Source organism: Polypterus senegalus, chromosome 2, assembly GCF_016835505.1.
Source record: "Polypterus senegalus isolate Bchr_013 chromosome 2, ASM1683550v1, whole genome shotgun sequence".
In the NCBI taxonomy this organism is placed as follows: Eukaryota; Metazoa; Chordata; class Cladistia; order Polypteriformes; family Polypteridae; genus Polypterus; species Polypterus senegalus.
The window spans coordinates 19,869,726-19,941,814 of NC_053155.1; the positions used below are offsets into that span (position 1 = coordinate 19,869,726).

Consider the following 72,089-nt stretch of genomic DNA (forward strand, 5'->3'; position numbering starts at 1 on the left):
GCCCATGAAATAGCCTTTGAGTCAATTGTCCAATTACTTTTGAGCCCCTGAAATGACGGGATTGTGTTAAAAAATGCTTTAGTTGCCTCACATTTTAATGTAATCGTTTTGTTCAACCCACTAAATTAAAGCTGAAAGTCTGCACTTCAACTGCATCTGAGTTGTTTCATTTAAAACTCATTGTGGTGATGTACAGAACCAAAATTAGAAAAAAGTTGTCTCTGTCCAAATATTTATGGACTTAACTGTATGTCAAGTTTTAATGAAAAAAATGGCTGTCCATCTTGTATTTATTGAATAATAAGGCTTTATTATGGCTTTAGGCCTTACACCTTTTTTTTTAAGAAACTACTGCTAACTTCACCAGGATTTCGGAGAGCTCATGAGCTATAATTGAGTAGGTACTTAATGGAGGGAGAGGGAGAGAGAAGCCATTCAGATAATAATTGCACTTGAGTGCAGGGAGGTGGACAGGGAGGATGTGGCGCATAAGCAGCTTTATGGCATTCTCCTCAATTGTGGATTGCTGGAGATAAGTTATCCCAACCCCATGACGATATAAAAAGACAAGATCCCCACTAGGTTAGTTGTGACTGTCACATGCCCATTGTAAGCGCTTTTAATGATGGACAAGGGAGTCAGCATGGGCACTGTTAATGGCCTGTGACTACACAGCCCCATACACCATATGCTGTGATGCTTTGTGTGTTCTGACACTTTTCTTTAATGGCCAGCAATTTATGCTACAGTACCTCTTTAGTAGGATCTGACAAGACATGGTAGCCTTTGCTCCAATTGTGCATCAATGAGACACTGTCACCAGTTGACTGGTTGTCCTTCCTTGAACATCTTTGGTAAGTGCTAACCACTGCATATCGGGAACAACCCCACAAGACTTGTCGTTTTGGAGATGTTCTTACCCAGTTTTCTAAACATCACAATTTGACTCTTGTTAATAATAATAATTTAAAGTCGGTCAGATCCTTATGGTTGTCCATTTTTCCAACTACCAAGACATCAAATTCAAGAACAGACTGTTCACTTGCAGCCTAATATATGCTACCACTTGTCAGGTGCCAATGGAACAAAATAATCGATATGATTCACTTCACCTCTCAGTGGTTTGAATTTTGTGGCTGATTGGTGTATAAATACATATATATCCCTCAAAAATGGCAAAATATATACTCATATACTTTCTTTAAACCAAAGGCCTTCAGCATAGGTGGTCACCTTGTTTTTTTCCCTCATGGGTGCATCTGGTTATTAAAACATTAAATGCCAATTTTGAAGGAACCCTGCTATTGACATTCTAGTTTAGGTTTTCCATTTTTACGACTCCTTTGTCTTTTCCTTTCAACTGAGATCAGTCCTAAGGGCTAATGTGATACTTCATTGTCCTCCCCCTTCCTTTCCACCGACTATATAAGCTTTCTGGCTTCTTGTTTTTGGATAAGAAACCAGTTGCCACACTTTACTTCTGTTTTCAGAAAACTCTCCTATCAGTCTCTTCTAATGTGCTGTCTGTTTCCTCTGCTCCTCCATTTTTCTGAAATAATACCTGCAAAATCTGTCTAATCTCTAATAATCCAAAACACTAAAATGTTGACTTTCAATTCTTACATCCTCTGTATCTTAGCCCCTGTAAATGTACATTTTTACCGTTTTTACACCGCTAACATTGCATAGTTTTACGTTTGTCCCCTTCTCTTTTTAAACCTGCCACTCTAACTCCCTTTCTAAGATTCCTTCTCTGAACATTTGTACTCTAACTCATATTTTCTTTCCCTTTGACTTCTCTGTTCTCGTTCCCTCCTATTTTCAATGAAGACTTTTCTCATTTGGCAGCGGGTTTTGCTGGCGTTGTGGTTTCCTATGTTATTGGCCTGTTGTCTTTGGGAACTCTCGCCATCTCAGATCACCAGGTCATCCAGTAACGTAACTGACGTGTGGTGAGCTGCCACTTGCTTGGCAGGGGACCGAATGACTCCAGCTTGGGAAACACATTTCCTTTTTATTCCACTTCTTCTTACGTTTGTTGAAGACTTTGTAGGACTGCAGCCATTTAGGGTTACCCTTGTATTTTTATCTTTCCTTTTTCTCTTTGTTCTATTCATAGGAATGGGTGACCTGGGGGGACATGGTTTGTGTGCGTGGTGGTGGGAAGTGTCCTTCCACAATGATGTTCCATATACGTTATTTCTTGGCAATATTTTGTGTTCAGTTTGATGTGTTTTGTTACCTAGTTATAAAAATGTTCACAAAGAAGAATACTTTATATATTACATTATAAATACAATGAAAAAAAGCTTCAGGTGTCCACCCCTTGTTGTTACAATACAAAGCTCATATGATAATTGTGATAATTACTTCTCATGGGAGGCATTCAAATCCAACTCTCCAGAGAAGACAGAACAATTAAATAAATATAGACGCTCATTAGCTCCTGAAACAGTTTGTGACAAACTGACTTTAAGTGTTTAAGTGGTAAGCACTAGATGCTCTCTTCCTGACAGAATGATAGAGACAAGTACATAGAAAATGGGCACAGATTATGAAACAGACAAACAGTGGAGAACTGCATAAAGAAAAGAAAAAATGAAGAAAGTCTGCTGAACATTTTTAGAAATTCAGTATCTCGGCAGTTCAGCATTCATCAGGTATACGTCTACATGTAGTGGTCTTTGCATATAAAATTAATTTACAATTACAGGCTGAATAATGTAAGTAAGAGTTTACACTGTATTTTATTTATTTTTTAAAAAATTGCATTGTATTTTTTTAATTTAACTATTTTAAACATTTTAGGTTCTGTGTCATTTTCTGTATGATCTTTCTTGATCATGTTAGTAATTTGAATTACAATTTTGTTTCCATTATATTCTGCATCATCTTTTATTTACAAATGTCCAAGTTATAAATCTGACTATACAAGACATTGATTAATGAAAAATGTCTTTACATACAGTAGATTCAAAGGAAAATTAAGAAAAACTAATAATTAAACTAAACTAATGAAAAAATTATTAGTTATTTTTATTTGCATTCATGAACACATTCAAAAAAAATTAAAATGTTTCCACCACTTCACATTTAAGTACAAGATTTAATAGAAATGTAATTAAAATTTTACAAATTACACAATGTATTCATATATGCAGTATTGTTCTAAATCGATTCTACATGAAGATATTCAGTCATATATATGTAAACATATACAGTATGTAAAGGAAACAATAATCCATATTCATTGACTTACACAGAACTTCTCGAGGTTTTGTCACTTTTTAGTTTCTTTGTATGCTGGCCCATCATTTGTCCACGTTTTTTAATGCACTCCTTTGAATCATCCAGAAGTAGTCCTCCATCATAATGACACCCCAGCATTTCTGGTACCATCTTTCCTTGCCCTTGATATCCTGATGAAATCTTTCGCCCTGCACTTCACTCACTGCTCAGTATTTTATATACAGTGTGGTAACATTTCCAGCAAAGGAACAGAGTCCATTGGCGGTTTTGCCTCAACTAATACAGTATGTTGGGTTGGGTTTTTGATATAACTAAAATTCATTTATTTCTTTAATAGGATTGTTGTTAATTACATTTCAGCAATTTCTACATTATTATCTTAATTAGAAATACATAAAAACATAAGACATTTGACAAGCTAGTGGAGACCATTCAGTATATCAAGTTTGTTTGCTAATAGCTAAGCTGCCCCAAAATTTCATGCAGATCCTTCTTGAAGGTTATCAGGGTTTCTGCTTCAACTCCACGTCTTGGTAGTTTGTTTGAAGTTCCCACAGTTCTTTGAGTAAAGAAGTCCTTCCTGTTATAAGTGCATATTGCACTTCCCCATAATTTCCACTGTTTTCGTCAAGCACAGGATTCATCCTTAAATTGGAAGAATTCTGCTGGATCTACTTTATCAATGACTTTGAGGACTTTAAATAGCTGGGTTAGGTCCCCACACAATCTTAACTGCTTGAGACCAGTGGCTTGGCTCGAGTTTGTGCCGCTCGGGGCGAGGCACTACTTCAATTTGCCTCCCTCCAACATATCTGAATATGTTAACCTATTTAAATAGAAAATTAAAATGATGTATTGAAAAAGATTAAGAAATTTTGCAATACTTTTTCACATATAAGCATCAACTAGACAAGAATATCGTATAGATGCACTGATAAGCCGTACTCTGATTATTAGTTTAATATAATTACGCTGTGAAAACCAGAACCAGTGTAGTGTACAAATGATATGTGGGGATGTTTTCTGCGCAGAGCAAGAATGCATTTGGATTGAAAACTAAACAAAATTATAAATTGTAAATTAGTTGTTCATCTTCCTAAAAATTACTATCGGAGTGATGTTTATGTTTATTTTTGTTACCGCCTCATACATTTCAACTGCTGTGTCTGAAAATTAGTAGCATTTGTGGATAAAAATCAGAGAATTGTACTTTTTTTCATTGATGAGTGATATTTTTCTGAACCCTGCTGCTTAGATACGAATTGTACTGATCCTTTTGGCCAATAATGCCATCCCCAAAAATGTGCCGACCGGGGCGGACCACCCCCTCTGCTCGCCCCTAGCTACGCCACTGCTTGAGACTAAATAGGTTTAATTCTCGGAAAACTTTTAGAGCAGGACAAGTCTAATGATGCGTGTTTGCTCTTCTCTGCACAGCTTCACGTGCTGCTGTCTTTTTGTAGCATGTTAACCAAAATTGCACACAACTCTCCAGATGAGGTCTCACAAGTGCATGATATATTCTAAGCATAACATCCCTTGATTTCTATTCAGCAGTTTTTAAAACATAACATTTTATCTGTCTTTTAATCGCTTCAGCACCTTGCTTACATGATGAAAACATTGCGTCAATATAAACCCCTAAATCTTTTTCAGAGTTTGCTTCATGTAGGTCAGTGTCTCCTGTATTGTATTTATAGGTAATGTTCCTTTTGCACATGTGTAACACTTTGCAGTTTTCTGCATTAGACTACGTTGTTCAAGTGTTCGCCCAGCTGTGAAGCTTGCTCATATCTTTCTGAACTGTTTTTGTTTACGCCTCAGTGTCTGCTATTCCTCAAATTTTTGTTTTATCCACAAATTTCACAAGTTTGCTAACTATATGAAAACCTATGTCATTAAAATAGATCAGAAAAACTAACGGTCCAAGGACACACCTCGAGGGACTCCACAGATGTCATATACGCTTGATATCTTTGTCTCTGATTAATCAACTTGTGATCCAATTTAGTAGGTTACTTTTGATGCCTACAACATCTTGTTTCAGAATTAAATACTAAAAAGCCTTCATTGTGCTGGTTTATAGAACAAGTGATAGGTAGCAATATATGTTTTTTAGGAGCACTTTAAACAAATAGTTACATCTGTATGTTCCAGTGCTTCTCACGTCCCTCTGTGACTGTTGGCTTTTGTTCCAACCAGTTAGAAAATTAGTGAGCCATTTCCCCTCTAATTGATCTCATTTAATTAGCTAATCTTTTATTCTGTGCTTAGAAAAGCACAGCAGTGTGATGTTTACATTTCTAAGACAGTGTTTGTATTTTGCTATAGTTTTAAAATAACTCTTGTTAGTCGTCTTTGTATTAATTAGCCCTTTTTTGTGTAGTTTCCTCCCTTAATTTTATTCTAATAATGACAATTTACAATGAGTAGAACAGAGAGCTGGACAAACACCACTGAATGCTGAAAGGTTGCAGTGTCAGACTAACTGTGGTGCTCATTAGTAAATAATGGATTGAATAACCACAACACCTGGGAATAATGAGGTTGAAAATTTTTAAAAACCATGTTTTTAAAAAAAATAAAACAAAAACATTAAATTACTTCAATGTAACATTCAAAAATGTTTGGTACATTCTAATAGAAATTTATCAATTATATATATTTTTTTTATTTCGACATTGACCCTGTGTTTGAGTAAGGAACATCAAGTCCAAAAAGGTGAATGTTGGGGTGCCAAGCCAGCCTTCCCCGTTTAATCCAACGATACATCAAACAAAACAGGCACTGTATGGGGCGAATAGGAAACCAAATAAAACATAGTTGGATGGCGGTTAGTACACAGTGGATTACTTCCTGCAGGGTGCTCTGATCACAGAGTGATGCCTCCTCCATGAGGTCCTGTGATTTATATGGAGGATCAGAAGGGGCGGAGTCAGCTGCCCTCACCCTGTGTCTTCTCGGTACTGTGGAGAGAATGGAAGAGGACATGATTAGCACCATCACCCACCCCATACCAATGTGTCATTACGTGCCTCAGATAACACACATGTGTGACAAACCCAAAACACAGAAACTGGGAAATAACAGCTTGATTATTTAGAGTAGCAGTCCCATTAAAATAAGGAGTTGGTTGAAACAAAAACCTGCAGTCACATGAGCTCTGCAGGATAGAGGTTGGGAAACACTAATATATTCTAAGTGTTTGATTTCTTTTCATTTTTCAGTTTTGATTGCACCAAGGTCATGTCTGGAGAAAACCAAACCAACATTCCAGTGACAGAATTTCTCATTACCGGATTTCCTGGACTCCGAGACCAAGAAAGCAGGAAAACGTTATTTGCTGTCTTCCTGACAGTCTACCTGTTTATCCTAGTGGGAAACATCTTGTTGATCCTCATCTTTTCATCAGACCGCACCCTACACACCCCCATGTACATACTGGTCTGTGGACTGGCTGTTTTAGACATTGCCATCACAACTAACACCGTGCCCAGCATGCTAGTTCTGTTTAGACTCGAATCTCGATCCACTCCCTTTGCCACCTGTTTCATTCAGATTGTGTTTTTTCAGGGTTTCTTTTCAACAGAATGCTTCCTTCTTTGCCTAATGGCTTATGACCGCTATATAGCCATCTGCAATCCACTCCACTACCCCAACTTAATGAATAACAGTCGCATCTCCAAGTTGATGGCTTCTTGCTGGGTGTCAGGTTTTATTTGTGCTGCACCACCCATTGTTCTCATGCTAAGATTTCCTTTTTGTGGGTCCAACCAAATTAATCATTGCTTCTGTGACTTTGCTTCTGTTCTGCATTTAGCTTGTGGGGATGTTAAAATGACCAGCTTTGTGGTTTTGTCCATGGGCATGAGTGTGCTGTTTATCCCTTTGATATTTATTCTGTTCTCTTACATGCGGATCATATATTCAGTGATTCAAATCTCTACCACTATTGGACGACTTAAGGCTTTTTCCACGTGTGGCACACATATGCTGGTCATATCCGTATTTTTCTTGGTAGCTGGTGGGGTCTTCACCTCTGATCGAATTCCTGGGACATCTGTGGACATGAGAATCATGGGACTGTTAATCCAGAATGTCTTTCCAGCTCTAGTGAATCCTGTTATTTACTGTCTGAGGACCAAAGAGATTAGAAATAGCTTTAAAAAAACTTTAAGGAAGAGTGGAATCTTATACTGCAGTGTGACCGTTTAAGTTATTAACCAAAATATTTATTTGTGGTATTTAATAGTAATTGAAGGATTGCTTCTGCTTCATTCCTCTATAGCTCTTACTTACTAAATATGATTAAGTATTCTCATTATTGAAATTTTTTCCCTATATTTGGGAATGTTATTTCATCTACATACTGTTATGGTTTGTGTTTGTTTTCAATTGTTTACTCTTTTCCTACAGTTCTGTTATTTACATATTATGGCTTTTTTTAAGGGTCACTGTACCCATTTTTAGCATTATTGTTTGAATCAGAAATCATTTTCTTAGGATTACATAATTTTGGTATTTCTGTGCATCACCATTTTGAGCATTAGTTGCTAGGGCGCTGCAATGGAGATGCATGTTGATGACAGGATAAAACGTCAGCACCATGCACTTCCTTCTTGTCATGTTTGGGGTTCAGAGTTGTACAAAGAACAGCCAGAAAAATCCTTTTAAGCAGACTTTATTCCAGAACTTCAGGAAACAGCAATGGAACCATTATTACACACAGAAAACATGTCATCTTCTTCAGATGTTTAACTCCATGTGAGGGTTCATCTAAATGAAAAGAAGGCAGTTGCCTTCTTCAGCCCTACAGAGTTGTAGAAAGGCAGGACTAGCAGTTTCATTGCATCGTCTAAAAAATAGAAAAGCCAGATAAGGTCTGAACAGAAAACACAGAAAATCACTTGGTTTAAAAGGTTTCTGTTATCATGAGATATGAGACTCGCACAAACCTACATTCAATCCCACGCTTTCAACCTGCTACCAGTTGGAAAGTGTGTTTACTTTTTAATTTAATTTAGCTGTAAAAAATAAAAGTGTAGCCCAATCACTCACAATCTAACAAAATCTCTGCACGGTTGTTGTTGGTGTTCATTCTTCTTCTTCTTCTTCTATTCCTACTTCAAAATGAGGTTGATGTGCCTGATCATTTCTCTCCATACAGCTTGGTCTGGCACCTTCTACTCAGTCAGACATTTTTCCTTCAAATATTCTTTCACTTTAACCATCCATTTCCCCTTTAGCCTCACTTCAGTTTGTTTTCTCCTGTGACTCCATTTTTATGACTCTTTTGTCTGTCTTCATCACATGTTCATACCACTTCAACACACATACCCGTACTTTCTTAGATACAGCATCTCTTTCACTTTTGTGGTACCTCTGATTGTCTCAGTACTTATTCCACACATCCATCTCAACATTTTCATTTCTGTCACATCTAACTTCTTCTCCTGTGATTCCTTTACTGCTTATGTCTCATCTCCATACATCATTGCTGGTCTTACCACTCTCTTAAAATCCCTAACTTTAACCTTCACCTTAATTCTTTAATAAACTCATCCACCTTCGCCAACTCTATGCCTTGCATCCTCACCATTCCACTGACCTCCCTCTTATTTACACACATGTATTCTGTCTTGTTCCTACTGACCTTCATTCCTCTCCTCTCTAAGGCATATCTCCACCTCTCCAGGGTCTCCTCAACCTGCTTCCTTCTCTCGCTACAGATCACAATGTCATCAGCAAACATCATAGTCCATGGGCACTCCTGTCTAATCTCATCTATCAAACTGTCCATCACCATTGCAAATAAGAAAGGGCTCAGAGCCGATCCCTGATGCAATCCCACCTCCACCTTGAATGCATCCGTCACTCCTGCTGCAGACCTCACCACGGACACACTTTCCTCGTACATATCCTGTACAACTCTTACATACTTCTCTGCCACTCCTGACTTCCTCATACAATACCACAACACCTCTCGATCACTGTGTCATATGCTTTCTCCAGGTCCACAATGACACAATGCAACTCCTTCTGTCCTCCTCTATACTTATCCATCAACACCCTCAGAGCAAACATTGCATCTGTGGTGCTCTTTCTAGACATGAAACCATACTGGTGCTCACTAATCATCACCTCACTTCTTAACCAATCTTCCACTACTATTTCCCATAACTTCATGCTGAGGCTCATCAATTTTATCCCCCTGTAGTTACTACAGTCCTATACATCCCCTATTCTTAAATATCGGCACCAGTACACTTTTCCACTTGCAAGTCACTTTCCAAGATTCCATTAAACAATCTGGTTAAGAAATCCACTGCCATCTCTCCTAAACACCTCCATGCTTCCACAGGTATGTCATCTGGACCAACAGCTTGTCCTACCACTGATCCTAGATATTTAAATGCATTCACTTTTTTCAATAGCTTACCCTGCAGAGTAACTTCTGCATCCTGACCATTAAACCTCACATATTCTGTCTTCTTCCTGTTTATCTTCATCTTCATATATCTTCACATATTTATCTTCATCCCTCTATCATCCAAAGCCCTTCTCCATTCTTCCAATTTCCTCTCCAGTTTCACTTTTCTGATGCTACACAACATGAGCAAAAAGCCTGCACCAGGGGGACTGGTCTTTTATCAAAATGACTCAACTCATCCAAAACCAAATCAAAGAGGTAAGTTGCCTGTGTTTTAGTGGTGTTTTCAGATGCTTTTTTCGTTGACTTCAACTTCTGTTTTGGTTTAGTGCTTAGAATTAAGGAAAGATGGGACAGATTCTCGGTAACAGTCTTTTTGCTGGTCAGTTTCCCCTTTTTTTGGCAAAAATAAAAATATTAACTCATTAGAAATTACAACTTTGAGACTTTTTCTGACATTTCAAAGACAGATTTTATTATTGGTTAGCTTTTTTGTTATTTATAGTAAAAAGTGTATTTAACTATTTGTGGAAACATACATTACATGACGATAGCAGGCTATTTTGCCCTGATGCTACTGACATAGCTGTTACAGTAGCTTTGAGCTCTTGGGACATTTCATTGGTGTTCATAGATGTTGTAAAAAGTTACAGCTAGCATTGCAAATGTCTGCAGCCTCACTGGATTGAGAAATTAGTCACATCCAAAATACAGGACAAATCAAGAGTTTTTATTAGGGCTCACAGGAAAATACTGTATTTGGAAATACAGGACATCTGGTCGCCCTACCCAAATACTTGGTCTGAAAAGAAAATTTAAGGTTGGTTTTGAAGTAGAAGTTCAAAGGTTGACATGCTCTGACCTACCAATATGAAGACATTTCACCAACAATATGATGTCCACATTTATGTATTTGCTTAATTGTACCCTTTGTGGAGGTGGCAGTTCAAACCTGCACTTCAGTTCAGTGTGAGCAGCTCTTTAGGCAAGTAGATTGACAGACTGGAGGCTGTTTTTGCAACAAAAAAAATATTTTTTATGTGATTTGTTTGTGTTATGTTTCATTTTCTAGGGAAACATAAACATGCCCATTGCCTGGGAAAGATTAGAATAAAAACTTCTAACATCTTACACATTCAAATACAGGCAAGATGTTAAATGTTGTACGAAAATGAAAGATAAGGATGAAGTGTTGGTGAACCTCGAAGGCAAACCCCATATAATTGACTGGAAAGAAAATAGCAAAAATGTTAGACGTCTTTTCAGACAGGAGTCAGGTGATCAACTGAAGCAAATAAGGTGGTGGTGCCCTTTAACAGGAAACCAGACCAGAGTGGGCAGGACCAGGAAACGGTGACCCTGAATTGCCAGGTCATCTGACCTGTAAGAAAGAAAGGAGGAGAAGCATTAGGCAACAGCGCCATCCTTCAGCTCAGGGTGGAATTACCATTAGATAAGCCTTCAAGTTATCTCCCAAGTGCATGTGTGCGACAATGTGTAGAATATATTCATAAATTAAGCACTAAAAAAAGCACTCTTTTGATATATACAATGTACATACAATCTGCGTATAATGCAATTCTTCCTGATAGGCCTTGGCTTTTAAAATTAAGTATATATTTGTGTGTATATTGCATTGCATGTTTGGCATGAATGTTATTTTGTATTCATATCTATATTACATTTATAAATGTTTACTGTGTCCTGTATCTCTCTAGGTAGTGTGGAATAAAGTTTTTTGATTGAACTCACTAAAGGTTTTCCTGAAATGTTATAATCCATAAATACATCAGTTTTGGGATGTGTCTTGTTTTTGATTCATCTGTAAATCAATTTGTGATAGCTGGAATTATGATAAGTGTTTCATTACCTCATATTATTGAATATGAAGGAAACAACACCCATCTACCTGTCTATCTATTCATCCACTTACCTGCACAATTTGACTACAATTTGAAAAGCATCTCAGGAGAAAGGTCCATTTCAAAGCACACTGTATCACCAGGTCAATTGACAAGTGACAGCCTAAGATGCCAATGTCTTTACAATGTGGTAAGAAGAACCCAGAGGAAAATATGAAGAATGTGCAAACTCTGACTAGTTGGGTCAAACTGGAAATCAATGCTCATATTTATCACATGTCTGAGTAGGAAAACGGTCCTAACTGTCATAAAAACCTCAGAGTGTCACAAATTTGGCGTTATTCTTAGGAATAGGAGTAATAGCATTTCATCAGTTTTCCCAACCTCTTAAACCCTTATGTGGCCCGGTACCTAGCTGACAAAAACGAACTACACACATCACGCACAGACACAAACGATACCTCCTTTGAAAGCCACATTTGTCTACTACAGACTTATATTGATGACATTGTTACAATATGTACAGTTGATTTGTAATATGACATGAAATCATATGTGTGCTCTGTCATACAATGTCATAAAAAATTAAAGCCAGCCTAGTCATTTTTCTGTACAAGGAATACCCAAGTGATATACATTAATTGATAGGTCTCAACCAGTCGATTTCAACCAATGCCTTGAACCCTGGATCCAACTGATCAAACAGCAGCCACATGCCAAAAACAGCACACAGTGTGTCTTAATTTACGTGTGCTCTCACATATCTATACTAATAAAAGGCAAAGCCCTCACTCACTCACTCACTCACTCACTCACTCACTCATCACTAATTCTCCAACTTCCCATGTAGGTAGAAGGCTGAAATTTGGCAGGCTTATTCCTTACAGCTTACTTACAAAAGTTGGGCAGGTTTCATTTCGAAATTCTATGCATAAGGGTCATAACTGGAAGCTATTTTTCCCCATATAATGTAATGGAGTTGAGTTGGAGATGGCCGTGGGGGGCGGAGTTTTGTGACATCATCACGCCTCCTACGTAAGTACGTAAGAACAAGGAAGAACTCCAAACAGCGATGAGCACAAAACGCCATTTCACAATTGAGAAGGCAGAAAAACATTATGAAGCAAATGATGCATACAAGCATATTCATAAGTATAGCTACTGCGGAAACAAAGCACGGCGTGAACCGTAAGTTTATATTAAATTAAGTTCATAGACAGGCTGCCACTAGCGTTTGTAATTTAGTGCCTGCCCATATAAGGCCGTCCATCAGCGGCAATCCAATACAAACACTGCCGGTAAATGTTCACGGGTGAAGGACTGTGCTTATGCAGAGGAAGATGAGATGGTCAGGGTGGTGTTTGGCACAAACTCATTGAAACTGCGAGAGAAACTTTTAAGTGCCGGGTCTTAGCTGACATTACACGAGATGGCACCAGCACAGCTGGGAACCTTCGATGCAAGAACACCAAGCTGCTCACGTGAACTGACGCAATGCGCAGACAAAAAGCAACAGTTCCAAAGAGTGCTGAACAAAAACCGAATTACACAATTGAGAAGGCAGCAAAAAATATGAAGCGCCTTATACATACAATCATATTCATAAGTGCAGCTACTGCGAAACAAAGCACACGGTGGAAAAAGTGAATGTCCTGCTAAAGGAAGACAGTGTAAAAAAAACGTGCATGCAGTTTGTCACATCACAGATAAAAGGAAGACGAGCTGTTTATTGATGCAGTAAGGAACTAATCGATGAATGAAACCTCTTATCTTTACAACGATTGACAAACACGGAATGTAACTTGAACACATCCTACAAATACGAGCCTGATTGAAAGAAATAATGATAATCAAATCCTTGATGACAGCAACATTCAATAACACTCACAAAACAATTACTGTATATTGACAATCATGTTACGTTATTTTTAAAATGTTCCCTTTTCTTTTTCATAACTTCTACTTCTCCACTGCGGTACACGGGTATATATATATAAATGTATATATATACCCCGATCTACAATACATACTTTAGCATAGACAAGCCACACGCTGTGGCTAATTGTAGAGTCTTAAGCCTCTAACGCCGACATTGAGGTTCGATTCGAGAGGGGTGTACTGACTATGTACGCGCTACCGATTCATTTTACCTTCGCATCTCCTTGGTTTGGGACGTATGAAAAATATTAGGTTAACGCAGAATCATGTTACGTTATTTTTAAAATTTTCCCTTTCTTAGCACAAGCACAGCTGAGAAGCTTCGATGCATGTACTCCATAACGCGTAAAAAATACGCATTTAATCACACTTTCAATTCCAAGCAAACGGGAACTTTTGTCAATGCATGATTTCCTGGTACATCCATTACACTGATGCACACATCACAGCTACAAAAATGTTAGAGTCGGAATAAAGCGCGTTCCTACGACTGATCATTTCGACTACCCGAACGAAGCCTTGATAAAAGCATGGTTTTGTGCACACTGAAAAGCAAGCAAAATTAGATGCATTACAGAAAGTGGACTTTGTGGCTCTTACTGGGGATCATTGGACTTCCGTGACCATTAGTAATTCTAAATACATCTAATTACAAAATGTTCAATGATCACACTGTTTTAGCCTAATGTACAAAATAATTTTGGCTAATGTTACTCAGAGTTTAAAGAGTAAGTTGGTCAAATTACCTTTTATGTTTCTGACTTATTTTTTTAAGAAGAAAACTGCACTTTATGTTGAAATTTTGGTTATTATTATTTAAAGACAATACTATTCTGAAAATGTACTTAAAGTACTTAAACTACCACTTTATTTTTAAGTCTGCCCAATTTTAACCAGGGATGATATTTTTGTTTCTGTTTTGAATTCAAATGCAGTTTAAAAGCTTTTTTCAGAAATTAAAACAGCTTCAGTTTACAATATTCATGTCCATGTCTATTATTTGATTCTGTCGCCCACTAAAACCGTTTTAAATTAAAAAAAACATTTGCGATTTGGGGCAAATTTACGTGTACAATTACATACATTAATCAAGATTAATTCTTACACAGCCTCTAATTAATTGGATTAATTTTTTAATCGAGTCCCACCTAATATATATATATGTAGATATATATATGTAGATTTGTATATGTGTGTATATACAGTATGTATATATGTGTGTGTGTGTATATATACAGTATGTGTATATATGTATATGTATATATATGTATGTGTGTATATATATATATAACTGTATATATGTATGTGTATATATATAGTATGTGTATATATATATATATATATATATATATATATATAGCAAAACTCATGACAATGACAAAACAATTACATTGTCAATCATGTTACGTTATTATTAAAATGTTTCCTTTTCTTTTTACTTCTCGCTGCCAATCGCAGTATATTTTATATATATATATATATATATATATATATATATATATATATATATATATATATATATATATATAGATATAAATACAGATATGACAACAACACTCATATCAATGACAAAACAATTACATTAACAATCATCTTACGTTATTTTTAAAATGTTTGCTTTTCTTTTTCATAACTTCTTTAACACACTACTTCTCCGCTGCGAAGCGCGGGTATTCTGCTAGTAACTCTAAAGCAACAGCAAAAATATACCAATAACATATAAACACTTACAGCAGATTCTCCTGATCAAAATGAGCCCACATCTTGAGTGAACATCTCAAGGCTGCTTTCCCCACACATAAATTTGAGATAAAGCAGCCTCAGGAAATCCAACATAATCCGTCAAAACAGCTACCATGACTGGACTGAACCACCTGGCTTTTCTGGAGGGGGGCCGAGTGTGTCGTACCTTCACAAAACTCACATCACTGGGCAGCTGAGACTGTGAAGTTTCCAATGACACCAAATATGGCCATGTTTGAACAATGGGCCTGCTCTGTCTTGCACAAAGAGGCTCCCATCTCACAGTGGAAGTGTGTCATTTTTGTGTGTTGCTGCATATGACTTCACAAAGTGACAGTGAGTATCGAGAAGGATATTGAAGAATTACAGCAGATTCTGCTGAATAAGACAAGCTCAAGCACCTCACCATGCAATGAAGCGTTTGCAAGATATTCACTATAAAATAACAGAGCAGCTGCTATTTCCTGGCAGATACCTCTGGCTCAGCGGGTCATGCCATCGCAGGCTTTACACCATTTTATTTCTGTGACTGAGACGTTTCCAACGATATATAACATGTCCATGTTTTGAAAAAAGGAAAGTATTAAAGGTTAGACAAATAAATGAAAATGTGTGATTTTGTGTGAGTGTGTGCGTATATGATAAATATATGTGTGTGTTTGTGTGTATGTGAGAAATTATTTATATTTTATCTAAATATTTTACACGGTGGTGCAGTGGGTTGCGCTGCCACCTCGCAGTTAGGAGACCTGGGTTCGCTTCCCGGTTCCTCCCTCCCTGGAGTTTGCATGTTCTCCCGATGTCTGCGTGGGTTTCCTCCCACACGTGTGCTTGGTGTGTGTGTGTTTGTGGGTGTGTGTGTGTGCCCTCTGCGGTGGGCTGGTGCCCTGCCCAGGGTTTGTGTCCTGCCTTGTGCCTGTGTTGGCTAGGATTTGCGCCAGCAGACCCCCGTGACCCTGTAGTTAGGATATAGCGGGTTAGATAATGAATGGATGGATAAATATTTTATATTGTTTATTATTTATGTTTATATTTCGGTCATCCCTGCTAAGAAAGGTTCTGGAGGTAAGAGTGGTGCCCATGGTGACAAATGCTGTAACTATTTATTTCTTTGTGCTATTAACACAGGTACAGTTGACAGGTCTGGGAATACCTCAGAGGTGAAAAACCTCACCTGGCGTTGCTTGAACCCTATGTTTTTTTTGCTATTTCGGCATCAATTTTTGAGTGAAGGAATGTTATATGTAAAGTTTTAATGAAAAAAATGACTGTCCATCTTGTATTTATTGGATAATAAGGCTTTATTATGGCTTTAGGCCTTACACCTTTTTTTTTTAAGAAACTACTGCTAACTTCACCAGGATTTAGGAGAGCTCATGAGCTGTTATTGAGTAGGTACTTAATGGAGGGAGAGGGAGAGAGAAGCCATTCAGATAATAATTGCACTTGAGTGCAGGGAGATAGACAGGGAGGATGTGGCGCATATGCAGCATTGTGGCATGCTCCTCAATTGTGGAATGCTGGTGATAAGTTATCCCAACCCCGTAACGATTTAAAAAGACAAGATCCCCACTAGGTTAGTTCTGACTCTCACATGCCCATTGTAAGCGCTTTTAGTGATGGACAGGGGAGTCAGCATGGGCACTGTAAATGGCCTGTGACTACACAGCCCCATATACCATATGCTGTGATGCTTTGTGTGTTCTGACACCTTTCTTTAATGGCCAGCAATTTATGCTTCAGTACCTCTTTAGTAGGATCTGACAAGACATGGTAGCCTTTGCTCCAATTGTGCATCAATGAGACTCTCTCACCAGTTGACTGGTTGTTCTTCCTTGGATATCTTTGGTAGGTGCTAACCACTGCATATCGGGATCACCCCACAAGACTTGTCGTTTTGGAGATGTTCTTACCCAGTTGTCTAAACGTCACAATTTGACTTTTGTTAAAGTCGGTCAGATCCTTATGGTTGTCCATTTTTCCAACTACCAAGACATCACCTTCAAGCACAGACTATTCACTTGCAGCCTAATATACTGTATGCTACCACTTGTCAGGTGCCAATGGAACAAGATAGTCGATATGATTCACTTCACCTCTCAGTGGTTTGAATTTTGTGGCTGATCGGTGTAAATACATTTATATCCCTCAAAAATGGCAAAATATATACTCATAGACTTTCTTTTACCCTAAGGCCTTCAGCATAAGGAACCCTGCTATTGACATTTAAGTCATTCTGGTTTAGGTTTTCCATTTTTATGACTCCTTTGTCTTTTCCTTTCAACTGAGATCAGTCCTAAGGGCTAATGTGATACTTCATTGTCCTCCCCCTTCCTTTCCACCGACTATATAAGCTTTCTGGCTTCTTGTTTTTGGATAAGAAACCAGTTGCCACACTTTACTTCTGTTTTCAGAAAACTCTCCTATCAGTCTCTTTTAATGTGCTGTCTGTTTCCTCTGCTCCTCCATTTTTCTGAAATAATACCTGCAAAATCTGTCTAATCTCTAATAATCCAAAACACTAAAATGTTGACTTTCAATTCTTACATCCTCTGTATCTTAGCCCCTGTAAATGTACATTTTTACCGTTTTTACACCGCTAACATTGCATAGTTTTACGTTTGTCCCCTTCTCTTTTTAAACCTGCCACTCTAACTCCCTTTCTAAGATTCCTTCTCTGAACATTTGTACTCTAACTCATATTTTCTTTCCCTTTGACTTCTCTGTTCTCGTTCCCTCCTATTTTCAATGAAGACTTTTCTCATTTGGCAGCGGGTTTTGCTGGCGTTGTGGTTTCCTATGTTATTGGCCTGTTGTCTTTGGGAACTCTCGCCATCTTAGATCACCTGGACATCCAGTAACGTAACTGACGTGTGGTCAGATGTCAGTTGCTTGGCAGGGGACCGAATGATTCCAGCTTGAGAAACACATTTGCTTTTTATTCCACTTCTTCTTGCCTTTGTTGAAGACTTTGTAGGACTGCAGCCACTTAGGGTTACCCTTGCATTTTTATCTTCCCTTTTCTCTTTGTTCTATTCACAGGAATGGTTGACCTGGGGGGGACATGGTTTGTGTGCGTGGTGGTGGGAAGTGTCCTTCCACAATGATGTTCCATATATGTTATTTCTTGGCAATATTTTGTGTTCAGTTTGATGTGTTTTGTTACCTAGTTATAAAAATGTTCACAAAGAAGAATACTTTATATATTACATTATAAATACAATGAAAAAAAGCTTCAGGTGTCCACCCCTTGTTGTTACAATACAAGGCTCATATGATAATTGTGATAATTACTTCTCATGGGAGGCATTCAAATCCAACTGTCCAGAGAAGACAGAACAATTAAATATATACAGACGCTCATTAGCACCTGAAACAGTTTGTGACAAACTGACTTTAAGTGTTTAAGTGGTAAGCACTAGATGCTCTCTTCCTGACAGAATGATAGAGACAAGTACATAGAAAATGGGCACAGATTATGAAACAGACAAACAGTGGAGAACTGCATAAAGAAAAGAAAAAATGAAGAAAGTCTGCTGAACATTTTTAGAAATTCAGTATCCCGGCAGTTCAGCATTCATCAGGTATACGTCTACATGTAGTGGTCTTTGCATATAAAATTAATTTGCAGTAACATGCTAAATTATGTAAGTAAGAGTTCATATTTTTTATAAAATTGCATTGTTTTTTTTTAAATTTAACTATTTTAAACATTTTAGGTTCTGTGTCATTTTCTGTATGATCTTGTTTTCACCATTCTTGATCATGTTAGTAATTTGATTTACAATTTTGTTTCCATTATATTCTGCATCGTCTTTTATTTATAAATGTCCAAGTTATAAATCTGACTATACAAGACGTGGATTAAAGGAAAATGTCTTTACATACAGTAGATTCAAAGGAAAATTTAGTTTATCTACTAAATTCATCAAAAATACATAAGTGCCTACATGTATTTCAGGCAATAGATTTTGACATTGTATATTTAATAATTTTTTTTTTAATAAATAATACACAAGTCTGCAATATTCAACTAATAATTAAACTAAACTAATGAAAAAAAATATTTTTATTTGCATTCATAAACACATTCAAAAATAATTAAAATGTTTCCATCACTTCACATTTAAGTACAAGATTTAATAGAAATGTAATTAAAATTTTACAAATTACACAATGTATTCATATATACAGTATTGTTCTAAATCGATTCTACATGAAGATATTCAGTCATATATATGTAAACATATACAGTATGTAAAGAAAACAATAATCCATATTCATTGACTTACACAGAACTTCTCGAGGTTTTGTCACTTTTTAGTTTCTTTGTATGCTGGCCCATCATTTGTCCACGTTTTCTAATGCACTCCTTTGAATCATCCAGAAGTAGTCCTTCATCATAATGACACCCCAGCATTTCTGGTACCATCCTTCCTTGCCCTTGATATCCTGATGAAATCTTTCGCCCTACACTTCACTCACTGCTCAGTGTTTTATATACAGTGTGGTAACATTTCCAGCAAAGGAACAGAGACCATTGGCGGTTTTGCCTTAACTAATACAGTATGTTGGGTTGGGTTTTTGATATAACTAAAATTCATTTATTTCTTTAATAGGATTGTTGTTAATTACATTTCAGCAATTTCTATATTATTGTCTTAATTAGAAATACATAAAAACATAAGAAATTTGACAAGCTAGTGGAGATCATTGAGTATATCAAGTTCGTTTGCTAATAGCTAAGCTGCCCCAAAATTTCATGCAGATCCTTCTTGAAGGTTATCAGGGTTTCTGCTTCAACTCCATTTCTTGGTAATTAGTTTGAAGTTCCCACCATTCTTTCAGTAAAGAAGTCCTTCCTGTCACGAGTCCTTAATGCACTTCCCCATAATTCCTACTGGTTTCCTCAAGTACAGGATCCACCCTTGGATTGGAAGAATTCTGCTGGATCTACTTTATCAATGACTTTGAGGACTTTAAACAGCTGGGTTAGGTCCCCACACAATCTTAACTGCTTGAGACCAGTGGCGTAGCTCGAGTTTGTGCCGCTCGGGGTGGGGTACTGCCTCAATTTGCCGCCCTCCAACATATCTGAATATGTTAACCTATTTAAATAATAAGTTAAAATGATGTATACAGAAAAATTAAGATACTGTACATTTTGCATAGATTTATTCATATATATATAGAAAATGCAATACTTTTCAACATATAAGCATCAGCTAGACAAGAATATAGTATAGTCGCACTGATAAGCCGTACTCTGATTATTAGTTTAATATAATTACGCTGTGAAAACCAGAACCAGTGTAGTGCACAAGTGATAGGTGGACATGTTTTCTGAGCAGAGCAAGAACGCATCCGGATTGATAATGAAATGAAATTATAAATTGTAAATTATTATCGGTGTGATGTTTATTTTTGTTATCTCCTCATACATTTCAACTGCTGTGTCTGATGCCGTCACAGAAGGACATTCTGAAAATTATTTTTGAAGCATTTGTGGATAAAAATCAGAAATTTGTACTTTTTTTCATTCAAGAGTGATATTTTTCTCAACCCTGCTGCTTACACACGAATTGTACTGAGCCTTAACATAACATTTTATCTGTCTTTTAATCGCTTCAGCACCTTGCTTACATGATGAAAACATTGCGTCAATATAAACCCCTAAATCTTTTTCAGAGTTTGCTTCCAGTAGGTCAGTGTCTCCTGTATTGTATTTATAGGTAATGTTCCCTTTGCACATGTCTAGCACTTTGCAGTTTTCTACGTTAAACTACGTCATCCAAGTGTTCGCCCAGCTGTGAAGCTTGCTCATATCTTTCTGAACTGTTTTTGTTGATGCCTCCGTGTCTGCTATTCCTCAAATTTTTGTTTCATCTACAAATTTCACAAGTTTACTGCTAAATCAATTTGTGATCCAATTTAGTAGGTTACTTCTGATGCCTACAACATCTAGTTTCAGAATTAGATACTCAAAAGCCTTCATTGTTCTCGTTTAACAAGTGATAGGTAGAAATATATGTTGTTTAGGAGCATTTAAAACAAATAGTTACATCTGTATGTTCCAGTGCTCTGTGACTGTTGGCTTTTGTTCCAACCAGTTACAAAATTAGTGAGCCATTTCCCCTCTAATTCATCTCATTTAATTAGCTAATTTTTACTCTGTGCTTAGAAAAGCACAGCAGTATGATGTTTACATATTTAAGACAGTGTTTGTATTTTGCTATAGTTTTAAATGAACTCTTGTTAGCTGTCTTTGTATTAATTAGCCCTTTTTCTGTGTAGTTTCCACCCTTAATTTTATTCTAATAATGGCAATTTACAACGAGTAGAACAGAGAGCTGGACAAACACCACTGAATGCTGAAAGGATGCAGTGTCAGCTCATTAGTAAATAATGGATTAAATAACCACAACACCTGGGAATCGTGATGTTGAAAATTTTAAAAAAACATATTTAAAATAGAAACAAAACAAAAATATTAAATTACTACAATGTAACATTCAGAAATGTTTGGTACATTCCAATAGAGATTTATCAATCATAACTTTTTTAAGAATTTCGACATTTACCCTGTGGTTGAGTAAGGAACATCAAGTCCAAAAGGATAATTGTTGGGGCGCCAGCTGTCCCCGTTTAATCCAAGGATGCATAAATCAAAACAGGCACTGTCTGGGGCGAATAGGAAACCAAATAAAAAAAAAGTTGGAAGGCGGTTAGTACACAGTGGATTAGTTCCTTCAGTGAAGGCCATGGGACAAGAGCTCCGTCCTGCAGGGTGCTCTGATCACAGAGTGATGCCTCCTTCCTGCTGCCCTGTGATTTATAGGTGGAAGATCAGAAGGGGCGGAGTCAGCTGCCCTCATCCTTTGTCTTCTCGGTATTGTGGAGAGAATGGAAGAGGACATGATTAGAACCATCACCCCCCCAATATCAGAGGGGGATTATGTGCCTCAGATAACACACATGTGTGACAAACCCAAAACACAGAAACTGGGAAATAACAGCTTGATTATTTAGAGTAGCAGTCCCATTACAATACAATACAATACAGTTTATTTTTGTATAGCCCAAAATCACACAGGAAGTGCCGCAATGGGCTTTAACAGGCTCTGCCTTTTGACAGCCCCCCAGCCTTGACTCTCTGAGTACACAAGGAAAAACTCCCAATAAAACCTTGTAGGAAAATGGAAGAAACCTCGGAAAGGCAGTTCAAAGAGAGACCCCTTTCCAGGTAGGTTGGGCGTCCAGTGGGTGTCAAAAGTAGGGGGTCAATACAATACAATATACAGAACAGAACAATTCCTTAAGACAGCATAATAATAAAAATTTTAGAAGTACGGTTTAACAGTAGATGATATGACATAATTAGGTTTGGATATTTTTAGAGTCCTGGAGACCTCATCCATCAAGCTGCCCTCCCCATTTGGCCATGCCACGGCTGAAACGTTGCTCATGAAAGGACCCTCTTTCCCATGATTCCTGTGATCCTCCATCAGGGATGACTTTACCATAGGCAGGCAAACAACTTGGCAGGTGGGCCGTGGCACCAATTGCCACATTTGGGTACTGAGAAAAGAAACAGAATAGGTGAGGGTTAGTATTCAAATATAATTATCATGTTACTTATGTTATAGTGCTAATGACTAACAACAGAGATGCAGTCTGTACAGTTAATCAGCAGCTCTAGTCAGGATATGCTAAACTGAAGTAGTGAGTCTTCAGCCGGGATTTAAAGGCTGAGACTGAAGGGGCATCTCTTATGGAAGCAGGAAGACCATTCCACAGTTTAGGGGCCCTGTAACTAAAAGCTCGACCTCCCACTGTTATTTTATTAATCCTTGGAATCCTAAGCAGACCGGCATCTTGAGATCTTAATGTGCTCAGGTTTGTAAGTCATGATAAGTTCAGACAAGTAAGCGGACCTTGGCCATTTAATGCTTTATATGTTAAAAGGAGGATTTTGAAATCTGCCCTAAACTTAACTGGGAGCCAGTGTAAAGATTTAAGAACTGGGGTTATGTGTTCATATTTTCTTGTTCTTGTAATAATTCTTGCAGCGCATTTTGGATTAACTGGAGGCTGTATAGAGAACAGTTTGAACAGCCAGTGAACACCGCATTGCAGTAGTCAATCCTACTAGAGATAAATGCATGAATTAATTTCTCACAATCCTGTTTATTTAGAAAGCGCCTTAATTTCCTAACATTTTTAAGATGGAAAAACATGTTTTGGACAACTTTGTAATATGTGCTTTAAATGACATGCTAGAGTCAAAGATAACTCCTAGATTGCGGGCTGATTCAGTAAAATTAATTGGGATTCCAACTGAGTTAAATGACGACAAAATATTGCTGTGATCAGCGTCATTCCCTCCAACAATTAACATCTCTGTTTTATCTGTATTTAAAGACAAGTAGTTCTCATTCATCCATTCCTTTAATTCACTAACACAACTAATTAAAGACAACATCGGAGAAACTTCATTTGATTTAAATGAAAGGTATAACTGGGTGTCATCTGCATACGAGTGAAAATTAACATTATGTTTCCTAATGAGAGATCCCAGTGGAAGCATGTAAAGTGAAAACAGTAAAGGTCCAGTACTGAGCCCTGCGGACACCATATTGAACTTCTGTGTATAATGATGGAGTACTGTCTGCACATTTCTGTACATACTGGAATCGATTTGATAAATAAGAACTGAACCAAGCGAGCACGGGCCTGTAAGCCCAACATCGCTTTCTAGCCTGTGCAGTAAAATAGAATGGTCAATGGTGTCAAATGCTGCACTTAAGTCCAACAACATAATTACAGTGGAATTTCCTTCATCAGAGGATATCAGAATGTCATTTACAACCCGTGTTAGTGCCGTTTCTGTACTATGACCAGTGCGAAAGCCAGACTGGAATTTCTCAAATAAATTGTAATGCGTAAGGTGTGACTGAAGCTGACTGGCGACTACTTTCTCTAGTATTTTAGAGAGAAATGGTAAATTTGAAATAGGCCTATAGTTATTTAGTATGTGTGGGTCTAGGTCTGACTTTTTAAGTAAAGGTTTAATGACTGACACTTTTAGTGCATCAGGTACGTGCCATGCAGTAATGAACTATTGATAACGGTTAGAATAGGCGCTGCAAGAACATCCATTGCACTTTTTACTAGTTTTGTTGGCACTGGATCTAGGGAACAAGTAGTGGGCTTCATTTTAGTAATTAAAGTTAAGACTTCCTGGTGAGTTACAGGATTAAAATTACTAAAGTGCTGAATGCAATGTGCAGGGTCTGCTAAGCTAATATTTGGTTTGTACTGTGATGCTGAGATCTGGGATCTTATATTTTTAATTTTCTCATTAAAGAAGTTCATAAAGTCTGTACTGCTAATATCTGTTGGTATTTTGCACTGTTGATCTGAATTGCCATTTGTTAATTTAGCCACTGCTCTAAAAGTACCCTAGGATTTTTATTATTGCTATCTATTAATGTAGAATAGTATTCTGAGCGAGCTTTAAAGAGGGCTTTTTTATATTTATTTACACTCTCTGTCCATGCAATTTGAAAGACATGTAGCTTTGTTGTTCTCCATCTGCGCTCCAGTTTTCGACACTCTAATTTAAGAGCTCGATTGTTTTCATTAAACCAGGGAGAGTTTCTATGTGCTTTGATCACTTTTGTTTTTAAGGGAGCCACTGTGTCCAGAGCATCTCTCAAGGTCACATTATAATGTGATATTAGCTGATCTAAATTGTTTTCCACGTTTACATTTGATGTTAACTGATCTAAATGGTTTTCCACAATTACGCTCGACTTACTCAAGGTATCTATAAAAAAAGGAGTCGATTGGAACAAAAACCTGCAGTCACATGAGCTCTGCAGGATAGAGGCTGGGAAACACTAATATATTCTAAGTGTTTGCTTTCTTTTCATTTTTCAGTTTTGATTGCACCAAGGTCATGTCTGGAGAAAACCAAACCAACATTCCAGTGACAGAATTTCTCATTACCGGATTTCCTGGACTCCGAGACCAAGAAAGCAGAGAAACTTTATTTGCTGTCTTCCTGACAGTCTACCTGTTTATCCTAGTGGGAAACTTCTTGTTGATCCTCATCTTTTCATCAGACCACACTCTACACACCCCCATGTACATACTGGTCTGTGGACTGGCTGTTTTAGACATTGCCATCACAACTAACACCGTGCCCAGCATGCTACTTCTGTTTAGACTCGAATCTCGATCCACTCCCTTTGCGACCTGTTTCATTCAGATTGTGTTTTTTCAGGGTTTTTTTTCAACAGAATGCTTCCTTCTTTGTCTAATGGCTTATGACCGCTATATAGCCATCTGCAATCCACTCCACTACCCCAACTTAATAAATAACAGTCGCATCTCCAAGTTGATGGCTTCTTGCTGGGTGTCAGGTTTTATTTCTGCTGCACCACCCGTTGTTCTCACGCTTAGATTTCCTTTCTGTGGGTCCAACCAAATTAATCATTGCTTCTGTGACTTTGCTTCTGTTCTGCATTTAGCGTGTGGGGATGTTAAAATGATAAGCTTTGTGGTCTTGTCCATGGGCTTGAGCATGCTGTTTATCTCTTTGATATTTATTCTGTTCTCTTACATGCGGATCATATATTCAGTGATGCAAATCTCTACCACTGTTGGACGACTTAAGGCTTTTTCCACTTGTGGCACACATATGCTGGTCATATCCGTATTTTTCTTGGTAGCTGGTGGGGTCTTCACCTCTGATCGAATTCCTGGGACATCTGTGGACATGAGAATCATGGGACTGTTAATCCAGAATGTCTTTCCAGCTCTAGTGAATCCTGTTATTTACTGTCTGAGGACCAAAGAGATTAGAAATAGCTTTAAAAAAACTTTATGGAAGAGTGGAATCTTATACTGCAGTGTGACCGTTTAAGATATTAACCAAAATATTTATTTGTGGTATTTAATAGTGATTGAAGGATTGCTTCTGCTTCATTCCTCTATAGCTCTTACTTACTAAATATGATTAAGAATTCTCATTATTGAAATTTTTTCCTTATATTTGGGAATGTTGTTTCGTCTACATACTGTTATGGTTTGTGTTTGTTTTCAATTGTTTACTCTTTTCCTACAGTTCTGTTATTTACATATTATGGCTTTTTTTAAGGGTCACTGTACCCATTTTTAGCATTATTGTTTGAATCAGAAATCATTTTCTTAGGATTACATAATTTTGGTATTTCTGTGCATCACCATTTTGAGCATTAGTTGCTAGGGCGCTGCAATGGAGATGCATGTTGATGACAGGATAAAACGTCAGCACCATGCACTTCCTTCTTGTCATGTTTGGGGTTCAGAGTTGTACAAAGAACAGCCAGAAAAATCATTTTAAGCAGACTTTATTCCAGAACTTCAGGAAACAGCAATGGAACCATTATTACACACAGAAAACATGTCATCTTCTTCAGATGTTTAACTCCATGTGAGGGTTCATCTAAATGAAAAGAAGGCAGTTGCCTTCTTCAGCCCTACAGAGTTGTAGAAAGGCAGGACTAGCAGTTTCATTGCATCGTCTAAAAAATAGAAAAGCCAGATAAGGTCTGAACAGAAAACACAGAAAATCACTTGGTTTAAAAGGTTTCTGTTATCATGAGATACGAGACTCGCACAAACCTACATTCAATCCCACGCTTTCAAGCTGCTACCAGTTTGAAAGTGTGTTTACTTTGTAGTTGAATCATCTGTAAAAAATTAAAGCGTAGCCCAATCATTTACAATCTAACAAAATCTCTGCATGGTTCTTGTTGATGTCCATTCTTCTTCTTCTTTTGTCTGCCTTCATCACATGTTCATACCACTTCAACACACTTACCTGTGCTTTCTTAGATAAAGCATCTCTTTCATTTTTGTGGTACCTCTGATTGTCTCAGTACTTATTCCACACATCCATCTCAACATTCTCATTTCTGTCACATCTAACTTCTTCTCCTGTGATCCCTTTACTACTTATGTCTCATCTCCATACATGATTGCTGGTCTTACCACTCTCTTAAAAACCTTACCTTTAACCTTCACCTTAATTCTTTAATAAACTCATCCACCTTCGACAACTCTACGCCTTGCATCCTCACCATTCCACTGACCTCCCTCTCATTTACAGACATGTATTCTGTCTTGTCCCTACTGACCTTCATTCCTCTCCTCTCTCGAGCATATCTCCACCTCTCCAAAGTCTCCTCAACCTGCTCCCTACTCTCGCTACAGATCACAATGTCATCAGCAAGCATCATAGTCCATGGGCACTCCTGTCTAATCTCATCTGTCAAACTGTCCATCACCATTGCAAAGAAGAAAGGGTTCAGAGCCGATCCCTGATGCAATCCCACCCCCACTTTGAATGCATCTGTCACTCTTAACGCAGACCTCACCACTGTCACACTTCCCTCGTACATATACTGTACAACTCTTACATACTTCTTTGCTACTCCTGACTTCCTCATACAATACCACAACTCCTCTCGAGGCACCCTGTCATATGCTTTCTCCTGGTCCACAAAGAAACAATGCAACTCCTTCTGTCCTCCTCTATACTTCTCCATCAACACCCTCACAGCAGATATTGCATCTGTGCTGCTCTTTCTTGGCATGAAACCATACTGCTGCTCACTAATCATCACCTCACTTCTTACCGAGCTTCAACTACTCTTTCCTATAACTTCATGCTGTGGCTCATCAATTTTATCCCCCTGTAGTTACTACAGTCCTGTACATCCCTTATTCTTAAATATCTGCACCAGTATGCTTCTTCTCCACTTCTCAGGCATCCTCTCACTTTCCAAGATACCATTAAACAATCTGGTTAAGAAATCCACTGCCATCTCTCCTAAACACCTCCATGCTTCCACAGGTATGTCATCTGGACCAACTTACCCTTGTCCTACTTAACTTAACAACCTTAACTTGTCCTACAACTTACCCTCGATATTTAAATGCATCCACTCTTTTCAATAGCTCACCCTGCAGAGTAACTTCTGCATCCTGATCATTAAACTTCACATATTCTGTCTTATTTATCTTCATCCCTCTATCATTCTAAGCCCTTCTCCATTCTTCCAATTTCCTCTCCAGTTTCACTTTTCTGATGCTACACAACATGAGCAAAAAGCCTGCACCAGGGGGACTGGTCTTTTATCAAAATGACTCAACACATCCAAAACCAAATCAAAGAGGTAAGTTGCCTGTGTTTTTAGTGGTGTTTTCAGATCCCTTTTCTTCTGACTTCAACTTCTGTTTTGATTTAGTGTTTAGAATTAAGGAAAGATGGGACAGATTCTCGGTAACAGTCTTTTTGCTGGTCAGTTTCCCTTTTTTTGGCAAAAATAAAAATGATTACTCATTAGAAATTCCGACTTTTCTGACATTTCAATATTTTCAAAGACAGATTATATTATTGGTTGGCTTTCTTGTTATTTAGAGTAAAAAGTGTATTTAACTACCTGTGGAAACATACATTATATGACGATAGCAGGCTATTTTGCCCTGATGCTGCTGACATAGCTGTTACAGTAGCTTTGAACTCTTGGGACATTTCATTGGTGTTCATAGATGTTGTAAAAAGTTACAGCTAGCATTGCAATTGTCTGCAGCCTCATTGGATTGAGAAATTAGTCACATCCAAAATACAGGACAAATAAAGAGTTTTTATTAGGGCTCACAGGAAAATATTGTATTTGGAAATACAGGACATCTGGTCACCCCACCCAAATGCTTGGTCTGAAAAGAATATTTAAGGTTGGTTTGAAGTAGAAGTTTAAAGGTTGACATGCTCTGACCTACCAATATGAAGACATTTCACCAACAATATGATGTCCACATTTATGTATTTGCTCATTTGTACTCTTTGTAGAGGTGGTAGATCAAAGCTGCACTTCAGTTCAGTGTGAGCAGCTCTTTAGGTAAGTAGATTGACAGACTGGAGGCTGTTTTTGCAACAAAAAATATATTTTTATGTGAATTGTTTTTTAGTTTATCATTGACAAGGCAAAGTCTACCTTTTCTGGGAAACATAAACATGGCCATTGCTTGGGAAAGATTGGAATAAAAACATCTAACATCTTACACATTCAAATACAGGCAAGATGTTAAATGTTGTACGAAAAGCAAAGACAAGGATGAAGTGTTGGTGAACCTCGAAGGCAAACCTCATATAATTGACTGAAAAGAAAATAGCAAAAATGTTAGATGTCTTTTCAGATAGGAGTCGGTTGATCAACTGAAACAAATAAGGTGGTGGTGCCCTTTAAAGAAAACCAGACCAGAGTGGGCGGGACCAGGAAATGGTGACCCTGAAGTGCCAGGTCATCTGACCTGTAAGAAAGAAAGGAGGAGAAGCATTAGGCAACAGCGCCATCCTTCAGCTCAGGGTGGAATTACCATTAGATAAGCCTTCAAGTTATCTCCCAAGTGCACGTGTGCAACAATGTGTAGAATATATTCATACCAGTAAACCTCCTATTCTCTAAAGAATCGCAAATCCAAGAATGGCAATTACTTTCTGTTCCCTTCCAATCTTTGGAGGGATGAAAAATGATGGAGGGTGGGAAAGTTTTCATTTAATTAAATAAATATATTTGTACTAAAATGATCCAATTTATTAAAACTAAAATTGAAATTTAATTGTTATATCATTTAATTCCAAAATTGCTGCACTTAAAAGTAAAAAAATATAGGAGTACAAAGGTTTAAATGAAGTAATTTGGAAACAAAAAATTCATAAAATGGTAAATTCAAAATAGTTAACCAAAAATTTCTATACAAACATCATTTTTGGTAAAGATGGTTTCCTGTTCTTGAATTAGCGGTCCCTGGTATTGAGTACAAAGTAGTTTCACTTGAGCGTTACATGAACACTGGACTCTTAAAAAGGCAACATAAAGTTGTATATGTCATTGATAAACTGTGTCATCTAGATCTAATATGTAAATCTGGGCAAATTTGAGGTTGTGATTTGGCTCAGGGTGCACTGTTCGCGATGTAACATGCAAAAGCAGTATGGGCCATTCCCAGGCGTTGGCTTGATATTTACCCCGGTAGTTACAAAAGCAAATGAACTATTGTAGGATCTAATGCACTCCATAAATCTTTTACTTTCTGGTACATTGTTAGTCAAAAGCTTTCGTAAATATTCAGGATATTCATCCAAAGAAGGCAGCTTAACTTGACCCTTTTGAGAACAACATGTAAACTCGTCAGTTGTGTTGCCAGTTTTTTTTTTTAGGAAGTTAAGTGAATGACAATGACTTCAAATGACACTTATTAATCCCAATGAATTTTCATGAACTGTGAACTCATTATAGAATGCGTTCTAAGCTAACTTGCGGAATTGTTCAGCGGCTGTCCGTTGTTCCTCTCTTTGGATTCTTCTTTGTTGGAATACTGAACATCTGAAACCTTGTAAACGACTTTCTAGCCTTTCTGCAGTTTAGTCTGATATTGTTTGTGATGAACAATTGCGCAAGCCTTCCAAACGCTTCTCCCGTTGTTCTGTTGTCTCGTTTGCACACCTATCCGATACCTGAGCTCTTTCTTTTTAGAGCCATGACTCCTTTGTTTCTGGTGTTTCAGAAGCACGTTGTAGGAGCCTTCGTTTATTGTTTTTATCCATTGGGGCTCGTTTTTGTTTTTCTGTGGCTGTGTCATTAGCTAGATGTCATTTGCTGTTAGGAATCATAATTGAACTTACTTTTAACATTGAAATATGTGATTCAAATATGCCACACTGACTGCTGGCACAGTAGATTAGAGCACACTGACTGGTGCCACTGTGTAGGGTAGTAGCTGCTGCCACTGTGTAGTCGAGTACTGCTGGCACTGTGGAGTGGATTACTGCTGGCACTGTGGAGTGGAGTACTGTTGGCACTGTTAAGGTACACTGACTGCTGGCATTGCACGCTTTACCTGAAGTTCATTTTACAGGTTGTGTTGTGTTGCTTTGGCGCCACCTACTGACTCTGGGAAGCCTCTAGGTTTGACTCTGGGGCGCTGAGGCACTGTGCGCGTGCGGTTTTAGCGGCACCCGCTGGGTTTGACTCTGGGGCACTGAATCGCTATGCGCATGCGGTTTTGGCGCCACCTAGTTCCCTGATGGTGACACTGGTGCATTGGTGTGCTGAAGTAACCATGGCGGTAGATCCCAGCTTGGAGATCTACATTACTAAACGAAGGTTATATATGTGGTGGTGTGGGCGGTCGCATTCAGGCGGCGGTGGTAGTGTGTACGGCTTGCTTGTGGCCTCTGGCATCTGTGCATATTTACAACCTGGCGTGCACGCTTTACCTCAAGTTAGTTTACAGGGCGCCACCTACTGACTCTGGAAAGCCGCCGGGTTTGACTCTGGGGCGCTGAGGCACAGTGCGTCTGGCATCTGGCATCCGTGCGTATATACAACCTTCGTTTAGTAATATAGATATTAAGCACTAACAAAAAGCACACTTCTGATATATACAATGCACATACAATCTGTGTATAATGCTATTCTTCCTGATAGGCCTTGGCTATTTAAATTAAATAAATATTTGTGTGTTTATTGCATTGCATGTTTGCCATGAATGTTACTTTGTATTCATATCTATATTATATTTATACATGTTTACTGCATCCTGTATCTCTCTAGGTAGTGTGGAATAAAATTTTTTGATTGAACTCACTAAAGTTTTTCCTGAAAAGTTATAATGCATAAATACATCAGTTTTTGGATGTGTCTTGTTTTTGATTCATCTGTAAATCAATTTGTGATAGCTGGAATTATGATAAGTGTTTCATTGCCTCATATTATTTGCATGAAGGAAACAACCCCAATCTATCTGTCTATCTATTCATCCACTTACCTGCACAATTTGACTACAATCTGAATAGCATCTCAGGACAAACTTCCATTTCAAAGCACACTGTATCACCAGGTCAATTGACAAGTGACAGCCTAAGATGCCAATGTCTTTATGATGTGGTAAGAAGAGCCCAGAGAAAAATACGAAAAATGTGCAAACTCTGACACAGTTGGGTCAAACTGGAAATCAATGCTCATATTTATCACGTGTCTGAGTAGGAAAACGGTCCTAACTGTCATAAAAACCTCAGAGTGTCACAAATTTGGCGTTATTCTTAGGAATAGGAGTAATAGCATTTCATCAGTTTTCCCAAACTCTTAAACCCTAAGTGGCCCGGTACCAGGCTGACAAGGGTTTAAAAAAACGAACTACACACATCACGCACAGACACAAACGATACCTTGTATGAAAGCCACAGGTGTCTACTACAGACTCATATTGATCACATTGTTACAATATACAGTTCATTTGTAATATGACATGAAATCATATGTGTGCTCTGTCATACAATGTCATAAAACATTAAAGCCAGCCTAGTAATTTTTTTTTACAAGGAATACCCAAGTGATATGCATTAATTGATAGGTCTCAACCAGTCGATTTCAACCAATGCCTTGAACCCTGGATCCTACTGATCAAACAGCAGCCACGTGCCAAAAACCGCACACAGTGTGTCTTAATTTACGTGTGCTCTCACATATAACTCCATAAAGCAACAGCAAAAATATACCAATAACATATAAACACTTACAGTAGACTCTCCTGATCAAAACGAGCCCACATCTTGAGTGAACATCTCAAGGCTGCTTTCATCACACACATAAATTTGAGATAAAGCAGCCTCAGGAAATCCAACATAATCCGTCAAAACAGCTACCATGACTGGACTGAACCACCTGGATATTCTGGAGGGGGGCCGAGTGTGTCGTACCTTCACAAAACTCACATCACTGGGCAGCTGAGACTGTGAAGTTTCCAATGACACCAAATATGGCCATGTTTGAATAATGGACCTGCCCTGTCTTGCACAAAGAGGCTCCCATCTCACAGTGGAAGTGTGTCATTTTTGTGTGTTGCTGCATATGACTTCACAAAGTGACAGTGAGTATCGAGAAGGATATTGAAGAATTTACAGCAGATTCTGCTGAATAAGACAAGCTCAAGCACCTCACCATGCAATGAAGCTTTGCAAGATATTCACTATAAAATAACAGAGCAGCTGCTATTTCCGGGCAGATACTTTTTTGTTCAGTGGGTCACGCCATCGCAGGCTTTACACCATTTTATTTCTGTGACTGAGACGTTTCCAACGATATATACAATGTCCATGTTTGAAAAAAGGAAAGTATTAAAGGTTAGACAAATAAATGAAAATGTGTGATTTTGTGTGAGTGTGTGCGTATATGATAAATATATGTGTGTGTTTATGTGCATGTGAGAAATTATTTATATTTTATCTAAATATTTTACACGGTGGTGCAGTGGGTTGCGCTGCCGCCTCGCAGTTAGGAGACCTGGGTTCGCTTCCCGGGTCCTCCCTGTGTGGAGTTTGCATGTTCTCCCCGTGTCTGAGTGGGTTTCCTCCCACAGTCCAAAGACATGCAGGTTAGGTGCATTGGCAATTAAAATTGTCCCTAGTGTGTGTGTGTGTGTGCCCTGCGGTGGGTTGGTGCCCTGTCTGGGGTTTGTTTCCTGCCTTGCTCCCTGTATTGGCTAGGATTGGCTCCAGCAGATCCCCGTGACCCTGTAGTTAGGATATAGCAGATTAGATGATGGATGGATGGATAAATATTTTATATTGTTTATTATTTATGTTTATATTTCAGTCATCCCTGCTAAGAAAGGTTCTGGAGGTAAGAGTGGTGCCCATGGTGACAAATGCTGTAACTATTTATTTCTTTGTGCTATCAACACAGGTACAGTTGACAGGTCTGGGAATACCTCAGAGGTGAAAAACCTCACCTGGCGTTGCTTGAACCCTATGTTTTTTTTGCTGTTTCAGCAAAGTGAAGGAATGTTATATGTCAAGTTTTAATGAAAAAAATGACTGTCCATCTTGTATTTATTGGATAATAAGGCTTTATTATGGCTTTAGACCTTATACCTTTTTTTTTAAGAAACTACTGCTAACTTCACCAGGATTTAGGAGAGCTCATGAGCTGTAATTGAGTAGGTACTTAATGGAGGGAGAGGGAGAGAGAAGCCATTCAGATAATAATTGCACTTGAGTGCAGGGAGGTGGACAGGGAGGACATGGCGCATATGCAGCTTTATGGCATTCTCCTCAATTGTGGATTGCTGGAGATAAGTTATCCCAACCCTATGACGATATAAAAAGACAAGATACCCACTAGGGGAGTTGTGACTCTCACATGCCCATTGTAAGACCTTTCAGTGATGGACAGGGGAGTCCCCATGGGCACTGTAAATGGCCTGTGACTACACAGCCCCATATACCATATGCTGTGATGCTTTGTGTGTTCTGACACCTTTCTTTAATGGCCAGCAAATTACGCAACAGTACCTCTTTTGTAGGATCTGACAAGACATGGTAGCCTTTGCTCCAATTGTGCATCAATGAGACTCTCTCACCAGTTGACTGGTTGTCCTTCCTTGGACATCTTTGGTAGGTGCTAACCACTGCATATCAGGATCACCCCACAGGACTTGCCATTTTGGAGATGTTCTTACCCAGTTGTCTAAACGTTACAATCTGACCCACGTTAAAGTCGGTCAGATCCTTATGCTTGTCCATTTTTCCAACTACCAAGACATCACCTTCAAGCACAGACTGTTCACTTGCAGCCTAATATACTGTATGCCACCACTTGTCAGGTTCCAATGGAACAAGATAGTCGATATGATTCACTTCACCTCTCAGTGGTTTGAATTTTGTGGCTGATTGGTGTAAATACATTTATATCCCTCAAAAATGGCAAAAATATAAAAGCTCATGGGCAACTAATCTTTCATGACACGTTATCAAACTACTCTCTACTACAGCGTTTCTTAACCTTTAAGTATTTGCGACCCGAGTTTTCATAACAGTTTTAATCGCTCCCCCCACTAATGTTTTTCTGAAATGCAGATGCATATTTTATTATACCTACTTAACTTTTATCGACATTTATCTAACTCTATATTTATTTTTGTAGTATCAGAATGTAGTTTAAGTTAATTTGTGTTTTTTTCATATTTTTAATTGTTGTTTTCTTTTTTTCACATCTTCGCGCCCCCCTAGGGAGGCCCACTCGACAGGTTGAGAACCACTGCTCTACTATAAATCAAGCACTGCTTATGCACTCTGTATAAAAATTACATACCAATTCTTTGGCATCCATCCAGCCATTATCCAACCCGCTATATCCTAACTACAGGGTCACGGGGTCTGCCGGAGCCAATCCCAGCCAACACAGGGCGCAAGGCAGGAAACAAACCCTGGGCAGGACACCAGCCCACCGCAGATTCTTTAGCATGAAATTGTTAGTAAACTACAATATTACATAACTGATGTATATATTATGTAAATAATAAGTATTGATTTTTTGTTTATAAACAAGCATTATCAGTTATTGACTATTTTACACATTTAATGTAACAAAATATTAATGAAAATTAATTACACTAGAAAATGAAAATATTTGACTGTCAGCACTGCTATCCTTTCTTGCTAATTGCATTGTTATTATTTTTTTTATAACATTTTACTGATTTTAAATGTAATTCAAGGTAAAATATTGTCAATTCCAGAAATTGGTTTAAAATCATGTGTTTGGACACTGCTGTTATATCCTGCAATGTTTGTTTGTCTTGTCAATTATGTATTTAAACAATATTTATGGATTAGTTGTAATATGTCAACAATGCCACCAGATGGCAGATGAGGAATGCTTCTTCTGAAATCACAATGTCTTCTTCTTACTACTTCTTGATTGGTGAGAGTTAAACAATTTCTAGCAGAAAAATTGATATATACTAAATAAAAATGTCATACTCTATCCCCTCATTATTACTAGAATGGAATTCCATATTATTGTCGGCTACTGAACAGTGGGCTCTGTTATCAGGACAAGATTCACGGCAAATTTCATTTTCATGTTTCAACACTGAAAGATCTTTCTTTGACTTTTGTGGGATACCTGAGTAGCAAAGCTGATTGGCTCCCATATGAAAATTGTCTGGTTGCATTTTTTTTTATCATTCTTTTGTAAGCTGTGAACAATAATTACAACAGATTTCAAAATGCAATATTTTGAATAATTATTTAATGTTTTGATTCTAAATGTTTGGACTCTAAAATCCGTACTGACCCCTACTCTCTCTTCTGTTTCTTTTTCTGTTTTTTGTTTTTGTGTTGGTGGCCTGCACCACCACCATCTACTCAAAGCATCATGATGCTCCAACATTGAAGGACTAAAAGCCAGAAGTCTACGTGACCATCACCATCAAATCCTTCCGTGAGAACCCTAAATCCAAAGAGGACTGTTTCATTTATGTTAGGTAGAATGCCCAGAGGCAACTGGCGGTCTCATGGCCTGGAATCCCTGCAGATTTTATTTTTTTTCTCCAGCCGTCTGGAGTTTTTTTTTCTGTCCACCCTGGCCATCAGACCTTACTCTTATTCTATGTTATTTAATGTGGACATTTTAATTTTTTACTATGCCTTTTATTTTTCTGTTCTTCATTATGTAAAGCACTTTAAACTACATTTTTTGTATGAAAATGTGCTATATAAATAAATGTTGTTGTTGTTGATTCAATTTCTTGGACGTGTCCTTCGGTATTCTATTCTCTGTATTTTTCAGATATTTAACATATTTTGTGCTTGTGAGATGAAGGTATAGTGAGTTTTTTTTTTTTTTTTAATTATTTGTTGCAGTCTGCATTTTTTGTATGTAGGATTAATGTGTACTGTTTCAGCCATACCGCTCTTCTGACACTAGCATGGGATTTATGTCCTTTGGATAGTGTTTATATCATGCTTTACCTCAAAAAGAGGTTAATCCTCATTGGGATTCCTGGCAAGAGTATCCAGAGACTCCAGTACATTCAGAACAGCGCTGCCAGGATCCTGATGAGGGTGCAAAAGCATAGCCACATCACTCGTATCCTGAAAACCCTTCACTGGCTCCCTGTACCACTTAGAATTGAGTACAAGGTTTCCCTCCTTACCCATCAGTGCATCTATGGATCTGCTCCCCTGTATTTACAGGAGCTCCTTATCCCTCATACTTCCATACGCACCCTCCGCTCTGTGCATACTAACATTCTTCAAGTTCCCAGAACTAAGCTTAGCAGTATGGGTGATAAGGCCTTTTCTTCGGTGGTGCCGAGGCTGTGGAATTCTCTCCCTGATTGCCTGAGAGCCCCACAGTCGACTGATGCTTTTAAACGAAACCTAAAAACTTATCTTTTTAGAAAGGCATTTTGTTGAATTATTTCTATAGATTATCTTGTTTGTTAATTTATTCTTATTTTGTAGCACATTGAGATTGTTAAATATAAAGCGCAATATAAATAAAATTATTATTATTATTATTATTATTATTATTATGTGCTCATTGACAATTTTCCTTACTCTTTTGCCAAGTTATTTCAGCACAATAAACTTTTAGAGAGTACATGGGCTGGTGGGCTCACCATAAATCCATCAATTCATTCATATTATAAATTTGCGATTTCCATTATTGGGGAACTGAAGAAAATTCTAATAAACTGATTTCAGGTTCAAGTTCATGTTTATTGATAGATAGATACTGATACAAAGAAACAATATTAAATTAAATAGTAATAAAAATGAAAAAAATTAAAATAAAATTAATGATAGCATTTACTCCCCCGGGTGGAATTGAAGAGTTGCATAGTGTGGGGGAGGAACGATCTCCTCAGTCTGTCAGTGGAGCAGGACAGTGACAAAGTCTTTCACTGAAGCTACTCCTCTGTCTGGAGATGACACTGTTCAGTGGATGCAGTGGATTCTTCATGATTGACAGGAGTTTGCTTAATGCCCGTCGCTCTGCCACAGATGTTAAACTGTCCAACTTTAATCCTACAATAGAGCCTGCCTTCTTAACAAGTTTGTCCAGGCGTGAGGCGTCTTTCATCTTTATGCTGCCACCCCAGCACACCACCGCGTAGTGTGGACGAAATCTCAGACCCGACAGCAGGTGCGGTTATAAAGCAGCTTTATTTTCAGAGTCACGGTGAGAAGAGTTTCAGAAAAGCAGACAATCAAATATACATGACAGCGTCAGGGCTCTTCTGAACCCTGTCTGTTGGGTGGGGTCCAGTTTTATACCCCTAGAATGCGTAATTTAATATCATTATAAAATGTAACAGTCAACACATTTATTATACACAAACCTTTAGCCCCTTCAACGCCCCTTGTGCAACTTGATTTCTTGGCTCCTTTTGTTATGGCGTTCAGATGTAAGCTAAGGGAAAACGTGATAAGGCAGACTCATGTGTGGAATGCTCAGACCTTGAGTCCTTTGCACAAACATTTTTCTGTTTGCTAAAACAAAGCATGCTATTACATGGTTTTGTAAAGCTTACTTCTCAGACATGAATTAGTACAAGGGAACGAAGAGAACATTCGTCTTCCACATTCCCCCCTTTTTTAGCAAACAAAAATATTTGATCAGGGAGAGTTGAGTAGGAAAGGGTAGGAGAGGAGGATGGAGTGGAGTGGGCGGAGGAGTGTGGGGTGGATGTGCTGATCTGAAGCATTTTTTCTTTGTGTAAAAATAAGCCTTTGCCATCGAGGCAGTAAAATACTTGGATACAATGTATCTTATCAAGGGAACAATACAGCAAGCTACAAGCAGGAGAACAATTAAAGCAACCGTAAGAGAGATGAAAACTGATTTAAGCCATTGGCCCCAGGACCCAAAAGTGGACATAAACCATTTGTCCCAAGGATTAGAAATGCCAGAATTAGTAGCTAGTTCATGTCAAATCAGCTAAAGCACGGGTGATTGATCCATCAGGAGCTGTATTATTAGGGATATAGGTACAGCATGCATCACCAAACATAGCACAAACGCCTCCTTTCTCAGCCAAGAGCATATCTAAAGCCAATCGATTTTGCCAGGTCATGAGGGATGTTTTATCAAGTTGCTCATGGATACCTTCAACAGCTTCTTTAGTAAAATTTAAGAATCTTTGTTGATTATAATAGAGGTAATTAATCCAATCTACATTTTTGTTTATAGTAACCTGAGGAAAAATAGACTCAAATTCGGCAACAACTTGGTCCCTTGCCTTGAACTTATCAGGGACTCCACGAGGGACTCGAATGGAATCAAAATACACCCCAGGGCCATGTAGGGAAAACTGGGAAGGGTCCACAGAATGGGGTTGACGATGTCGGCCAAACATGGTCGACACATGGAAGGCAGTTAAAGGGAAAAGTCGGAAAGGCATAACAAATTGTATTAAAGCAGAAGTGCCAGTCCAGTCAGGTGGAAGGATGTCAAGCAATTTAGACCTATGGCACATCCACCAAATATCAGTATTCTGAGTAATCAGAAAAATTGATAATTTGGAAGCTAAAGAGGAAGAATTAATCGGAAAAGTTTGGAAACAAAAAGAGGATGGGATATTACCAACATTTGTGCCACGAGAGGAAGTAAGGTTTCTAAAAAAACAGGTATAAATACCTTCATCGGGCTGGAACATCGGGGGAGTCATGGGAAGAGTAGGGGGAAAAAGAAGGGAAAGTGTAATGTAATTAGAGTCGATTGGAATAGAGGAAGAGATAAAAAGGGCAAGTAGGCAAGGAAGGCCAGTAGGATCAGATATGTTAGAAAGAGGAAAAGGGACAGTGGCCAAATGTGGCCTAGCTATAGCACATGCATAGCAATCAGATTGATTCACTTGTCTAGCCGAATATAATACCCATTGCAGCCAACGGTTCTGATCCCCATACCCAATTTCAATAGAAAAGTGGAAGAAGAGGTGGAAATATTCATGACCTTGACAGGGGGCGGGTTTGGACCAGGGGTAGGAGAGAGAGGTGTGTGTGTGGGGAAATGGGAGGTGTTAGTAACAGGGTTCTCAACCTTAATTTGAAATCTCCCTAGAGGATCTATTCCAGATACATATGCCCCTAAAATACAGGTTCCTGAATCATGTAAAGAAGGGTTCTTCAGAGTAATGATCAAAGGGTTACAATGGTATTCGGCACATTCATGAGGGGCATGTCCTTTTATAATAGAAAACGATATTTCAGACCATACTTCTGGGCCTTATAGGGTTGATAAACCTCAGTCATCAGTTCCAGTATTAGCCAAAACCCAGTCCCACATGTCACAGTTACTTCGAATCCAGAGTTTGTAACAGTTACACACACATATTTGTCAGACCAGTTCCACTGGATTTGTCGATCAGTCCCACAGTCAATAATAGAACAGAAATCCACCTGAACTGATGTGGTGATTCCGAAAGGAAAAGTCAAGGTGACCAGAGCAGTCGACAAGGGGATGGAAAGACATAGTAGGACCACAATCAAGGGTGCCATCTTTTGCAATGTGAGATGTGAATCCAAGCAGGCAGTCCCTCAACTTTAACAGCATGTGGTGTCTACAGCAGAACTTGGAACGGTCCTCTCCACCGAGGGTGATGCCAATGTTTCCTTCGAGTATCTCTAGCCAGAATCCAGGTTCCTAATGGAATCGGGGAGTCCTTTGATGGAGGACTAGTTCTCCAGGCCTGATTCACCTGCTCGTGGACTTCCTTCAGAGAAGCTCGGAGACCTGTAAGACTGGAAAGAAGATCATTGTCCACAGTATGCAGTGTAACATTACCTATGACCATGCCGACTGGCATGGTCCATCCGGTCAGAATTTCGAATGGCGACAGCCCTAACTGCCAATGTGTTCTTCCCCTTAATCCCATCAAGGCCAGAGGCAGAGCATCAGGCCAAGTTAAATTTGTTTGCTCACAGATTTTAGCCAATTTAGATTGCAAGGTACCATTGCATCGTTCCACAATACCTCCACTCTGGGGGTGGTATTTGCAATAATGATGCACATTTATCTGGAGCCAGGTGGTTAATTCATTTATAATGGAATTTAGTGGGTGCCATTATCAGTTTGTAATTTCTGTGGTATTCCCCATCTAGGAATGATTTCCTTTATCAAAGCTTTTGCCACAGGTTTGGCATCTGCATGTTTGGAAGGGAAAGCTTCCACCCATCGGAGAACACATCAACAATTACTTAACAGTATCGGTACCCCTTTGATGGTGTTAATTCAATGAAGTCCATTTGAAGGTGTTCGAATGGACCCATTAGGTTAGGTGTAATGGCGGGACTTACCTGGGTGCCCTTTCCTACATTAAACTTTTGACATAATGCACAGCACCTGCAGAACTGCTCTGCATATGTAGAGAAACCTACAGCTTCCCAATATTTTTCAACATCTTGAACCATGGCGTCTTTTCCAGCATGGTCTAGGCCATGGGCGATTTTTCCATACCTGGGAAAGAAGCTTTTGGGAGGAAAGGTTTGTTAGTTTGCTTATGGGTCCAGACTCCATCAGAGAGGGACCCTTCTTTGGACCATTTTCTCTTCTCGGTGTCCGTGGCTGCATTCTGTAAAGAAATAATTTGATTATCAGTGTCCTGGTCATTTCTCTGTTGGAATAAAAGATTGGTGTGTTATTATACGCAGCCGTTTAGCAAAATGATCAGCTAATTTGTTTCCTTTGCTGACAGGATCCTGTTTTCCTGTGTGAGCTTGACATTTAATGATCGCTAGCTTTGATGGTTTCGTTATGGCCTCTAAGAGGGATTCTTTTAGTTTTTTATGTTGAATGGGCTTGCCAGTACTGGTCTTGAATCCCCTGAGTTTCCATAATGCCCCATGATCATGGCAGACTCCAAAAGCATATCTAGAATCAGTATAGATAGTTACAATTTTTCCCTCTGACAACTGACAAGCTCGGGTGAGAGCTATCAACTCAGCTGCCTGCGCGCTTAAACTTGAAGAAATTCGGTTTGCTTCCAGCAGGTGGTCACCTTTGACCACTGCATAGCTGGTTGAAGGTGTTCCATTTTCCAATCATAAAGAACACCCATCCACAAAAATTATCTCTCCTGTTCCTAAGGGTGTTTCCTGTAGGTCTGGTCTAGGTTTTATAACCTTAGTTATTTTATCATGACAGTTGTGGGGTTCCCCTTGAAGCAATGTAGCTGGATTTAAGGTGGAGCACCTTTCTATGGTAACGTTTGACAACGTACAGAGTATATTTTGGTAGTGTATTTCCCTAGCAGTAGTGAGATGTGAGGTTTTAGCCTGTACTAAAATGGAGTGTACGGCGTGAGGCACTTTTACCACTAGGGGGCTCATGAGCACTATATCTGTACTGGCTAGCACGGCCTCTGTTGTGGCTGCTACAGCTCTGAGACAGGTTGGATGTCCCACAGCCACTGGATCCAATTTTTTCAAAAAATAGGCTAAGCCTTTGTTTTTTCTCCATGGAGTTGTGTAAAAATGCATTCATATAACCCCCCTTTTCGTCCACAAACAGAGTGAATGGACGAGATAGTCAACAGTCCCAACGCATGCGCAAACAGTAGGGCATTTTTTTTTTTTAAGTCACATAGAGCCTTCCCAGCTTGATCTTTCCATGCCACCTGACCAGAAAGGGGGAGATCAGGGGTGACCGCTAAAGTTTGCAAAAGCTGTGCTCTTTCATTGAAGTTTAAAATCCATTGCCGGAGTATCCTATAATGCCTAATACAGACACAACCTGTTGCTTTGTAACATGTCTTGGTCTAGGAAGATTTTGAATGGTGTTTATACGGTCGCTAGAGAGAGAGAGAGAGCTCTCGTTTCACAAGAAATGTCATGACCTGAATATTTCACGGTTGTTTGAATTAACTGCAGTTTTGTTTTAGAAACTTTGTGGCCATTTTCTGCTAAATAATAACAATTTCTGAGTATCCGTGCACAATCTGCTTCGTAGTACTACACAACATTCCACATACTGTATCAATACACTGTCTTTTCCGCCAAAAGCCTTTTAAATTTTGAGCAAGAGCTTATCCAATACACAAGGGCTACAATATATCCCTGAGGCATAACGGTCCATGTCCAACGGCGGTTTTGGAAAGTAAAGGCAAACCAGAATTGAGAGTCGGGTGCAAAGGAATACAAAAATAAGCATTAGCAAAGTCAATAACAGAGAAATAACAGGCGGATGAGGGTATCGTAGAAAGAATAGTGGAAGGATTAGTAACAATAGGTGCCCTAGGAAAACTGCAGAATTTACGTGTCGAAGATCTTAAACAAAAACGCCATGAACCGTCAGCCTTTTAAACAGGTAAAACGGGGGAGTTGACTGGAGAGTGTTTAATTTGAATGACTGCTCCACATTTCACGAGATCGGAATGTACGGCGGAGATGCCAGCCTCTGCTGCTGGAGACAGAGGATACTGGGAGCGATGCGGGCGGAAGGAGGATTTTGGGTAAATCACCAGTGGCTCACAGTGTGCTATCCTTCCATAATCATTTTCCCCTGGGACCAAAGTGCATCGGGAAGTGAGGAAAGCCAAGTGGGAGGCGGTTTGCAATGAAAAGCAGAAAGGGAAGGACGGCACAATGCACGATGTACTAAAAAATCATTTTGAAGCACAAACTTTAGTTATCAAATGATCTGAGGTATCAAAGATACCCGAAGCAACATGTAGCCAGTCCGTCCTATTGAAACATTGTTCCACCCAATCCCCAATTTCAACTCAGTGAACGGTGCTATAATTGGCTAAAGAAAAACATGGGGAACCGAACCTCCGAAATAGAAAACGCTTTGGAAATATGTGAAGTGCACTGACAGCAGCTTTGTGTGTATGAGAAAAAATGCAAGGGATATGGAGGGTCTCTGGGCTAGTACCTGAAAAGAGAAAAGATTCTAACCAAGGTGTGTCCACTTCAGAAGGGAAGTACTGGGCAGTGCAGTGGAGGGTGTTGGGGACTTGCAAGTGGGGAAAAGAATATAAGAGTGTAGGGCTTTAGGAGAATGGTGTGTGAGGAGATGTTCAGGGTCCAGGCTGCAAAAGAGGGCTTAGTGTGGGGAGGTTTGGCACAGGAATTTAGGAATAGAACAGTGAAACCCTCGTTTGGTTAGAGAAATAGAGAGGGAGAGCTTAGTCATCATCCCTTCCTGAACAGATTAACAGGGCAGAGCTGATTTAACAAAAAACGGTGCATCAAAGTGGAACCACTGAAATGGAGCTGAACTCGAAGAGGTTTAGACACCAGTAAAAAATGTGGTTGTCCAGAAGCACTAAGAACAGTCAGTGTATCGTTCGAGGCAGATTAGAAAAGCAGTTTTAGTGCCATTCAGCAAAGTCAATAAAGGATCTGTGTCCGCATGGCAAGTGAGCAAAGGCAACTGAAAAGAGTGGCTGGGGGTCCCTGTGAAAGGAATATGCTCAGGTTCAGGTAAGGAAGGTGGGGGAGGAAGCTGATGTGGGCAATTGCTGCAGAAGTGTCCCATCGTAACAGGCAAGATGTGTAGGTGCTTGATCTGAGGGGAGAGGCGGCTGAGCAGACGAAGAATTCGGATTAGGAAGTAAAAATCCACGACCTCTCCCCCGGCTTCGCCCCTGTTCTCGGAAAATCCACGTCTTTCACGTCCTCTCCCCCTGCCTGAGCTCCACCTGCATAATAATTCATTTGTGCCACGATTAACTTGGTCTGAGTGTCTGACTCTTTTTGTTTAGTCTGTCGTTCAGCATGCTCCGCGTGTCTTTTTTTTTTCACTCCTTCTCCTCCTTCCTTCAGACTGGGGTCCCGTATCAGCCTACACTTTCTGTAAAGCTATAAGCAGCTGTTCTTTTTCCTTTCTATTCTTAAGTTCAGCAACTAAAAGCTCATTCCGTTTTTGTGCCGCTTCCAACGTACGGTCTTTAATAACCAATTCCCATCTGTCATAAATATCCATCCGATAAGGACCTCCATTACAAAAACCCTGTGTATTTCTGCACAGTATTTTTCTAATTCATATCTCCAGTTCCTTCCACTGGCCATCCACCTCCACTGTCCTTATTCCACGTCCTACATGCTTTTTTTAATCCTGTCTTCTTTTCAATGAGCTTTCTAGGGGACCCGCCTTTCTATCCCGACAGCGCACTAGGAGCCTGGCGATCTCCCGAAAATAATCCTTCTAACGTTAGGTTTTTAGGACTCTTGGGGGACTGTTTGACTGGCTACTGATTGTTTTTCCCATAGTGAGTGGCAGGATCTCAGCAGAAAATGACTCAGCCCTCGATAAACCCTGTTCCATTTGCCGTCCGCTCCTATTCCCGGATTACAGCTTCAGGTGACTTCGTGTCCGTTTATTCGCATCAGCAGAATCCTACATCAATACGCCCCGTGGAGTCCAGAATATGGAGGTTTTTACCCCGATCCCTTCATCAGACAGTTTGTATGCGTCAATCTGCCAGGGTATTGTCTCCGTCACCTTAGCAACCCGTTGAAACAAGAGTATGACCAGACATCGGATGAAAAACTCGACCTCCAGTTTATTTAGACACACATTCTCTAAATATGCCCTTTCACCCCCGTTCCTCAAATTATTATAGGAGCGTGCCACTCGCCCCTTTTCTAATCCTTTCCACAGGGGTGACTAGCTAACATTCACACTGTGCCGTTTTCCGTAGGGTCCCAAGTCACTTTCCGTGTGCCCTTAGAACCCTCCTATGTATTTTCCATACAGTATGGTTTCTTATTCTTTATTTTGCATATGCTTTTTATTCCTTTTCCTTCTATATTCGTATTACTTCCAGCACACCAGTCAAACTAACAGGAATCCCCCGATCTACTCACCGTAACTCCATCCACCTGCATGGAAATGCCGTCCAAGTCGTGCCTCAGATCGGCTAGGAGGAGGTCAGGGACTCCCCACGCAGGAAACACCCAAGGCAGGCCAATCCTACATTTACCGAAGCTGGACCCGATCCGGCCGGAATCGGCTCCACCACGGTCATCTGGACGATCCTGCACGAGGAGCTGTCTGCCGTCTCCTGCCCCACGTTTGGGCGCCAAAACTGTGGACGAAATCTCAGACCCGACAGCAGGTGCGGTTATAAAGCAGCTTTATTTTCAGGGTCACGGTGAGAAGAGTTTCAGAAAAGCAGACAATCAAATATACATGACAGTGTCAGGGCTCTTCTGAACCCCGTCTGTTGGGTGGGGTCCAGTTTTATACCCCTAGAATGCGTAATTTAATATCATTATAAAATGTAACAGTCAACACATTTATTATACACAAACCTTTAGCCCCTTCAACGCCCCTTGTGCAACTTGATTTCTTGGCTCCTTTTGTTATGGCGTTCAGATGTAAGCTAAGGGACAACGTGATGAGGCAGACTCATGTGTGGAATGCTCAGACCTTGAGACCTTTGCACAAACATTTTTCTGTTTGCTAAAACAAAGCATGCTATTACATGGTTTTGTAAAGCTTACTTCTCAGACATGAATTAGTACAAGGGAACGAAGAGAACATTCGTCTTCCACAGTAGAAGAGGGCACTCGCCACAACCGTCTGGTAGAGCATCTGCAGCATCTTACTGCAGATGTTGAAAGATGCCAACCTTCTCAGAAAGTATAGTCGGCTCTGACCTTTCTTACATAGAGCATCAGTATTGGCAGTCCAGTCCAATTTGTCATCCAGCTGCACTCCCAGATATTTAAATGTCTGCACCCTTTGCACACAGTCACCTCTGATAATCACAGGGTCCATGAGGGTTCATGTCATGTGCAGATAGTACAATGAAATTGTTAATTGCATAATATACACAGAAAGAGGGTGGTGCAGTGGTAGCGCTGCTGCCTCGCAGTAGTGAGACCTGGGTACGCTTCCCGGGTCCTCCCGTCGTGGAGTTTGCATGTTATCCTCGTGTCTGCGTGGGTTTCCTCCGGGTGCTCCGGTTTCCTCCCACAGTCCAAAGACATGCAGGTTAGGTGCTTTGGCGATCCTAAATTGTGCGTGTGTGTGTGTGCCCTGTGGTGGGTTGGCACCCTGCTCGGGATTTGTTCCTGCCTTGTGCCCTGTGCTGGCTGGGATTGGCTCCAGCAGACCCCCTTGACCCTGTGTTAGGATATAACAGTTTGGATAATGGATGGATGGATAGACACAGAAAGAAATATAAATAGCATGCAACATATACAGTATATGCAATACTTATGCTTACCCCCTGCTCACTTCACTTGCCAACCCCCCATACCTGCGCTATGCACCAGCCACCAGACTCCGGGAGTGAGACGTGAGAGCTATGAAGAGAGACTGAAGGAGTTCAGTTTAGGCAAATAGAGATTAAGAGGAGATTTAATTCTTAAAATTATTAGAGGAATTAGAATAGTGGAGCTCATCTGTTACTGTAAAATAAACTCTATAACAACAACATGGAGACATGGTTGGAAGGTTGTTAATGGCAAATTTTGTACATATTTTAGAAAGTTTTTTTTCATGCAAAGAACCACATGGATAAACTACCAAGTAAAGTGGAACCTCTAGATACGATCACCTCTGTATACGAGAAATTCAAGATAAGAGGAAAGTATGAGCGAAAAATTTGGATCTAAATATGAGCATTGGCTCACGTAACGAGCCACGAGCCAGGCTGTGGTTATGCGTGACGCGTTTCCCGATCCGCCTCGACTCGGGGATTCACCCAAGCTGATGCTACCAGCCCGTCAGCTCACTCAGTGTTCCTTGTTCTCCCGTAGCGTGAGGAGAAGAAGTTAACAACTGAGTCACCTTACACTCTGAAGTCAAGATCTTATTTTCGTAGACAGCCAATGTGTCTTACAACCCATACTAACACTTCCATTCCATGTTTCTCCATTTTTTTCTTGAATATTTGCTTCCATTAACCTAGTAGTGATACAGTAAGTGTTAAGCTTTCTGGCCTATAGTTACACAGATCAACCGATAGCTTTTAATATGATGGGAAAATGTTTGAAACGTAATTAATTTCTTCAAGAAGCAATAACTACTAAAAATGGTCATTTAGATTTTCTGATATTGTCAAATGCCTGCGTTACACACACCCCTTTTGAGGAATGATTTAAACAACACAACAAGGAAGTTATTGGATTAACACAGTCACTCTCACATTTCTCTTTCTCTCAACAGTTCACAGAAACCTTTCAAGGAGGACCCCAGGCCATTCTTGGCTCAGCCCTTGTTGGCCAGTCACTATAAATGTGTACAAATCACAAAACTGAGAGCAAACTAATTCAACAAGGAAGGCATAAGAATGGAGGAAAAGTCGAAACCTTCCCCTACTCAAAATGTGCTTTTGTAGCAGAAATAATGCAGGTCTTTTTTGTCGATTATTTGGTTGTTGTTAAACGAAAGGGACTGGAATGGAAAATACCCCGATAATAGCTAACTGATTCTATTATAATTGTGTGACATGTAATCAATAACTTTCTTAAGAACTGCAGGATAAACCTGACCTCATTCCAGTGCTATATCTGATTTCACAAATGATCACAAGCAGGACTGTTCAAGTTATAATTGACCGGGTAAGGCAACAATTAAAACCTCTGTGAATTTACCAAAAGACCTGCATGCCATCTGATGACCAACCCAGGTGCTGCACTGCTACTAGGGGGTCCACATCAGCTTGTTGGTAACTTCCAAAAATGCGCATAGCTACAGCCGAAGTATGACCAAATTTGACCCCTTTGATGTGAATTCACTGTGTCAGTTTTACTTAAGGAAATCCTGTGTTTCTGTGGTGAAGTCTATAAGCAAAAAGACTAAATGAATGCATTACATATAAGATTCAAAGTAGCTAAATTCTCCCAATACCTCATCCAAATAATAATGTCAGCTTCAGCTCCACAACTCTTTTCCTGTGAAGAAGTGCTTCCTGGATTAAATGTGAATCCCCTTAATTTCCATTTTCCTTCACCACTGGTAAGTACTACACTTGGAAAATGACACAAAGAACACTGATAAAGATTTGGGGTACCACCTTGGTAACCCTGTATGATTTTGTACAACTATAGTGAACAAGCAATTAGTTGTTGTGATGCCTTTTCAGACTCAAGTCCAAACAAAACCAGAGTAGGCATCTGGTTTTCCCTCTTTAGAAAGAAGATGGTAGGAAGGGGTGAACCCAGGAGGATAAACAATAGATATGATGTCAGTGATGGTAGGGTTGTCAATCACCCAGTCTGCAAAAGGAGAAAGAATCAGAGAACACTGCCAACCCTTTGCCTGGCAGAACAATTACATTTGCTAGAGCTCGTAAGATGTCTACCATGCGCACGTGTGTGACACACTGTATCATGAAATGAATTCTGCTGGATCAAACGTTATGTTTTTTCGAATTTTGAAGGCCTAGTTTATGTCCAGAGCAAGATCATTTTAACAGGCTGTTGAAAATGCAGAGGTCTAGGATATTGCTACTGTGTCTAATGTGAATTTTGTGGCACCATAAAACAAGGGATTCAGAAACAAAGAGACTCCTTCACTCTCTGCACCCTTTATTGTGTTGTAGAAGGAATTTTCAATGGATCAGTTCACTCAATTCAGTTGGTCACAGGTGGACTCCAATCAAGTTCTGGACACATCTCAAGGAGAACGTGCATGACCACAATTTGGAGTGCAAGAGCAAAGGATCTAAATAATTACATCAAAGAGAGATTTCAGATTTTGATTTTTTTAAAATGTGCAAACCTTTCTGAAAACATGCTTTCGCACTTTGTCATTAAGGATTATAGAGTGTAGACTGATAGATAGATAGATAGATAGATAGATAGATAGATAGATAGATAGATAGATAGATAGATAGATAGATAGATAGATAGATAGATAGATAGATAGATAGATAGATACTTTATTAATCCCAAGGGGAAATTCACATAATCCAGCAGCAGTATACTGATACAAAGAAACAATATTAAATTAAATAGTAATAAAAATGAAAAAAAATTAAAATAAAATTAATATTCGCATTTACTCCCCCGGGTGGAATTGAAGAGTCGCATAGTGTGGGGGAGGAATGATCTCCTCAGTCTGTCAGTGGAGCAGGACAGTGACAAAAGTCTGTCACTGAAGCTACTCCTCTGATAGGCAAAAGTGTCACATTTACCCATTAAAAAATTAAATCTACAACACAATAAAGTGTGCGTAAAGTGAAAAGGTCTGAATACTTTTGGAATCCTCTGTACAAAAGAAGTAACAGTAATGGAGAAAATTTAAAGACAATGTGGCCGAGTGTGGGAGTGACGGGTCTCCGGACAGCAAGAAGAAAGTTTGGGGCATCAACTGAGTCCTCCCTTTTATCGTCCGTGGACAATGAGAAACAAAACCAAACAAAGGAATCAATCTCTAGCGTGCATCCTGTACGCAGAGACTCAATTAACAAAGTGCTTTATACAGTATATGAATGTAATCGTTTCTAGTGTAGCTCCTTCAGGCAGGTTGCTCTGGTCAGTAAAGAACGCCTCCTTCCTGTATACCCAGTGTCTTATGGCAGCTGGACCGAAAGAGGCACGGTCAAACGCCTTCACCAGATGGCTTCTTGGTGCTGTGCGGAAGGAAGGAGGTGACAAAGTTAGAGGCAGTGCCAACCTCTCATCTTGCCGGATTATTGGATACCTGGACTGAGACCATGAGGAGGTCCTCCGACCTGCATGTGTGACAACTAGTAGCTAGACTGACTCCAGAACTACGGTTTATGAGCTATGATAGAAGATATTTTTAGCAAATGAGGATTAAAAGATGACATGATGGAAGTGATCAAAATTATGAAGGGAATTAGTACAGTGGATTGCCAGCTATAACTTTTAAAATGAATTCTCCAACATTTATTTCTACTGAACATTTTCATACACAGGATGGAGCTGTAGCTCCTCCTGAAAGTTTTCTCCTGGTATAGATGAGACCACGCTCTGACTGATGTTTGAAGAGTATTTATTTGCTCTCTCTCTCTCTGTTTTTACAGCTCTCAAACACTGTGAAAAACTAAAATAAAATAAAGCTAGTAAATGAAACAATAAATGAGGTGAGGTGTAGGGATAACAAAATTAAAACATACCGTGTGCGCCTTCTGACCAGAAATTTAGGAGTCTTTATTACAGTCTCTAAGATACTGCAGTCATGTCTATCTTATTAAAACAAACACATTACTTCGCTGCTCAGCATCCATTAAGTGTGTCACTTTGTACATTTCCGCTTCACCGATGAGCCTCATCATGTGAGCACAGCACCCTTCCATTCAGACTAACTTTGTAAACTTAGGTACAAATACATTGAGATCATAAAATAAATAAAATTACAATTAAAAAAGAAAATATCTACAAACTCAGGTATCAAATTTACATATATATACTGTATACACACATATTTTGCGACAGCTAAAGTAGCTTAAAGTGCTTTACAACATGTCAAAGAGATAGTTAGATGCAAAGAAAAACAAATTAAATTTAGATAAGAATTAAAATGCATAAATACTATACAGGTAGGTGGTAGTGCTGCTGCCTCGCAGTTTGGGGACCTGGGTTCGCTTCCCGGGTCCTCCCTGCGTGGAGTTTGCATGTTCTTCCCGTGTCTGTGTGGGTTTTCTCCGGGTGCTCCAGTTTCCTCCCACAGTCCAAAGACATGCAGGTTAGGTGCTAAATTGTCCCTAGTGTGTGCGCCCTGCCCAGGCTTTGTTTCCTGCCTTGTGCCCTGTGTTGGCTGGGATTGGCTCCAGCGGACCCCCGTGACCCAGTAGTTAGGATATAATGGGTTGGATAATGGATGGAAATACTATACAAAAAATCGATCAATAATGTACTGTGGACTAAGCACCAGACACAGACAGGAAGACATGGCAAATTCACCACCACACGTTTATTTACAATACTATATACAAGTCCTTAAAGTGCACACAACCTACTTTCCCCAAAGTCCAGGCCCTTCTCACACTGCCTTTTCTCCTTCAGACCGCCTCCACTCTCTTCTCCTGCTTAGTCCTTCTTCCGCCCGACTCCAGCCTCAAATGAAGGGAGGCGGCCCCTTTTATAATCACCCGGATGTGCTCCAGGTGGGTTCCAGCAATCTTCCACAGACACACCCCCGTGTGGAGGAAGTGCCGGCTGCATCCCTAGAAGCACTCTGGGTGTCCCTGCTTTTCTTCCGCCCATTACTTCCTGGTGTGATGGAAGTGCTGAGGTCCAGGGCTTTAAAGGCATGGGGGCGCCCCCTGGCGGTGACCACGGGCCCCTTACAGGGTTGAGCTTCAAAGCTCTGTACCCGTGGTCCCCGTAGCAACCAGGGTGTCTACCCCCACGTGGTCTGAGATGGACGCACACCCTCTTCCGGTCTTCCAAGGCGTCCCGGCCGGGTCGTCGCCCCAGGCATCTGCGACAGTACACATACATAAGAAACACATGGAGAAATAGAATCCTACTTTTTTCTTTTCTAAATGATAGTTCGATGATAAGGTCAAATGGTCAGGGTGAACAGAAAAAACGAAAAAAACTGCTGCTGAAAAAAACAAAATCTGCAGGGGGTTCAGAAACAGAAATGTAAGGATTAATAGATATTGCAGATTCGCTGAAGAAAATGATAATTCAGAGCATACTGTATCTAAGGTATTAAGAGTAAAACAAAATTGAAGCTACAAGAAAAGTGTGATTTTAGTAGTTTATTTCTTCACTTCAACAACAATAGATAATTGGAATGAGTTATCAATCGGTGTACTAGGCAGTAGTGCTTTGGGGATTGTCGATAGTTGTTTTAATGATTTAGCTGAATAGAAACTGGCAATTTTGGCTGTGCTGAATGGCCTGTTCTTGTCCAGTCTTTTAGTATGTCCTTAAAAAAAAAGAAAATTGGGGCAAGATCAGCAACACCATCTTTTCAGGATTCCTTTTTCATACAAGTCAAGGGTTGGATACGTTATGAAATATTACATTATATACTGTACTCCTCCCACAGTCTAAACATGCAGGTTAGGAGGATTGGTGATAGTAAGTTGGACCCTAGTGTGTGATTTGACGTGTGTGTATGTGTGTTTTTTTTGCCCTATAATGGACTGGTACCCTGTCCTGGGTTTGTTCCTGCCTTGTGTCCTGTGCTAGCTGGGATAGTCACCTGCACTCCCTGTGACCCTGTTCAGGAGTAAGCGGTTTAGAAAATGACTGACTGAGTGACCTTGGTCAGTCAAGACCACCATCCACACTCAGTTACACTTAGCAATGACTTATATTACCAACACCTTTATCCAACATTTATGATACAATTGATTACATTTCTTTTGGTTTTCTAAGCAGGTCAAGTGACTTGCTTATGGTCACACAGTATCAGTAGCAGGATCTAAACTCAGGGTTTTAAATCCAAAACCTTGACCACTATGCCACACTATACCATTTTCTTAGGTAGTTCTCTTCAAATCATGAACAGGGGACTGTGTAATTATTTACAATTTATTGATTTGTTAGCGGTCACACCTCAGTGGATACTGAGGCTACAACCTTGTAGTTAAGAGAAACTGAAATTCCTTAATTCTTTAAGAGTTATGTGAGAATAATATAAAGCATTTATTGGTTGTTTTACAGCTTGTGTTAAGTCATTCTTATCTGTAATATATCTGGATTTTATTTTCATAATATCCTGGGAACAACCATTTCAGCTTGGTGGGATCATCTGGATACAAATTTCTGATAAGGTAATTGCTCCCCGCTGAAGCATTCAAATTTTCCCAAAGGCCAGAAAAATGAAATATATTAGTGTCACAGGAGGACGGACGTCTCTGAACTGATTCAGATTGCTGGCTTGAGTAAGGAACAAGTAAGTAACTAATCTTTATTTAACCATATTTGAAAATTCTCAGTTTGTTTAACTTTTTATTATCTATTTGCCTTTATTGTACTCGTTCACACTCAACAGGTTCTAGGCATTTTCATAATTGTGTACATTTGGAACTTAAACAGAGCAGAATTGATTTTAATACAAGGGTAATATTAATTTATTGTCCAAAATGACAGTAAGTAGTGAGGTATATTCTCATTGTTCCAGTTTGCTTTGTGTCCAGTCAGGAGATGATTAGTTTCGTGTTTCACAGGCCAGTTAGTTTGTTTGTGTTTCAAACAGAATATTTTAAACAAACCAGAAGTAACAACAAATGCCTCGTCGGTGTGCCAAGGACTTCATTTACTGAGAAAGAAAGTTTTTTTTCCTTGGGAAAAATCATCATGAAGATTTGACAAGAGCTGCACTTGTACACTGGAACATTTGCAAATGATTTTGTGGTTTACCAAGCAGAGCTCGGTGTGCAGAATGTCCATTATCTGCTAATTAAAAGAGAACATGAAAAGGCATTACTATGCATTCTATAAAAGGACACATTTCATCTGGTGACTTGAAGGCAAGCACTGCTCATGGCACACATTGATTTCCCTTAATTTCCTTCAGACAGTACTCATATTGTGTAAAATTTATTTCACTCTATGATGTTGAGTATTTCCTCTCCAACAGCTTCACGTCACATCTATCAAGCTTATTTCAAATCACATCTGTTGTCTTTAGACCTGTAATTACTGTATTTGTTAATTTGGAATGTTTGATTCAAATTTACTAAACTTTAATGCACCTCCAGTGTTCACTATTGCTCTGTAAGATTGCAGGATTTGACTGTCGGTCACAAAGGGCACTGGATGGGGTTTGTTTGATTGACCCGGTCAGTCAATCCGTTCATTTTTTTTTCACGCGTTCAGCTGCTATGCAATCCGATAGATAAAAAGAGGCTCTAAGGCAAAATCAGAACTGATAGGATTGACAGGCAGTGGTGCAAGTTGTTTTATGCAAGCTCGTTTGCATGTGTGGATTTGTTTTTAAACTGAGACCAGTAACGGCGTACTGCACGATAACGTGCAGTGAATACACTAGAATTATAGTTTTCCTCCTCTTTCTTTGTATGCTTAGCATCCATTTGCTCAGAGGTTAATGCACTTGCTGATTTGTGAGCAGCTCTTGTTTTCTCCACACTAGCGGCCCACTTCTTCTCTTATTCCGTCAGCATCTTTTCGCATTAAAACTGATTAAGACAGTGTTTGTGTTGCAATTTTTTTCTACATTTTTCTTAATTTTTCACTTAAGCTGGCACTTAAGTCTTCAATCTGCCACAAAAATGATTTAAGATATGAAAAAGGTAGGGGAAATCACAGTGAAGGTAGTAGCAATGATGCCCTCTAGCTATCTGCCTCAAGAATGATTTGAGATATGAAGAGGTAGGGGTAGGGATGAGAATGTTGCCAATACGAATGCACCATACGGCCGCCCTGCTGACTACTGATGAGAGTTGATTCTACAATAAAATAAAAAAGCAATAAAAATCACCCCGAAAACGGACCGTAGAGGTCACGTAGTATATGTGTACCAAATTTCAGGTCAATAGGTCAAACGGTTTGCGAGCTACAGGTGATTTAAAATCCTGGACAGACAAATGGACAGCCACGGTAGCATTTTATATATGAAGAATGCCAAATTGTGACTAGAAATGTTTCCTATAATGCACAATATTTCCTATAGTCAGATTGGCCCTGTGTCAGATCATATACTGTATATACTTCACACAGACCGCTCCAGGGCTTGCTTGGTACCACATTGAGACCACCTTTTTCAAACGGTCTTGGTATGGTTGTTTTGGTCCACACCAGAGTGAGATACATCAGTCTAAACGAACCGGACTACAGGGATGATTGTTATGGATTTAAAAAAAATGCATCAGACAAAACACCCTAAGATTATCTGTTTTCTATCTTGTTTATTCAGTTTAGGGTTGCTGAGAGCTGGTGCTCATCTCAGCAGTATTACATACAACATGGAAAACCATCCCAGAAGTTTGCACAAGGATCTTATAGGGTTCAATCATACACACACCCCTAGTATCTATCTATCTATCTATCTATCTATCTATCTATCTATCTATCTATCTATCTATCTATCTATCTATCTATCTATCTATCTATCTATCTATCTACACTCGACTATGGTGGCCTGTGGGAAATGTGATATCTTTAACAATTTATTTCAATGATCTTCCTTTTCAGCTTTTATGGATGTAAGCTTTATCAGTTAACACAGTGCTTCTTAAACTCGGTCCTGGGGGTCCACTGTGGCTGCAGGTTTTTGTTCCAGCCAGATTCATAATCAGTGACAACACGTGATAACGCTGATCTCATTTACTTAGCTGCCATTTTTTTCTCTTATTCTACATTCAGAAAAGCACAGCAGCATGATTTTTACATTTATAAGACATGTAGAAATATTTCTGCTTTTGCTATAGATTTAAATGCTTAACTCTCTTTTGTTGATTTAATTATATTTTGCCCTTTCTCTGTGCAGTTTTCCCCCTTCTTTGTATCTTATTAATGACAATTAAAAATGAGCGAAGCAGATATCCAGGCAAACAACACTGAATAATCAAAGTCTGCACCTACTTTAGTGTCTGACCCATTAATTAGTAAATAATGGATTCATTAAACAATTATAATACCTGGAAAAGTAGAATGAAAATCAAAATGAAAATATGGTTTAAAAGAAAAAAAAAAAAGATTGTCCCCAAATAACTGCTTGGCACATTTCAATATATACGAGGGGGGACACAAAAATAACTGGAAATATTTTTAAAACATGTTTAATTTAATTTGAATTCCTTCAAAGTACTCTCCATTGGCGGAAATACACTTATCTAACCGTTTCTTCCATTGTTCGAAACATTTTTTAAATTCATCTGAAGTAATGCCCATTAATGCTCTGGTCGTTTCTTGTTTTACCTCTTCGACGTCAGCAAAACGCCTTCCTTTCAAGTCTTTTTTCATCCGAGGGAACAAAAGAAATCACACGGAGCTAAATCCGGTGAGTAGGGTGGGTGGTTCAGGGTTGTCATACCGTTTCAATAACAATAGTTTCTGCAACACTTTTTTCAAGAAGAAAACAAAATTTCACTACCACGTGTTGCTCACGATAATCGGCCATCGTAAAAAAAATGACGCTTGCACAAAACTACTTTTACAAAATTCACTGAACACAAGCACAAACTTCCAGACTGATGGCACTTGGCAGACTGACTTGTGAGGAGTGTAGCTAGATCGCCCTAGCAGCCCAACCACGTACTACAAGTACAACCTAACAACAACAAAATTCCGGTTATTTTTGGGTCCCCCCTCGTATATATATATATATACTGCAACTTTTATGAGGTATGAAAGGTGCTCGACAGTAAGTCTTGAGCAATGTGGGGTTTTGGTAGCTTTCTTTAATGAAAATAATTTCTCACAAAGGTAAGTGCTTCTGTACATAGACAGTACTTTCGATGCCAACTTACAGTATGGATCTGCACATACGAGGGTGGCAGGTAAGCATACAAGCCTGGCACACCAACTTTGTTGTATTTTGCCTTTAGAATAGAATCTGACTGCAGTTTAATCAATTCCATTTGGATATTCTCAGACGGATTCTCAACATTGTAAGAGTATGGTGACGTAAACAGCGCAAATTCTTGTTCATGTGAACTGAAATCATGAAAACGCTCACTGAATTCATTGCTCAGTAATTCAAGTTGGAAAACAAATCCTCTAAAAATCTAATTTTACTTTACTAAGTTTACTTCAATGTTTATATTGTAAAATAAGCCGATATGCAAAAAGCCACCTGACCTACACTAATTTTACAAACTCAAAATCACAAAAATATGTTAATAAACAACTCACTAACTTCTCGCGTCCACTTCAGATCTTCAGCTGTAGTCTGCAATTTTCGTTACAATACTAGCACAAAATTAACATAAAACTAGAGCAAAAAAATGTGAAAATATGTGGGCTATTACTACTCATGATGGTCAGTTCTGCCCAGTGGCCAGTCTCAGCAGCCCAGCCAGTAGTGTAGCCAAGCAGGGGCGGCTCTAGGCTCATGGAGGCCCTGGGCAGAGAAAGAATCGGTAGCCCCTTCGCCCGCCAATGTCAATATGGTATCTTATGCACAGCGGATGGCCACGTCTGTTGCAGACACTGCATAGCCACCTCATGCTCATGACACGCTTCTATATGCGCGTGTCCGTAACTTGAAAACCAAGTGGCGGCCCATGATATTCTCATTACAGCAGAACGTTATAATACTACATATAGCTTACTGCTCTGACTCTAGTGACATTAGTAAATACAGTGTACTAATTAACAAGAAACGCGTTTTTCAGCCATATTGCTGTTAGCTATGTCGTTATTTTCTCTTTCTGTTTTATATTCAATATATATTGGCGTGGCGGCCCTGTGCAGGTGCACAGTTTGCACATGCCTAAGGCTGCCCCTGCTCAATAAATAATGCCGAAGATACAGAATGATTCAATCACAAACAATAGTAATCATTTTGTACAAGTTCAGTGCTAACTAGGATCTGTTATGCGGGCCGCACATATTTCTGTTGCGGGCCGCATGTGGCCCGGGGGCCGCGTGTTTGACACTCCTCATTTACACTCTGCAGTTCTAGGTACATGACACCCTGATAAAAAAGGTTTCCGTTGGGAGAGGTTTTTACCATTTCTGTAGCGGTGGGGTGGATGGTATAGTAGGCTGCTTGCTGCTTGGGTTTATCGACATATTTACAAGACAAAAGATGCTGAATGGAGAGGTGCGAGCAGATTTAAGGTGGGCCAGATTTGAGTTTTTTAATAAGCTTTCGTGATTCTAGTGGTAAAAACAGAAGCTGTTTGGAACAAAAACCTGCAGCCACTGTGAGTCCTCAGGACCAAGTTTGGGAAGTACTGAGTTAACATATTTTTAGATTTTTATATGGTGTGATTCCTGCCTTGTGCCCTGTGTTGGCTGGGATTGGCTCCAGCAGACCCCCGTGACCCTGTGTTCGGATTCAGCGGGTTAGAAAATGGATGGATGGAATTAACCACTTAATCATTTTGATAAAATAAGAACTGGTTTGCACAAGTTGATTTAAACAGAATTGCTTCACACCTACCTAGATATACAAGTACCAAATGTTGAAATCAAACAATGAACACTATCTGATTCATCAGAAATACAAAACACATAAAAGGGGATGTCTCACCATCTCAAGGGTAGAGTCACACCATAAATTAGCTTTACACACTGATGTAGAGCACAGGAACACAGCCACTAAGAGACCTCCATGCCATGAATCATCCAAGCTACTGAAGTGTAGCCACAAGCGCTATAAGCCACCTGAACATTCAGTCAACACTATCTATGAAAGCTGATAAACGTTAAGGTTGTATGTTGTGATTGTCACACTCATTTGCTTTTCTTCCACTTTTGGCATATCAAGTAATGCTAAAGACTAACGAGTGAATAAAATATTTAAACCTACTCCAGTGCATGCCTTGTTGCTCTATTCTGCTGATCCAGGAATAGATATAAAAAGGTACACCTCCTAGTGAGAAGGGTCATAGTAATGAATAATCCTGGGTGTAATTAGACCATAGTCTTTGGTTCAAGTTCATTGTGGCTGAGGGCTGTGTCTCCTTTCGAATAGGTAAGTACAGAAATAGAGCAGAGATGGTGAAAAGATGACATATAACTGTAGGTCTACAGGAAAAGAGAATGCACAGTGAGACAAGGGATTTATGTTTTGGGGAGGCTGCCCTAAAACCTTCCACAACAAAAGCAGTGGCCAAATCAGAGTCTTCGTCTAAATCGGCACAAATTTTTTTGGAATATAGGAGGAAAAGTGCAACACCTGTAAATACACCCACATGGGCAAGGTAACTCTCAACCTGGATTCTATGGGGATGTATTGTGGAATAATTAAAATGTATACAGATTAATTCAGGTTTAAAAAGTATTAACATGGCTTTACTTATATGTTGAAAATTCTATATAACATGTTTGAGACTTTGGCTGTATGGCGACATAATGACTTATACATTAATGTAATTTGTAGTTAGTTCCTTCTATATAGTCTGTATGTTCTACTCATGCTTCTCTTGTTACTCTGCTTTCCAAAAAACATAAATGTTAGTTTGGGTGACAATTTAATATGATCCAGAGTTTAAATATAACCAATTGTTAGTGTCCTGTGTAGATGGTGGTCTTTGATTCTTGTAAGTCATGTCTGTATACGCTGTCGATCTCCAAAAAATCTGTAATGAAAAAAGTGGGCTCCAAAACTAGAAGGATGGATTTTAATGTTAAAAACATCAATTTACTTTATGATGCTAACAACCGTGTATTAGAACAGTAAATGTTGAGTTAGTCCACTCTTATCATAGTCTTATATTCCAAGCTACTCTGTAAAAGTTTGTAATGAATGTTTGGGTAATGGCGTAACTCATAATTAGTCACAGTATTTTTTATCTGTTTTATTTATCACAGAATTGACAGAGTTGACAACAACAGAATGAATCAAAGTGGTTTGCCTGTCCAAGAATTTGTTCTTGCTGGATTTCCCGGATTTGGAGATGAAGAAAACAGGAGGACTTTCTTTGCTGTCTTTCTAACCGCATATCTCTTTATTATCCTTTGGAATTTCCTCCTCATCTTTATATTCTTTTCAGACAAAAGTCTGCACACCCCTATGTATGTATTAGTTTGTGGCCTTGCTATTTTAGACATTGTTTTAGCAACTAACATAATCCCGGGTATTCTAGTTCTCTTTAGGTTTGGCTCCAGATCGGTTTCCTTTAGCGCTTGCTTCACACAAATGTTTTTTTTTTTAAGTCTCTTTTTCTCAGAGTCTTTTCTCTTGGGGCTCATGGCATATGACCGATATGTAGCCATTTGTCATCCTCTTCACTACCCAAATTTAATGGACAACGCTCGTATCTTGAAACTGATGGTGGGTTGCTGGTTAGCGGCCTGTCTTTTTTCAACTGTTATTGTAGCTCTCACGCTCCGATTTCCATTCTGCGGCCCTAATAAAATTGTACAGTGTGTTTGTGATTTCTCTTCTGTGCTGAGTTTAGCCTGTGGCAATATTCTGGCCACTAGTTATATTGGATTAACTATAGCTCTGAGTGTCTTGGTTTTTCCTATGATGTATATTGTATTTTCATATGTGAGGATCATATCTTCAGTTCTCAAGATTGCCACCTCCGAGGGACGCATGAAAGCTTTCTATACCTGTGGAACACACATGCTGGTCATTTCCATTTTCTACTTTGTTGCCAGTGGAGTCATCATCTCCTACAGAATTCCTGGTACATCCGTGGACATGAGAATTATTGGCTCATTATTTCATAATATTTTCCCCACTCTGACAAACCCAGTAATTTACTGTCTACGGACAAAAGAGATCAGAGACAGTCTTTTTAAAACTCTGAAAAGAAGCAGAATTTTGCCTAAAAGTTTATAAAAAGCTAACCTTCTGTGTACATCCACTCCCAGAGTTATGATATGTATTTCAGGGTTGGTGAATCACGCATTAAACAATTTCTGTTTACAATACTGTGTATTATTATTAATGCCTTCATCTGAATAATTCATTTTAAATTGTAAATATACACTTTCTGGATATTTCTCCCAGTCATTTTGTATATTCATTTTTACATTTAAAACCTTTGTTTTCTCATACACTATAATTCCTTTACCACTATGACGCACTAGGCGAGCCCCAGCACAGTACACCACTCACCTCTCAGAGCTTTGCTTTTAATTATCATTTATATACAGTGGATTCAGAAAGTTTGACCACTTTGTACAATCTTAATTGTATTCTAGATTTCATTTTAAAGGGACAAATTTCACATTTTTGTCCATCAGTTTACACTCAATTACCCATAATGACAAAGTGAAAGCGTTTTCAGAAAAGTTTGCAAATTTATTAAAAATCAAAAACTCAGATCTCTCATTCATATAAGTGTTCAAACCTTTTGATGTGGGAGTTTTGCTCAAGTGCATCCTGTTGGCTTTAATTCTCCTTGAGATGTGTTGAGGATGTGATAGGAGTCCACCAGTGGCATATACTGATTTGATTGGACATCATTTAGAAAGGCACACACATATGTATTTAAGATCCCACCAAAAAAAGAAAATTAAGCCATAAACTCCAAGGAACTTTTTGTAATCCTCTGCAATCAAATGGTGTAAAGCCAATGGTATAAAACCATTTCTGAAGCTCTAAGTGTTTCTAGGAGCATAATGGCCACAATAAATGTAAAATGGAAGAAGTTTGGAACCAGGAGGACTTCACCTTGACTTGGCCCCCAAGCTAAACTGGGCAACCAAGTAAGAAGGGCCTTGAGCTGGCAGATGCCTAAGAACCCAATGCTCGCTGTAACAGAACTTAAGAAGCCTTCTGCTGGAATGGGATAAACTGTCAGAAAGATGACCTTCTCAACAGCACTGCATCAATCAGGTGTTTATGGTAGAGTGGCTAGATGGAAGATGCTTTTTAGTAACCGGCATGTAACAGTCCACTTCTAGTTTGGAAAATGGCATTTAAAGGACAATGGTTTGATGAGAGAAATACTAAACTCTTTGGGCATACTACTATTCTTATGGTGAAGCATGGAAGTGGAAGCATACTATGGGGGTGCTTCTCAATGACAGGGACAGGGAGACTGACCATTATTGATGGAAGGATTAATGCAGCCAGATACACAGAGGTTCTTAAACAAAACCTTTTCCACAGTGCACTCAACCTCAGACTGGGGTGACGGTTCGCCTTTCAGCACAACAATCACCTGAAGTATACCACGAAGACAAAGCGGAAGTGGCTTTAATGGTCTCAGATTGTGCCTTTCTAAATGATGTCAAATCAATTTGGTTTGCATCAGGTGGACTCCAACACATCTCAATGAAAATGAAAGCCAACAAGAGGCAACTGACCATAACTTGGAGTGCCACAGAAGAGGGTCTGGATACTTAGGGAAATGAGAGATTTCAGGGCTTGATTTTGAATAAATTTTAGTCCTTTCTGAGAACATGCTTTCACTTTGTAAGTTACTTTAAGTTATTGAGTGTAGATTGATGGACAAAAATAGCAAATGTATCTATTTACATTACAGATTCATTACACATTGCAAATTTATTAAGAAATCAAAACCTGTAAAATCTCATTCCTATAAGTATTCAGAGCCTTCTCTGTGGCACTCCACTGTGCTCAGGTGCATCCTGTTTGCTGTAATTCTCCTTGAGATGTGTCTCGAACATTATTGAAGTCCACCTGTGTCAAACTGAATTGAATGGACATTGTTTGGAAAGAAACACACCTGTGTAAAGAAAGCCCCACAATTCATACTGCAAGTTGAGACAAAAATCAAGGTAAGGAACTCTCTGTGATTAAATTGGGTTGAGGCATAGATCAGGGCATGGGTTTTAAACCATTTCTAAAGATTTAAGTGTTAAACCCCATCACAATCACATAAAGCTACTGACGTAGTAGAGATCCCAAGTGCAGCCTGATCTTTACCTAAAACTTCCTATTCCTATCCACTGTTCTGACAGCAATTTGTGTTTCAACATACAATTATATTAATACAGCCACAAATTGTCATCCATTGTCTCGGTGAAGATCACAGCATCGTCAGTAAAGTCAATATCAGTGAATCTTTCTTCACCAACAGATGCCCCACAGCCGCTGGACCCCATGACTCTGCCCAACACCCAGTCCATACAAGCATTTAACAGGGTAGGAGCAAGAACACAACCCTGACGAACCCCAGAATCAACAGGGAAGAACACAGAGGTTCTGCCTCTACTCTGCACCGCATTCACAGTACCAGTTTACATGCCAGCCATGACATCTAGCAACTTAAAGGGAATCCCACAAAGTCTCAGGATAGGGCAGCTCAAACAACTGAGTCAAATGTTTTACGAAAATTGGTAAAGGCTGCAAAGAAACTCTGCCGATATTCCCATTTATGCTTGATGAGAACCCTCAGTGCCAGGATGTGGTCGATGGTAGACTTCTTTGGCTTAAAACTAGACTTTTCTGGTTACTGGAAGGTGAGTAATTGATTACAGATCATATTGAGGATGACCCTAGCAAGGACCTTATCTGGCACTGTGGTATAGCGGGTCTGCGGCTTCTGAAAAAAAGGTCAGGTTTTTTAAATCCGTATAGCCGTGTCGTTCTCTGTGGGTGCGATTGCACGACCGCGGGGAGTTAATGAGGTGATTGGAGCGAGTCGCTCCTGCACATGTGGGTGCGGTCATTCTTGTTTGCCCCATTGGCTTCCTGCGGTGTGTAATTAAGACGCTGTGCCCACGAAGGCAGAGGTGTATGTATATATAAACGGAGGTACACCAGAGAGGGGGCATAAATCGTGGAAAAAAAGAGAGATCATGGGAGAGAAATGGAAGGAGGTAGAAAAATGTATAAGGAAGAGGTTAAAGGACGGCAATGGCAGTCTAGGCTGGATGATCTGGCCACCTTAAAAGAGAGACACAGAACAAGCGGGGGCCCTGCGAAGGAGTGTTAGATGGAGGCGCTCTTGGGGGCTAGTTTGCCCCACTGAAAATAAGCGAGTGGGGTGAGCAGGAGAGGTGTCATCCCGTTGGATCTGAGGAGCGACTACGGGTGTGCGAAAGATCATGGGAGGAGAGCCAACCTCGACGGTCTGGCAGTGGCGTCCGTTTGGAGGCCAAGATGGAGGTTGACAGAAGGAGCTTGTGGCTGTTGGGTCTCCATGGCTGCGAGTAATGGTGAGCCGGAGAGAGAGTGATGGAGGTGGGCCAGAGAATAACAAGGGAGTGAGAGACTGGATTTTTAACTTCTACATTTTTAACCTCATATTTTAAAGGATTTTTTTATTGTTGATGGTTTTAACCCCACTGGACACTTGTTTTTATGGATGTATTTATTTATGGAACTTGAAGCACTGCACTTTTTGTTTTTGATTGTTTTAGATAAAGCACTGTTTTACTTTTGGAATATAACCCCTGGCTTTGAGAGATTTTTTCCCCATTTGTCAGCTCATCTCAGTGACTTTATCGACGGTGTTAAGTTGAGGGTTCCCAAACAGACAAAGAGAGCATGGAAGAGAACCCGCATCATCACAAGCACCGAGAGCAGTGTTATCCCCCTGTAGTCACTGCAATCCAGGTAATCATCCTTCCCTTTCCAGACAGGGATGACAAGTCCCGTTTTTTAGTCAGTCCTAAACGAAAGCAAAGATTACTTGCAATGTCAGGGGTACAACCTTACAACCAGCCTGTAAACCATGAATACCACAGATCCTTGCAAACTTTCCTAACCTCAGCTGGTTCATCACTTGTGCAATCTTAGTGAGTCTGGGTGGTTCAGAGCAAATTGGAGGATCAGCACCAAGAGCTGCGGACCCAGAGATGTCCAATGTCCTAGTCAGAGGATCAGCTTTAAACAGCTGCTGAAAGTAGCCAGCCCAGTGGGTCACAACTGCAATGTCATCCTTAAAGACTGTTCCATCAACTGCCTTGACTGTGACTCTCCAAGGAATAGATTCGGATGAGAGTAATGCTTTGATTTCTCTGTAAGCAGGACGTGGGTCACTAGACCAGAGATGGTGAGTCACTTGCTCACAGATAACAAATGCTTCCTTATTTTCCCTTAGAGCTCTTGATTATTGGATACCTGGACTGAGACCATGAGGAGGTCCTCCGACCTGCATGTGTGACAACTAGTAACTAGACTGACTCCAGAACTGCGGTTTATGAACTATGATGAAGATACTTTTAGCAAATGAGGATTAAAAGATGACATGATGGAAGTGATCAAAATTATGAAGGGAATTAGTACAGTGGATTGCCAGCTATAACTTTAAAATGAATTTTCCAACATTTATTTCTACTACACATTTTCATACACATGTAGATGCTCCTGAAAGTTTTCTCCTGGTACAGACAAGACCACGATCCGACTGATGTTTGAAGAGTATTTGCTCTCTCTCTCTCTGTTTTACAGTTCTCAAACACTGTGAAAAACTAAAATATAATAAAGCTAGTAAATTAAACAATAAATGAGTTACACAGGTGTAGGGATAACAACATTAAAACATACTGTGTGCACCTTCTGACCAGAAATTCAGGAGTCTTTATTACAGTCTCTAAGATACTGCACTCATGTCTATCTTATTAAAACAAACACATTACTTCGGCTCAGCATCCATTAAGTGTGTCACTTTGTGCATTTCTGCTTCACCAATGAACCTCATCATGTGTCCACAGTGCCATTCCATTCAGACTAACTTTGTAAACTTATGTACAAATACATTGAGATCTATACTAATAAAAGGCAAAGCCCTCACTGACTGACTGACTGACTCACTCACTCACTCACTCACTCACTCACTGACTCATCACTAATTCTCCAACTTTTTGTGTAGGTAGAAGGCTGAAATTTGGCAGGCTCATTCCTTACAGCTTACTTACAAAAGTTGGGCAGGTTTCATTTTGAAATTCTACGCGTAATGGTCATAACTGGAACCTATTTTCGTCCATATACTGTAATAGACTGCAGCTCGATGGCCGTGGGAGGCGGAGTTGCATGTTGCATCATCACGCCTCCCACGTAATTGAGTGCCTGCCCATATAAGGTAAATATTCGGGGGTGAAGGACTGTGCTTGGCATATTCATAAGTAAAAATATCTGAATCACAAACTTATGTTAATTATATTTTGTTAATGAATAGTTATTAAATAATTCCAAATATTCTGTCCACTTTCTTTCGTAGCTTTTCCGATGGTTGAGCTGCTTACAGGCATGTATTTTCGTATTAAAGCATTTAACCAATCAGATTTCAGCCATCATTTGTTGCCAGGCAGAGAGGCCTTCACAATCCGTTTTGCAGGTACTGTAATACAGAATAAATGTCGATTAACCTGTTGCTTCAACCAATCAGATTTTGAGTTAGTGTCAGTAGGGCCCTCTAGCAGGCGTACAGCAATGAGGATATGAGGAACTCTACGAGGCCACTGAACGCACCGCAAGCGCTCCGAGCGCAACATCCTCACGTGCACTACGGCCAACTCCATGGCAGGATTCTGGACAATATGATTTGCCAGACACAGACCAGATTTCAAGACCACGAAAACCTGATATTTGTCACGCTCCTCGAGCCCCAGAAGTTTCAGGAATACAAGAAAAATTTCCCACATGCAGCCTTCTCCAGTTTAACACAAGTGCCACGGAGCAGTTTTTGATCTGTCTCGGCTAAAAACAGAACTGACTGTAATGTATGCCATGTATGATTTTGCAGGAAAATCTCCCACTGATCTCCTTGACTTCCTTCATCAGAAAAATCTGAATGAGAGCATGGGGCAGCTGTTCACATTGGTATATTTGGTGGTGAGCATTCCCGTGTTCACTGCTTCTGTCGAGCGGACATTTTCAGCCCTAAAGCGAATTAAAACTTATGCCAATATACGACAGGGCAGGTTTGACTTTCAGCATTAGCTTTAATGGCGACAGAACTTTTTGATGGAACTGAAGCGCACGGATAATCCCTACAACAGAGTGATTGAACTGTTTTAGAGGAAAGAGAGGAGGATAGATTTTGTTTACAAATAATCCGAATTTTTGGTGAGCAAAATGTTGTGATTTTCCTAAATAATATTGCAAGTTTATGAGTTATTATTGATGTTTTTTTATGTGTGTTGCGGCTGTGGCTGCAGTAGAAAGGAACTTGTTCACCCCTGGTTTGTCTATTCCATCCATCCATTTTCCAACCTGCTGAATCCGAACACAGGGTCATGGGGGTCTGCGGGAGCCAATCCCAGCCAACAAGGCAGGAACCAATCCTGGGCAGGGTGCCAACCCACTGCAGGACACACACAAACCAAGCACACACTAGGGCCAATTTAGAATCGCCAATCCACCTAACCTGCATGTCTTTGGATTGTGGGAGGAAACCCACGCAGACACGGGGAGAACATGCAAACTCCACGCAGGGAGGACCCGGGAAGCGAACCCGGGTCTCCTAACTGCGAGGCAGCAGCGCCACCATGCTGCCCACAAAATAACCTAACTTTAGTAAATTTGTAGCCATCCAGTTGTAAACTTTTGTAAACCGCAGGATGGTTTGTCTGTTCAATAAAGGCATTTATTGTGGCTACAGGAGTTATATATACAATGAACCCTTGTTTATCACAGTTAATCCGTTCCATATTCTACTGTGATAAATGAATTTTCGCGAAGTAGGATTCTTTATTTATAAATCAAATATTTTTGCAGTTAGAGTATAGAAAACCTGTTTGAGACCTTCTAAATACGTTTTTTAACATTATTAGAGCCCTCTAGACATGAAATAATACACTTTAGTCACCATTACACTAATAAGACATATTAGACGTTACAAATATATTATTACTAGGCTCACCCGCCTTTTAAGGCGACCAACTTTTATCCTCCATTTGTGTGCACTCCATGTGTACATCAGGCATGTAACTGTAGGGAATGAGAACATTAAAGTGCCCATTCATAACATCTCCCGAAAAAAAGTTTTTTATCCCCTCGAGTGCCTGTCCAATGTCGTACAATGTCAGCCCGAATCTGTACCGCTAAAGACGGAGTTTCATGCACTAAATAAGCTATAGATGAGAATGAGCGAGCACCATCTCCCCTGATAGTATTATTATACTACGCGGTGAGGCATTTGTACTCCATCAACATTAATTATTTCTAGAGACATAATTTTGTCTATTTTTCCAGCGCATCACGCACAAAAGCAAGGGAATGATGGGAGCAGCAGAACTCTGCTCACATCATGTTGCTTCGTACCGCAAACCACAAGTAATAAGTCTGTGATAAGCAGAACACCGCTACGCTTTGCACTCACGGGACAGAAAGACAATCCCGACCGCTTTTATATAGTAGATTATTGTACTGTATATTTAATTACACACACACACAGTTCTTACACACAACCACTAACCTATGAAGGCACAAGCTCAGTAGGAGAGTCTTCAGGTGGTGCAGTATATTCAGCAGGTGCATCGTTGTCTTCTTCCGCTGAAGGAGTACTAAGAGTAGGCAGTGGGTATCTGGGTGCGCGGCTGAAGAACATCTTGATAGGCAGTTGCTGGCGCTGTCTTTTCATATGCGTGAGGAGACTTTTGTAGGGTATTGCCATCTTTAATCATATCCAAGAGTTTCACCTTCTCCTGGATAGCAAGAATCTTCCTCCGGCACTTAGTTTTATTGTCAGAAGGCTTAGAAAAAGCAGCACGTTTAGGAGCCATCGTGGGGCTTAGATAAAAGTTCTCAGAAAGAGCATGCGTAGTGACGTAAGTGTGTATGAGAAAAAATCGCGATAGAGTGAAGCCGCGAAAGTCGAAGCGTGATATAGCGAGGGATCACTGTATATATATATATATATACATATATATATCCCAATCTCCATACTGTCAAATAAACGAACCACACGCCATGGTGCAACACAAGAGGCTTTGCCTCTAGCGCTGACGTCCGAGGTTCGATTCCTGAGAGGGGGTGTAGTGAGTGTGTACGCCTAATGAGCCCAAAATTAGGGAGAAACACGTGTCACGTACTCTTTGCATTATTTGACAGTAAAACTAACCCAACCAACCAACCATTTTCTAACCCACTGAATCCGAATACAGGGTCACGGGGGTCTGCCGGAGCCAATCCCAGCCAACACAGGGCACAAGGCAGGAACCAATCCTGGGCAGGGTGCCAACCCACCACAGGACACACACAAACACACCCACACACCAAGTACACACTAGGGCCAATTTAGAATCGCCAATCCACCTAACCTACATGTCTTTGGATTGTGGGAGGAAACCGGAGCGCCTGGAGGAAACCCACGCAGACATCGGGAGAACATGCAAACTCCACGCAGGGATGACCCGGGAAGCGAACCCAGGTCTCCTAACTGCGAGGCAGCTATTTCAATATATATATACACATACAGGGCCATGTAGGTTTGGATTTTTTTCCTCCCTAAATAATAAAAACTATCATTTAAAAACTGCATTTTGTGTTTACTTGTGTTATATTTGACTAATGGTTAAATGTGTTTGATGATCAAAAACATTTTGTGTGACAAACATGCAAAAGAATAAGAAATCAGGAAGGGGGCAAATAGTTTTCCACACCACTGTATATTATATATACATACACACATATATATATTTCAGCGCTTCCCGATTCATTTTACCCTCGCCCCCCCTGTGACAGATGATCCCGATTTCGCACCCCCTTGGTTTGAGAAGAAGTACGAAAAAATAAGAGGTTAACGCAGAAAAACAGATCACCAATTGAAGCGTTTATGAATAATGGATTCTTTATTCGCCTTCAATAATTGTTTTGGTAAATCCATACTCAGTGTGATCCTCCTTCCATTTTCTAATTTTTTCGCGACTAGCCATAATTAAATGAACGGTAAAAAAGTAAGAGCGAATCGACGGTGACTTATTGAGAGCAGAATAGCACAACGGCTCGATGTACTGCGCCTTAAGTCGATCTAAAATGCGTGATCAGATTTGAAAAAATATATCTTTTAAAGTTCTGTTTGGATATAAGTAGGTTCTATTTAGTCAACAGAAATATCTTTGGTAGGAATGTAAGTTGAAATTAGTCTTTAAATTTCTATGGTGAAGAAAAATTTAGGCAATGATGACTAAATTTAACTTACATTCCTACCAAACATATTTCTGTCGACTAAATAAAAATTACTTATATTTAAAATTTCAATAGAACTTGAACAGATACGATAGTTCATAATACCCACGCAGCACTAAGTGCACGTAAGAGCGGAAGTCATCCGTTTTAACAAGCAGCGTATTGCACTGATACAAAATAGCCTGCAAATTTAATTATTTAAGAATGGATAGATAAATTAAGATTTTGTACAAATAATGTTTTTCATTTTTCTTCCTCGATGGATTCTGGCACCCCCAGCAACAGCTGCTCGCACCCCAAAGGGCATATATATATGTGTGTGTGTGTATATGTATGTGTGTATATATGTAGATATGTATATATATATATATGTATATATGTGGATGTATGTGTGTGTGTGTGTGTGTATATATACATATATGTATGTGTGTATATATATATATATATATATATATATATATATATATATATATATATCCTCGTACTCCTCGATTCACTTTTCATGGATTCACAACTCAGAGGTTTTAAATATAGTAGTAGTATTTCCTAGTCTAAGAACAACGAAACAAGTTCGGCGACTAAGCGCGTTGTAACACGGGCTGTGATTGGTACATGGGAGGGAGACGACAAATCACAGCTTCCCGCTTTCTAATCGGGCCCGTGATTGGTGCTTTGACTGATGCCCAGATCCCACAGCACCTCCCCGTGTCTCTCTGTCGTGGCCATTTCGCTTCAAGTTTCTCGCTGAGCGGTTTACTTTACACTGTACTGTGTGTGATTTTTTGTGGTTTCTTTGTGTTGAACTTCACTTCAATTTTCACCCCCTGCAATGGCTCCCAAATGTGCTCCTTCTTCCAAGGCTGGTGCTGGGCCTAAACGCCAACGAAGAATGATGACGATCGCTGAGAAGGTGAAACTTCTGGATATATTGAAGAAAAGGAGAACGTTCGTGGCTGTGGCAGCAGACTGGCTAAGGATCTGCAAGAGCAGTCACAGGAATGGGACGACAATGTGGTTCGATCGGTCCAATTTTGCAACAAGGTCGACAACGTCATGACCGCCTAAAAGCTGCTCTTCGACCAGAAAAAGAAGCAGCAGCAGCAACTGCTGACCACAATGTTTTTGCAGCCTTGAAAAAAAGGGCCAGTTCCTACTACTACTACGGATACACCTTTGGAAACCGTGGAAGAGGTGCCCCAGGAAATGGCACCGCCGTCTGAAGAGACGTAAAATTCAGTCATCGGCTGCGCAGTAAAAGTCATCATCACCTTCATCGTCATGATTTTTACTGCACAGCATATTCATCACCATCATCACGTCATATATAGGTACGTGTACTTCGCTATATTGCTTAACAGTTGTACCTGTTCTTAATAGAGAAAAGGGTGTGTTGTAAACAGTACAGGGAGGGTTTAAAAGTGTCCAAATACACGTTAAATAATT

General features: G+C 39.6%; 2 protein-coding genes across 2 annotated transcripts; both read left to right on the forward strand.

Moving 5' to 3' along the window:
• Positions 1 to 6,495: 6,495 nt before the first annotated feature.
• Positions 6,496 to 7,464, forward strand: LOC120524320 (olfactory receptor 11H6-like). Its single transcript, XM_039746183.1, has one exon. It carries the CDS (start codon positions 6,496 to 6,498, stop codon positions 7,462 to 7,464), a length of 969 nt encoding a protein of 322 aa, XP_039602117.1.
• A 17,719-nt stretch (positions 7,465 to 25,183) lies between these two features.
• LOC120524321 (olfactory receptor 6N2-like) lies at positions 25,184 to 26,152 on the forward strand. Its single transcript, XM_039746184.1, has one exon. The coding sequence runs from the start codon at positions 25,184 to 25,186 to the stop codon at positions 26,150 to 26,152; it is 969 nt and encodes a 322-aa protein (XP_039602118.1).
• The last annotated feature ends 45,937 nt before the right edge of the window (positions 26,153 to 72,089 follow it).

Excerpts from the sequence above, each read along its gene's own strand:
- LOC120524320 (XM_039746183.1), top strand. The coding sequence starts at position 6,496 with ATGTCTGGAGAAAACCAAACCAACATTCCAGTGACAGAATTTCTCATT.
- LOC120524321 (XM_039746184.1), top strand. The coding sequence starts at position 25,184 with ATGTCTGGAGAAAACCAAACCAACATTCCAGTGACAGAATTTCTCATT.